We start from the raw sequence: 64,885 nt of genomic DNA, 5'->3' as shown, positions 1-64,885 counted from the left end.
CTCCTAATACGCTAACCAACAGTCCACCTGATCTATCACCAGCACTGTTAACCTGAAACCCGTTTGAGCTTTCTAACTCTATTTGCCACAATGTTCTCTTTGCAAAGGCAAACTGTAGGCAGGTTGGTGATTCTACAGACAGTATATTGTTGACAGGGCCTGGGACTGATGGGGCGTGTGTGTGTGTGTGTATGTGTGTGTGTCTGGTGGTGGGGGTGGGGGAGTGACAGGCAGTGACGGTGGGTACACAGCGTAACCTTTAGAGTGTAGCCACAAGAGCATGACGGCCAGACTCCAAGGTAACAGAAAGAAAGACAGTGAGAGGTGTGTGGGGGTTGTTGGGAGGAGAAGGAGAAAGTCGACAGGTAGGGGAGATAGGAACTTCTATGTATTTGTGTCATCTGCTCCTCTGTCTGTTTGCTTTGCCCCGCTGAAAACCTGCTAACAGCAAAGCAAAAAGGACATATAAAGAAATAAAGTTTAAGGATTTGGAAAACGTGTTTATTTACTTTCTTTCCCTGAGTGAGATGAGAAGATCAATATCAATCTTTGCCCATATGTTAAGTCTATCTTAATACAATATTAAACTGCCATATGTACTGTTAGAGAGTTATCAGTCCTTCTAATCTTTCCTTCCCCCATATACTGGCCATGAGGTGATCTTTTCCTGAATCAATGTTAGAGACTGAGAGCAAAATCCAGACATACTTGATTTTGCCAATTCACACTGCTGTTACAATTATTACATTTATGCACTTCAATGATAACTTGATCCTGCTCTCTGCCAGTGTAGGTGAGGCAGATTACAATGACCCAACTCTGTCAATGCACATCCAACATGTACGTATGTTGTATGTTTCAGACAGATGAAATGCGAACCTGTTCCTGAGGAGTCTGGATTAGCCTCGTTTAGCACAACAACTGAATTAAACTACTCTGACTTTGTGCAATTTGAAATACAACACCAAACAAGATCTCTAAAGTTGTTTTATTTACATGGTCTCTCATATTATTTAATCCATAAATTGATCGAAATGTTACTGTAAAACAACAATTTGTGATTTTAGTAGGAGTTACATGTGTGGAGGAAATATTTGTTTGCCTGGTCATTTTCTGTCCTGGGAGCAGCAGGTCATGACTTGTCTGTTTCGGAACGGTTCATCTCTCTGTCTACAGTGGTTGGCTGGGACATGCAACTGTCTTGATACAGCTGGCTGTCTCCTATGGTAACAAAGGTCATGTTTAACTATTTAACAGTTTATCTAACTGCATCTCAAACTTTTACTTTTGATCTCTGCCAAGGCGTCAAACCTAACAAACTCACCAAGACAACAAGACTTGGAGATACAGTTGACAGTCAGTAGTCCTGTAGAGCTGTTAGTTTGCAAAAAAAAAAGTTATGGTAGGTTATAGAACCTAACTCTGTCTAAAGTACAGATGGTTGGAGAAGGTTTAGAGTTGTTAATAGGTATATTTGTGTAGCTTTGAGAGACTCAGGCTAGCTGTTTCCCCCTGAAAGGAGAAAGTGAGTGTGAGTGTTGAAGATCTGAGTGAAATTCTCTTATTCCACCATGACTTAATTACACAGAGAGACTCAGTCATTCTTATTTTCCGGCGGCACTAATGCTAATTAGTTTCTCTGTGCACATACAGACACATAGATACAAGCACACACTCTCTACATATTCAATGACATAGCACCTACTTACACTTTGCACACGCGCATGTGCACGCAGCAAAGACACGACTGAGTGTCTCACTGCAACATTTTTCTCATTAGGATCGCTGTCCTGTCGGTCGAGGCTTGGTGAATAATTTATAGATATTGGATAAGCAAGTTGACAGAAGATGTGTGCGTCCAGCTAAAGTCCCTGTTGTAAGTTTTTAAGCTTCCGCAAGTCACAAGGGTCTTTCTGCCAATACTGTCCGCCCGCTAAGATCTCCTGTTCAGTCAAACTGACAGGTCACACATACTCACATACTGTATGCACAAAGGTAGGCACTAACACACACACACACACACACACACACACACACACACACACACACACACACACACACACACACAAACAAACTCAAGCTCAGTCTCATTGTCATAAAGACAGCCATTCTGACTATGGTTCATGCTAACGTTATAATCACCACCAGTGTTTTAAACTGCATTTGTCTGTTCTTTCTATAACTCTTACATATCATTGTTAATAAATAATTATGTTTTATAATGTGACAATGCTTTAGTTAAGGTCTGGTTAAGTTTAGGCACAAAAACTTCCATTTTAGTTTTAAGGAAAGCTCTGGGTTTGATAAGGTTAGAGGAACATGTGGTGTGGGTTAGTGTTACTATTCCCTTGAAGTTAGACAACATTCGTCGTTATGGCAACAATAATAACCATGGGGTTAAGGTAAGGGGACAATCGTAGTTATGGTATTTAAAAAACTGTCCCGACTCATGATTGGAAATGAGATACTCGCAGTCAAATTGGTAACTCTTGGTCTGAAAAGTGAAGCCAAGTGAAACGCAGAAGTCACTTAAATCTGCATTGTTTCTAATGGCCAGCAGGAGGCGAGTCTACTGGTTGCAAAAAGAAGTCTGATTGTTTTGTCTATGAGAAAATAACCCTACTGCTCACTTGATTTATTACCTCAATGAACACTTTCCTAATGAGTTTAAGGTTTTAATACTTAGTTTCAAGTCTTCTTAAATACAGCATGATGTTCATTGGCATTAGCATTATCACAGTTAACCATAGACTGTTAATGCACAGTGCAAACCAGTGCTAATCAAGCTAGTAAGTCCCACTTGGGTCACCTCCACATGCTGGCATCAAAGTGTGGTCCCTTCTGGCTTTAAAAATTAAAGATAGCGTCAGTCAAATTCAAGATGGCAACAATCAAATTGCTAAACTCGAGGTTTCAAAATGACAGTCCACAAGCCAATGGGTGACGTCACGGTGACAACGCCCATATTTTTTACAGTCTGCTTGTGGATGGGAATAGAAATCAGACAACAACCTCCTCTGGTAGAGTGCACTGGTTATATATGGTTATACTGTTGGCCTATACACCCTTCGAATTGCACCACTGCTCTGGATCATATCACCATGACTGCTAGACAACAGCTGTCACTCAAATGTAATTAATACATGTTGTTTTGGGAAACTAAAGTTACAACCCATTTTGTAGGTTTTTTGGGAATAAGACCCCGCATGTCAAAGCAGCTGTAATATATATTTTTATAATAACAATGGAATAAAAAACCTACAGACAATTATCAACTGACTCTGCGGCTTCTGCCAGAGTTTTATAGCGTTTTTAGCTCATTGTTTCTGTTTTCCAGCCTGTGACTGCTGTACTGCTTTTGTTCACTCTCATAACATTGTTTTCAGCTGCAGCAGACAGGTAATGGTAAAAGAGTGTAACTGTATAGGCCCTGCCCAACAAAAGAAGAAAGCAACTAGCTGGTGAACATAGTAAGATCGATATATCACCCAGTCAGCAAAGTAAATCAGGGCTAGGCTAGGCCATAAAAAGAGCTAAAAGGAGAGTGAATATTGGACTGACATTAATTGTATCAGTTGGCCAGATATTTGACTCTAAATGACTGCGATTTAATGCCAATGAGGCTCCATCTGTTGGATGTGGATGTGTTAATAGACATCAGTTTTTAGTTTGACTTTAATGACCTTAAATGTGGTAATATGTCAGTGTTGTGTTCATGGCTTGTTTCTGCTACCCCCAAGTGGCCAAAAAGGTCAATTAAGTTATTTTGTTATGCTTCTTTTGTGAGTTTTGGCTCATATTGTGAGTTTTTTCAGGTGAATTTTGAATAATTAAATGTTTATGTACAAAAACCACCTGCTATGTAATATTCTGTATGGGCATGCTATTCCATTCAAAAATGTATGAATTTCCTGTCAGATCTGCCCACATGCTGTCATGCATACACAAATTAGCACATTACACATGCTCGGACAAATTAAGTGCATGTTCAAACACACTGAGTATGCTTGCACATATAGTTCAGATTCAAATGCAGCTACAATACTACACACACACACACACACACACACACACACACACACACACACACACACACACACACACACAGACACACACACACACACACACACACACATACACACAGCTTGGACCTAGGCCTGTGACTATGACAAGCCCTGCTGTCTGCCTCGGTCCTCTCCGAGGCTTTTGGAGAGGATGGGGAAGAATGCTAAGAAACCGGGGGAAGCCAAGCATACAGTTCCACTGTGGGGGTGGAGGGAGATGGAGGCGTGAAGTAAGGGAGGGGTGGGGAGTGGTGGATGCTGCTCACCACACCACACAACTCTCTTTCTCTCTTTCCCTTCCTCTCACATCCTCTCAGTCTGCAGAGACCCCAAGCAGTCAGCCAAGCAGTGGAGCATCCCTTCTGTCTATTTTACCTATTTCTGTTGTTTCTGCTGCTATCATTTTCTCATCCCTCTTTCACATTTCTTTCCATTTTCTCTTTTTTAAAATCTATCTTATTCTGTGATTAATTGATCTGTTTTGAGTCTGTTTTTGTTAAGGGTGGTGTAGATATATGGAGAGGGAAAGCAAGGCAAATGTTAGGAGGCGGGAGTGGAGCTTATGTTTTTTTATAGTCTAAGGAATGGAGGTGTACTAGGGCATAGAGGGGGGACAAAGTGGGTTTAACTGGCTCATAGAGATGGTCCTTATAAGAACAAGTGGTGGAGGATGGGAAGGAGATAGAAACTATAATATGTGTGTGTATTGGAAGACTTTTATTCAAGGTCATTATAGGTAGGTATTGGTAGTTATAGTATTAATATCATTACCAGACTAACTTACAAAATTGTAAAGATAGATAGAGTGATCCTATAGAGAGAGCGGCTCTAGTGTGTGTATGTGGATTTGTTTCCTGTTAAACTTCTCCACAGCAGGTGTCAGCTGAAGATGGAGGCTCAGAGGTGGGGAAGAAGGCAATTACTGTTGTGGAGTGTTTTTGTTTTGTTTGTGGAAGCAGCATTGTGTGGCCCACTGCTAATGAGCCCCGGCAAGCTCGTTAATAATGAATTGGGGAAAAGGTGACACAAGGACAATGTGTGTGTGTGTGTGTGTGTGTGTGTGTGTGTGTGTGTGTGTGTGTGTGTGTGTGTGTGTGTGTGTGTGTGTGTGTGTGTGTGTGTGTGTGTGTGTGTGTGTGTGTGTGTGTGTGTTTGTGTGTGTGTGCATGTGTGTGTATGTTTGTGTGTTTGGTAGGGATGGTTGGTGGGGTCATCTCACCAGAGAGTGTTGACATTCTCTCTGATTGGCCCCCAGGCTGAATATGGTATCACAGCACTGTTTGATATTGATCTGGCCACACATCCACATTTTTCTCAGTATCTCCTTTTTTTCCCAGACTCGACCTTGTGAGCTTTTTTTATGTGTGTCCATTTCAACCGTGCTGTGATTTAGCTTTTTATTGACTTGGTTTTCAAAAATCGACTTTGTGTTACAAATATTCTTCAACATTTAACCATTTCTGTGGAAGTTCTGGAAGTTCGGTTGTGTTTATTAGGAAAGTATTTTAAAAACGTGCTTTTTATCAGTTATCATGGTGGAAGTCTTACCTTGCAAAGCAGCTGGAAGATCATGAGAACCCATCATGTCACGCTTCAAGTTATGTGCCTGTGTCCAAACCACCAGTGATTCGAAACAATCAGTGTCCTATGAGGATTCTCACGTGATCTGAGATCTCACTAATCCAGCTGCCGGATGTTGATTGACAGAAGGTTCATCCAATCATCTGCCATGGATTTTTTTGAAAGTACCTGCCCTTTTTCCAAAGAAGGACGACTTCTCAGATGGTTCTGTGTAACAAACCATTTGGCGCATCAGGTTATCTACTACTTTCTTAGACTTGTTTTAACAGACTTGTTAAAATTGTAAACCTGAAATAGGTAAATATAATCTTTTTCTGTCTGTAACTGACCTCTAATTGTGCCTTTTTTTAGTGTTGTTCATCAGCTCTGGGCTGCAGTGATGATCAAAGAGATTTGTCCAGGATCTCATATGAGAGTGATAACAACACTCATTGTTACAAATTTACCTATGCTGTGTTGACTGTAACAGTCACCTTTGCCTGTGGGTGGCTTGGTGTGTGTGTGTGTGTGTGTGTGTGTGTGTGTGTGTGTGTGTGTGTGTGTGTGTGTGTGTGTGTGTGTGTGTGTGTGTGTGTGTGTGTGTGTGTGTGTGTGTGTGAGTGTGTTTGTGTGTGTGTCTGTGTGTCTGTGTGTCTGTGTGTCTGTGTGTTTTGGCTTGGTCTGTGTTGTGAGAGAGAGAATTATTACTCCCCTCACTTTGATGTCCAAATGAAGCCCCTCAGATTCCTCCAGACTAACACCTCCCTGAGGAGCAAGGATCAGACAGTCTGCAAGAGGAATGAATCTGTGTGTGTGTGTGTGTGTGTGTGTGTGTGTGTGTGTGTGTGTGTGTGTGTGTGTGTGTGTGTGTGTGTGTGCGTGTGTGTGTGTGTGTGGGAGAGAGGAGAGAGAGAAACCAGCAGCCGTGGTAGAAGGTTTAGGTATAAGCATGGACCAAAGGACCAAACACCACTGACAGCTCAGCTTCCTGTCCTCCATTACATTTTCTTTCCTCTCTTTGCTCCTCTTTGTCGCTCTCCATCTTCATTGTGAATACAGCCTGATCTTTCCATTCTTCCTTTTAGTCTTCCAGGATACCGTATGACTCTTAATAGCCTCTGTCAACACCAGCAGTCTTTTCTTTGACGGTCTGTCTGCTTTTTTCCCCCCCTCACCGTTAAAAGGTGAATACTTTCAGCATCTTGCTTTTGTCTATGTTGCTGTCTGTTTTTGACACTTTCTCCCGGATGCTTCATAAACCCTTTCTCCTCTCTGTCTCTCATCCTCTCACCTCCGCAGAGATGGTCACCAAAACATACAGTCTTATTTAAAAAAGCACACTTGTATGCCTCCCTCCAGCCATTTAGCTTTTTTTTCCCCTCTCATGTCTCCTTTCATTTCTCTCCTTTTCTTTCACTCGTTTGTATCCAGCCGGCAAGAGCAGGGACGTGAGGTGCATTCTCCCCCTAACTTATTACTTAATTTATTTGTCGGTTTCTTTCATACACTTTTCTATTTCCATCTGCATCAGACTGATGGACGGACAGAATTTTAGAGACATTTCAGTCTGTTTCAGAATTTTCTTATGCTGAAGAAAGTCGAGTGCATATATCATCTGTCTAAACTCATGTGTCTCTTCATAGAAGCTCACAGTTGCAACTGTCTGCTGTTACTGAGTCAAGCGCGGTGGTCTCTTGTTGAACAACTTTACATGCAGTTGTCCCTGGGGGCTTTTTTTTTTCTCTCTTTCTCTCTCTCTCTCTCTCGCCTCTGACCAGCCTGTCTCTCTGGGGTGGGGCAGAGGAGAGCCCAGTGGACCACGGCAGACTTTGTCTATTTTCTATCCCCCTCCCACCCTGCCCCTCTCTGACAACACAGGCGCCCCCCTGGTACCATGACTGACCCCCTCAGTCAGCTCTCATCAGCTGGATTAACAGCTGTCAATCAAGTGTCTGGGCTGTGGTGTGACAGGAGGAAGCATTGATAGACAGTCGCTGTGTTTGCGCAGGTGTTTATATATGTTTACACTCATCAACATGGTTACCTCGTACGCTCATCAGTCTTTAGTATCAGAAGTGTCCTGGCTAAAATTTCTCAATTGACCAAAAACAATAATAGTGGCTGAATACAGATTCATTATTTTTCATTACTTACACATGTATAAAAAGCAAAGTGATGTAAAAAACCCCAAAACTGCTTAACTGATAAATGTGTGTTTGATTAAGATCCTAATGACTGAGCAGTGATTAGAATCAGTCAGCTGAATACGTTCAGTTCAATTCATTTTAATACATACATTCTGTTTTGTGTTATCAATTATAAGTTAAACATTTCCAGATGTTTCAGTGTTTTGTAACAAGCTGTGAAAAAGCAGAGGAGCAAGGATTTCTCAGCTCGCCTTTCTTTGTTGTGTGGGGGCAGACACATTGTTTATCTGCATTATTATTCTCCATTGCCACCAAACCACTAATGACATAGTGTTCAGATCAAACCCCTCTATTTATGGCTGCCAGGTTCACATTCAACCCATATTCTACAACTATGTGGATGATCTAATGGCTGAACAGTTTGACCCTGAAGTGGGAGGAAAGAACACATCCGTATAACAGTATTTCCCTGCAAGAGCATCAAAGCTTGAAAAAATATTCAAAATGCAGTTTAGCTTCATGTTTAGGATTTAAAACTGGGTTCAACATGAAGACTACTGGTGTGAACAAAACCTTTTGCCTAACGAAAAATATAGTGGTGGAAGAAGTATTGAAATCTTTCATTTAAGTAGCCTATAAATACCACAAAGTAAAGATACTCTTGTACAAGTAAAAGTCCTGCATTCAAAATCTTACTGAAGCAAAAATACTATCTGTACTATAGCACTCATAATGAAAACTGACCCCTTTCAGTGTTAATTTATCATAAATGTATTGAATATTGAATATTGTAACAATTGAATATTATTACTGATTCATTAGCATTTCAATGTTTTCAAGGTGAAACAAATTTGAACAAATTTATATACTGTAGGATAGTTTATTCTACAACAAAACTGATCATGTGTTTTACACTTAAAATCATTAAAGGAATTAAAAGAAAAGTAACTAACATCAACAACTGAGGAATAAATGTAGTAAAAATTGAAATATTTCCCTCTCAATTGTAACACTGGAGGGTAAATGTTCTCAACATTGTGGTAGTACATTATAGTAGTTGAGTAAATTACATCCCATCACTGGTAAAATACCTTTTCATGCCCAAATTTCCCATGTAAAAAATTATTTTCATAGCAATGCCTTTGTCCATACACCACATAACAGATGATTATGATTTAATGTAGCAACAATGTTCAAATTAATTCAACCTTGTGTTAGAATAATCCAAGATGCAGTTTGTGTCACATGCATGACTGCATTTCTTTAACCCTCAAGCCATTGTTGTCACCATCAAACCTGTACCTGTGGGGCTGCTGTAGAGGTTAAAGGAGCAAACCTGTAATGGAAAAGGTCCTGGATCACCTGCGAAAATAAGGATGGAAGGCACACCTGAACCAGAATACTAAAACTAGCTGCTGGAGCTGCTGAATGACCAGCAGCAGCAGAAACTGTCATTATACTGGGAACCGCTCAGGTACTTAACATTCAGTGAATTAATGAACCTGTGTTGAAATATCATGTGTTGCTGTATTTCCTCAAAACAAAGCATAAAACATTTCCTCATGGTTATATGTAATTAAAATATAATTATCTGAAGGCAATACAATTAGGACTGTGATTTATTTGACTGCAAATTAACATATCAGTAAGCCTTATAGGAAATGTCTCATTAATTAGTCATCCCTTAATTGGCCCTGAATGCCATTAGCGCGCAGTGTGTGTTAACCATGTGTTCATTAATAACATTACAGTGCGACCCATATCTGCATGGGCAAGCTAAGATTAGTTTAGCTGTTGTTGCCACTAAAGCTGTTGCATGGCACTGTTTGTGTAAGTGTTAAGTGTGTCTGAGAATGATATGACACCCATGCCCATGCTGATGCACAAGCTGGTTCTGCTTTGATCAATGGCGCCTGGCATTGGGAGGGGGGCGGCCTGAGGTGAGGTGGGGGGTGAGGGGGGTGTCTGAACCTCCCACTAGTGCTGATGAAGACGAATGAGCTAACAAGACATGACGGAATTGCTTTTGCAAAGGGAGGGGGTTCCTGAACGCTGTATCGTGATGTTGTGTTGAGGGCGGCTAAAGGGGCAGGTTGATTTATAGTTCCAGCAGCAGATAGCCACAGTTTTACCACCCATCTCTACTCCCTTCTTATTCACCAGGACCCCTCGGTCTTTAATTACAGCCCCCAGCCTCCTCTTTTCTCTCATCCATGTCCTTATTAGAAGAGTCGTACCACACATCATACATCCATGCTGCTGGCAGAGGACAATAGTATATATCAGACAGAGCCTGGGGAGGGGGCTCCCAAAATGTCACGGCCATGTTGATTTTGCATTCCATTACCACCTTATGGTCAGGAAAACAGGGAAGAAATACAGAAATGGGAGAGAGTAATGAAGCTACGGGGGTGAAGGTCAAAGGAAGGAGTGGGGAAAAAAAGAAAACAGGGAATGGATGAAATCGAGGGGAGGAGGAAAATGGACCGATTAAGATATGTACATAATGGGAAAGAGGGATGGGGGATGACAAATTGAGAAATAGAGCAATCCTTAGGGAGAGGAGGAGGGGGAAAGACATGTTAAATGGTGTGGGAGGCCTGAGAGTAAGGTGGAGACCGCTGATGATCCAACCTGATGAATTCATAAAAGGCCTTTGGAAGAAAGGAAAAATCAAGAAAATGAATTGATAAAAAATGGGAAAGTTTGAGCATTAACTGAGAGAAAAAGCAGGCCCAGCAGTTTACCAATCAGCCAATTACCAAATTATTGTTACAGATTAGTTTGTTGGTTCTAAAATGAATATGAATAATCTAAGTACACAAGACTCTGCTGCACCAATAACTGGACAAATAGCTGTGCAGGTCTACATTAGTGATTCTCTGCAGAGAAAAAGGCAAGAGAGGGGGAAGAGGTAGGTGAGGGAGACTGGCTCACCCCACACAATTTATCACTGCATTGCCATTCGCTCTCTGAAATATCAGCCTATTAAAACATTCATTGAGCTGATTAAACTGCAATAAAATCTAACAAAATTTGCACTGACACTTTCAGTGCATGATTAATTAGGCCAAGACTTTGCATGTGCTCCTCCAAACCCCGGATAAACACAGGGATGGGAAAGATCAGTTGCTGCTGCCACCTGTTGGCTGACTTTAGTCAAGGAGAGCAAGAAAGTACACAATCCAAACTGAAATCAAGCAAAATACTGACAATAAAATGGCTCTCTTTATCCTTGATTACTTTTTACTTACTACTTACTTTGAGTTTACTGTAATCTCAGATGAACAACACAAGGTCAGGGCAGATTTGTTTTCACTCAATTTTTGAGATCCTCTGTTTGATATGTTTATGATGATGAAAAAGAAAACCAGGAAAGTTAGGTAACAAATCTGAATGACATCAAGTAGAAGAGCAACCATCAATCACGTTTGTTATCAATTAATATGACAATTATTTGCTATATTAATTCACTGATCATTAGGTCTCTAAAAGTCTGAACATAGTGAGAAATGCCAATCACAGTTTTCTAAAGCCCAAGCTGACATATTCAAAGTATAATCAGTGTGCTATCATAGGAGACTAAGACATCGAGGAAATATTCATATTTGAGAAGGGTTTTTGGCTTAGAAATGATTTAATTTACTTTAAATGAATTAACTGCTTATCAAAATAATGGCTGATTGATTTTCTGTCGATCGACTAATCTGCTCTAACCAAAAGATTTAAGACTGAATTTGGAAACCACTTCAGTATGAGCATTCCGTCTTACTTCTTGTTGGAGTGACGTCATACTCAGTCTCATAATCTGTTGTTATACCTTAAAACTTAGTTTGGGTTTTAAGGTATAACGCAGCAACACCTGGCGAGCAAATTATTGATAACAGCTGCAACAGATCGCCCCACAGGTTGCAAGAGCAACCTGTGGGGCGATCAAGACGAGATGGTGTCAGAAACAAAGTAAGTAAAGAAAAGAATAAAATAATTAGTAGCATCATAAAAAAGGTTTTGTGATCTGATGTGACATGTACCCCCATAGGAACCAATTAGCAATCAATAAGAACTGATATGATTATTTAACAATTCCATTATCGTTCACTCAGTGTGCTCTAATCGCTTACTATATATTTCAGATAAGATAATTGGAGATGTTGGAGGTCGGATTGAACCATATCCAGTCCACATTTCACTGCATTAGCTGAGGTGGAAGTGTTTTGTGTTGAACTGGTGTCATATTGATCCATGTGGTTTATTACAGGCTGTGTGAGTGTTAACACTGTCCGGGAAGACAGGAGGGGGGATTACCTGGAAATGGTCCTATTGATCGGGGGTTTGCCCCAGGAGAGGGCTGCACGTTGCTCAAACCACTGGAGGCATACAATATTGAAGAGATGCTGCACAAAGAGCCAGTACACAAACATCATCAGAGATGTGTGTTTATGACAAGCTGCCTTTTGTCCACAGTGACATATCTGCACCAGAGGTAATTTCACTGGAGGGAATGTGTGTGTGGTGTGTAAGGAGGGGAGTATCGTGGAGTCATGACCTTCACAGACCTTGACAGATGACATAAGCTGAAGACTCACATTAATAGAAAAACATTTAATCTAAAGCCTATTTAATTAGCATGATGCATATGCTTGTTTGTGTTAGTGTGTGGGGAGGGGAGGGGGTCTGCCATAGACATGGGGATACAAGCTGTGTCCCCAATTGAGAAAAAGCTGATTCTGGGGTCTTTGGTTAAGGTTAGGGTTAGGTTAGGAAATGAATGTAAGTCTATGTAATGTCCCCTTACCTTTGTTTTTAGGCTGCAGCAGGCAGCTGTTTCCAGTGAAAAAGCTCTAATTATCCACTATACACTTCCTGCTCAGCAACAAACAGTAGAGCGACAAAGTTAGCAACTACCTGGTGAACACAGTGGAACATTTAGCTCTAAAAGAGAGCTAGAGATTTCCCTCAAGAGTTGATGGAAACCATGAAAGGGGCTAAAACTGGAGAGTATATTGGACTTACATTCCAGATACACAGTTGTCACCTGGTTGACAAGTTCTCCATATCAACTTAAAAGGTGATAATGTCATTGTTGTGTTCACAGCTTTTTTCTGCTGCCCCCAAGTGGCCAAAAAAAACCAGTTGTTCACGTTTAGGGTCACGGGCAAGGGCAGCCATTATGTCAGTGAATGTCCAGACAAGTGTGTGAGTGCATACGTGCATCTTTGTGTGTAAAGTGTCACATTGTCAGGCTGCCTGTCTGCAGGCATGCTGCCAGTGTCACAGCAGCATTGCTGCATAGCTACTGTCTGCTGAGGGGCTGCAATGTCAGTGACCCCATTTGAACTCTCTCCACAGTTATTCCTTCCTATAGCGTACCTGGAGACATACAGTAATATATTGTAATATGAATTGATTAAGCATTGCTTTGTTTAGTCAAGGTTACATGACCTTTGCTTTCTCCATAAAGTCCTGTGAGACATCTCTGTAATAAAGAGCAACATGGACTAATTAACTTCAACAGAAAGTTATAAGTCTTTACAGAATATCTGCAGTATAATTATATTTATATCTACAGGGGATGGATAAAATAAAAGCAGCACTTAAGTGCAAAACAATCTAATATAACTTTCACAAATACAAATATTATATGTTCAAGAACAGAGATGTTGATTCATCTGTATGGGGGTCCGTAATTTGTAATGTGGCAGTATTATTATTATTGATGCTTAAGATGCTTTAGCGATGGAGGTCATTTCCCCACAATGAAATAGTGATATCAAAGCTATTAATACAGATCAGATTCAGAATGGTTTCTTCAGGAGGAGAAGCAGTGTGGGGATGTGGTACCTCTCCGTCACACTGCTGTTGGTCTGTCTGCTGCTCTGGCTCAGAAAAAAAGGTCAAGGTATGCATATTGTGTGAATATTTGTGTGTGTGTGTGTGTGTGTATGTGTGTGTGTGTGTGTGTGTGCGCGCGCGCGCGCAAGAGTGAGACAGAGAGATTGGTGAATGCCTGGTGAACATGAATGCCTGGTGAACATGTTGCTTTTGAAAACTTTTCGCATGTAATATTTTGTAAACCGTCACACATATTTACCAGTTAAAAAATACGCAATAAATACACAAGTGTGACAAGTTTTGACAGTTCAGTTATCTAGATGACGGTGCAGTTTCACAGTAATGGCGGTACACAAGGGGAGGGGTTGTTATGTGTTTTATAGATAGCAGCTCCGTCTCTTCATTCAGACATCCTGAATCTATTTAAAGACGAGCTGCCGACAACAGACTGACTTCACAACCACACTGTTGTTAGACTGATTCTTTCATTTTCATTTTAAATATATATTGTTTCCATGATAATTCAGATGTTAAGTTATTCTACAGTACAATATTGATATTGAGCATCAGATACTTCATAGTTTAAAGGCCTTTGATAGTTCTAAGCTAATATGCAATGATGTTGTTGTTTAATTTACCATTATTATACCGTACAACACAGCAAAATACCATTATGTGATACAATTAAATCAGCTTCACTGGCAGTGCTTGAACAAACAGTTTAAACCCTTCAGACACACATACACACTTGTAGGTGTTGCACTGTGCTGTATCTGCATGATTACCTTGTCATAATTCCAGATATGAATAGCGGACTTACAAGATATAATGTGTCAGCTAGTGGAAGATGTGTCAATTAAAAAGAGAAAGTAACCGACAGCGGTGTCATCTGGGGCTTTGGGGGTTGAACTTCCTCCACACAGAAATTACTTATGCTGAGAAACTACAAACAAGTACAAATTGTTGTGTAAATTATAGGCTTTGTGAGTGGGAGCCATCAATTTATAAAATACCCAGAGGTCCTGTTGGTGTGCAACCAATTTCATATACTTGCAATCTGTATTGAACTACACATATCTAACTTGCTAATTTCAGAGGGGACAACTCTTTGAAGCATTTTATCTGCTCTTTCCCCAGCTCATAGCAAACGATAAGATAAGGCCAGTGGGAGTGAACTAAACTGCCATGTATAGATAGAGGATGTCGCAAATGTTTTCAATAACAAAGTGGAAATACTGAGGAATAATGCTTGAGCAGTTTGTCTCTGGTAGAGAGGGACAATCATGTGAGTAACATACTGGCTTGTTCCTAGGGGTCAATCAGCTGCATAGTAAAGTCATATACAAGGTGCAGATGAGGCTGAATCTTTTGGTTAATGTAGTATGGTTCTCCCTCCTCAGGTGATGATAACTTCTCCACATCAGAGTGTGAAAGCAAAACGTCCTCGAGCTCGGATCAAGGAAGGCATGCTGGTAAGCTTGAGTGAAATTAAAGGTCTATCAATATCAGTTTGAATAAGTAGACTAAGTAGTCTCCTATGGGACAGTCGTAAATGAAAGCCTAAACTTCACTCTCAGATATTGCTCACCAATTATGTATTTAATAACAGTGCCAAGCCCCCATCCCCCCTTTTATTTGCTGCTGTGCAGAACTGATTTGCTGTCGCTGTGATGGCAGGTGGATCAGATAGCTGCAATATTGAATCACATCAGTGGCATTTTTTAAAACAATCATAAAAATAAATGTAAGTTAATATTAAAAGATAAACTAATCAAATTGATCTACATTAAGCACAAACAGACAACATCAAATTGATTGCATATTCCTCCCCTTGACCACTACACATCTGAAACATCAAGTCATGAGTTGTTTTATATAAGCTAAATGGAGACATGGGCAATGTTTTAAATCGGTATGCTGACTGAATCCAAGTCCCACCAAACATAAACATGCAGCATGCACACTACATACAAGTCCAATAGCTAACAGCTTGTTAATAACATTTCTGGCAAAAACTACATCATAACAACAAAGAAACATTTCAAACTAATGTAATTATGTAATTAAAAAGTAACAATTTGAGAAACAACATTTTTTCCCAGGAGTAGGTTGGCTTAAAAAGAAAAATATCAATGTCCTGGAGGCGTTGTAATCAGACTTCAATCTAGCCAGAAGTTGCTGATACAGTTGATAATTTAGTGCATAGTCAACAGTTCATCTTCAATATCACTTTGACATTGAAGAGTGTATTTTTCTGATGATTAGTGTGGAAACACATGATGACTTCCACTGTGATTTAATGTGTTAAAAGGTAAAATTTGAAAAATATAAGGGGGTGAGGCAGGTTGAATACCTTTATAGGCATGTGTGCATGTATCTAAATGTGTTTGCACACCCACGTGTGCCTTGACGTCTGCCAGGAGGGTAGTTAAGCTGTGCACTTGCAACTGCTGTCACTTTCCATAAGAGGCAGGCTGTGTTCGAGGCTCCTCGTGCCCCACACAGTACAGGCAGTAGGGCTTTTGACACTTAAGGCCTCTTTCTGTCAGCCAGATTCAGCTCCAGGACCATGGCACACCATGCTACAGTCGATCCCACTAAGATGGGAGTGGGTCGGGCAATCGCCGTGCTGACCTCTGGAGGAGATGCCCAGGGTAAGTGGAGGGTTTTCAGGGTGTTATGTGAGTGTGCCAAGGCAGGGCATGTCTGCAATTTGTTTCCTTCAGCAGGTGGTTGAGAGGACCTGGTGTGTTGGAAGTCATCATATTCAACAACAGAGTATTACAAATAAGAAAGTATTTGAGATGGGTAATGAGTCAGTAATCAAATTATCTAGGGGCCAAAATTTGATTGCTTTGGAATGGCCATTGATTGTCACTGATAACTAACCTGCATAAACCAATATACTGTATATCATTGGATATATCTTCAGTCTCTAACCTTATAAACAGCATAAATGACTGTCTAGCCACTTCTTTACTGCCACATTCAACCATGTTTGCAGCTGCTTTATAACAAATTTGACTTCTTATAATATTTTTATACCTGATCATTACACTTCATCCAGCACTGCTAGGACCACAGAGGGAGGCAGGTTCTCTGCCTGACCTTTAACTTGAGGGATATCTCCCCTGTGACCTTTGGGAAGTGTGTCATTGACCCCTCACAACCCTGTTGTCTGAAAATGTGAGACAGCAAGTTATCCGTCTGTCTGTCTTCCTGCTTCTAAGCAAACTTTACAAGACCTTAAGATGTGTCTGTTGAGCTCTCAAACGTCTTCTTTTCACGTTCATTCCTTATTAAAACCTTACCTTTCTAGATATCTTTATTTCCTTTAGTCCAAGTTTCTTCTTTTTCTCCTCCCTCCTTTTGCTCTTAACACTGTATGTGTTAGGGGGGCTAATTTTAGAGGCATGACCTTTCTGTCATGTGTTTGTAAAGCGGTGAGGTAGAGTGTTTGGCCATCCTGCTCTTCCTCTCTCTCCTTTTCTCCTTTAAACTGTAAGTGGAGAGGTTCTTGGCACCCTCAAAGTTAATCTATCCACATCTTATGCAACGCCCTGGGTGGTGAAAGTATGCAGCTGTCTTCCCTGCAATACAAACTCACCAGTACAATTTTTTCACAATTTTACTATTTACCTTGACAATAAAACTACAGTAAAATGAAAGGGGAGAATAGTGTTGTTTTATCCCCTATCCTAACCCTAAGATTGTGTTGTTGTTGCACCCATCGGGTTTTCAGCAGCTGCAGAACCAGGTTAAAACAAAAGGTAAAGACTAAAAAAGAAAATGCTAGTCTTATTTATTGTATGAGTAATGCAACATCAGTGTCATTTAAAAGCTCATATAACTTCATAAATTCATTCATAAATGCAGACTGTTCTTTTAAAAAATGTTCATTAGAAATAATAAGTAATCTTGCAAAAATGCTAAAATGAACAATAGTAAGTTGTTTTGGGAAGGGGGGGGGGGGGTGTTTAACCACCATTTTCACATGAATGTATTCAGTCACTCTTTCCACTTGTGAGCGATTCCCATAAAAAGATAATATTAAAAGGACTAATGCACACAAACACACACTGTGTCTACAGGTATGAATGCAGCTGTGAGGGCCACAGTTCGAGTAGGACTTTACACTGGAGCCAAGGTGTTTTTTGTCCATGAGGTAATTACAATTTCTATTATCAAATGAATCATTTAATCACAAACTCAAAATGAATACAAAAAATTGTGAAAAACATCCACTGTCCCAGACAACATCTTCAAATTAGTTAGTTTGACAAATATACAAAATAAACAAGTAAAAGCAACAAATCCTCGCCACAAAGAAGCTGGAACCAGCCAATGATTGGTATTTTTGCTTGAGAAATGACTTAAGCAATTATTAAATTACAACATTTGCTTTAGATAGTTTCTGCACTCTCACATTGCCACACACCTTATAAATAACCAGTTATAACCAGTTATAACTAGTTGTTGGGCGGAAATAGCAGCATGTCCCAGACTAAAAATATGCATGTGTCGTTTAATGTCAGGCTTTTTCCCATCAATGACTCCTTTTCAAGGAGGTGATATTGTGCCGTGTGTCTGTTTTTTGACAGGGTTACCAGGGTCTGGTGGATGGAGGAGACAATATTCGCCCTGCTACTTGGGAAAGTGTGTCAATGATGCTGCAGCTGGTGAGAACAAGCATAAGGATGTAGAAGCATATTTAGCTACACGCTTATTATCTCCACCCTGTTTTTAACTTGTGATCAGCAGGTCACAGTCTAACCTTTTTGTGAGTGGGATGGAGGATCTGTGTAACTCTAGCAACCCTTTAGCCTCTGCAGGGCACTACTGTAGGTCAGATGGTCATTTAAATGCCAAGGTTCATTAAATAGCAAGACTTAATGGCAAGGCAAAGCAAGGCAGCTTTATTTATAGAGCAGAAATTCAATGTGTTTTACATTTAAAAAGAGACATAAAAACCTCACGCATATGCAATGCAGTGGTATAACAGTAAAAATCATAATAATAATAATAAAGGAAAAACATATATTTGACATACAAACTGCATGCATAAGACATTTAGTTACAAGTGAACTCAATGTGCTTTACAATAAAATGCGCGCGCACACACACACACACACACACACACACACACACACACACACACACACACACACACACACACACACACACACACACACACACACACACACACACACATCAGACCTATTTTGTGGAATGTAAAGACTTACCCTAATCTTAACCATCACCGCTACTTCCCTAACCCTAACCTTAACCACTGACACAAAAATCTGTTTTTTTCCTGAGAAAACAGGAAGGTTTTGAGCTTTAAATGTAGATAAATTACATGGGCATTAATGGGCCTTAGACATGAGCGCTTCGGTTTCTGATAATCCTACCCGTTCTCCTGATCTGCTGCCTTGTGAGTCTTGTTTGGTACTGAAACCCTTCCTTCCTTGCTTGACATCAGGGTGGAACTGTGATTGGTAGTGCCCGTTGTCAGGACTTCCGTACCAAGGAGGGGCGCACCAAGGCTGCCTGTAACCTGGTCAAGCTGGGCATCACCAACCTCTGTGTTATTGGAGGTGATGGCAGTCTGACAGGTGCCAATCAGTTCCGTACAGAGTGGAGTGAGCTGCTGGGAGACTTGGTCAAAGCTGGTGAGAGTCCTTATCCACTAAAATCAGTGTTTCTGTTGAAGCATATTGGAAAATGTATCTGAGAGTGAAGTGCTTTTAATCTGTGCTCAGGTAAAATCACTGCAAATGAGGCCAAGAATTCCTCTCACCTCAATATCGTTGGCATGGTGGGCTCCATCGACAATGACTTCTGTGGTACTGACATGACCATCGGCACAGACTCTGCTCTACATCGTATCATCGAGATCGTGGACGCCATTACTACCACAGCACAGAGGTATACTGTAAATACAGGCATTTACACATTTATTTGATGGAGAGAACTGCTGTTTCAACATTCGTGATTTAAAATGTGTCCTTCTTCAGTCATCAGAGGACCTTCATCCTGGAGGTAATGGGCAGGCACTGTGGGTGAGTACAGCATGGGTTGGGGATTATAAATGTGTGTTTGTCTATATTCAATCACAGTACACAAATTTCTAATAAACCGTATACTGTATATTATAATGTGATGCAGTTTGATAAAATATTATAAACAACATCAAAACACTTCTGTTTCTCTGTAACTTCAACTCCATTCTTAATAACCGTTGTCTGTGCTCCTGTGCTTGTTTACTGTCAGTCTTCTATTTTATTCATTACCCCCAATCCATCCTTGTCATTTTGTTTAAATTATACTACTCAACTATGAAACTGGTGCATGTCAATATTTAAACTAAAGTCACATTTTAAGAAATGAGACACACAAGCTTGACATACTTACTTTTAAATTATAATTCAGTGCCAATGTTTCAGAGGCTGTTTCAGCTTATGATCCTTCACCTACAGCTACCTGGCTATGGTGACAGCTCTGGCCTGTGGTGCTGACTGGGTGTTTATCCCCGAGATGCCCCCAGAGGAAGGATGGGAGGAACATCTGTGCAGAAGACTTTCAGACGTAAATGTCTTGTCATGCACTTTAATTTGGCATCATTTTACTTTAAAAGACTGACAGCTTTTCTGTCTCCCTCTCAGCAAAGAGATCGTGGCTCCCGTCTGAACATTCTCATTGTTGCAGAGGGAGCAATTGACCGCCATGGTAAACCTATCACCTGTGAAGATGTCAAATCGGTCAGTTATAGCAGTGCTGTAACAAATGAGCACATTAGAGAGGCTTTGGTCTTATTAGACTGCTCATAAACTCATAATGTCTCTGTCCAGCTGGTAACAAAGAAACTAGGCGTTGACACCCGCACCACCATCCTGGGCCATGTGCAGAGAGGTGGAACCCCCTCAGCCTTTGACAGAATCCTGGTAATTGCTCAGTGGCTCCATCCATAAACTTTTCAGATATTCATAAATTAATCTTATCTTCTTGTCTGAGTTCATGTTTCTCATTTCCCTTATTTAGGCAAGCAGGATGGGTGTGGAAGCTGTGATGGCTCTGTTAGAGGCCACACCAGACACTCCTGCATGTGTGGTCAGCTTGTCTGGAAACATGGCTGTCAGGCTGCCTCTAATGGAGTGTGTGCAAGTGGTGAGTCTGTCTGTTCCATAAAGCAAATATTAATACAACACACAAGTTGTGCAGTGTAAAAATATATCATGACAGCAACTGTGAGAGATCTGTGGAGCTCTTCCCTTAAATTAAAGCACCATTATTCATAATATGCTGATTCAAGTTTTCTCAGTTTCCTCTTTGTCCTCTCACCTTCCTTCATATCAGACAAAAGACGTCACCATAGCCATGGAGGAAAGGAGGTTTGACGACGCAGTGAAGCTCAGGGGAAAGTGAGGCATGCACCTTTGTGTTAAACATTTCAAAATCTCAGCTGTTGTGTTGAGTTTGAAATGTCTGTACATTTCTGCTCACTTTTGACAACAGGAGCTTTGAGAACAACTGGAACACCTATAAAATGCTGGCTCACGTGCAGCCCCCAGACACAAAGGTCAGGAACTACTGCATATTTGTACTGTCATAAAGCTGTCTCTCAGTTAATACGTAAGGTTGAAAATACATTTATTCTGACATATGTCAAATTTTCCCCTGCCAGAGTAATATCAACATTGCTATTTTGAATGTGGGTGCTCCATGCGCTGGAATGAACGCTGCAGTTCGTTCAGCTGTCAGGATTGGTCTCCTCCAGGGCCACCAGATGCTGGCTGTGCACGACGGCTTTGATGGTTTGGCTCAGGGAAAGGTAAATTGTAGATTTACACAAATTTAAAAAGTAAGAAAGCTTTAACTTTCATTATAGTTTTACAACATTAATCCATAGTTCACACATGGCACTGCTATTAAATGGATTGTCTCTTTCCTAGAGAAGCGAACCTTTTCACTTTCCTTTAGGCGATCCTCATTGTCTGCCCCTTGTTGTATTTCATTTTTCCTGCACGTTAACCCTTATAAATATTTTGAAAAAGCATGGAGTATCATATCACTGCTATGTGGACGACACACAGTTGCACCTCCCTTTGAGACTATACATTTCTTAAAACTTAATGGAAATAAAACGGAAATTTTAATCTCCAGATGTTATGAAAATGTAGCTTCTAACCTATGACCACCTTCCAAATATATGAAACCTCATGCTAAGAATCTTGGCATTGTATTTGACCCTGATATTAAATTTGATAAATAAATGCTGTCATGAACAAAATCACCCTTTTACCATTTAAGGGTTTTAAGCAAGGTCACGTTTTCTTTTAGGGATTTTGAGACAATAATCCATGCTTTTATTTCGTTCTCACCTAGATCATTGCAACTATATTCTGGAGTCAGTCAGACTACAGTTTCATATCTTCAACTAGTGCAAAATGCAGCTGCAAGTTTGCTAACCAAATCCAAAAAATCAAGCCACATTACTTACATTTTACCATCATTGTACTGGTTACGTGTAAATATTTGAGTGAACTAGATTTTACTTTTCTTTTTTAGTTTTTTAAGTGTTGAACAGGCTAGCTACAGCGTTTCTTAGTGATCTTTTACATCCCCACTGTCCTCCTAGAACACTGAGCTCATCTAATAAGTTGTTGCTTTCCATCCGAGATAATCATTTGAGACATAAAAGTGACTGTGCTTTTTCTGTGGCCAGACCAAAGTTTTGGAACACCTTTCCTCATCATGTTCAATCAGCCCTCACCATCATATAAATCTAGACTTATAATCCACTTGTTTTCTCTGGCTGTCAATGGGTCTTAGACATGCCAAATATGCCAATGTGTGTTTAATAAACTGACATAACTTGACTTGACACATATGGAAAAGCATGTAAGAACACACAACCTTTCCCTGCACAGATTGAGCCAATTGGTTGGTCTGGAGTGGCAGGATGGACTGGAAAGGGGGGCTCCAATCTGGGTACAAAGAGGTGAGACATTTGGGACTCTGTTGATTGGTACAGTAACGACATGTTTCAGTGTTTTTAAGTGTGCATTGACCAAAGTGAACATTGAGCAGGTATAATTTACCATGGTTTTTTCCTTTTATGTAGATCCCTGCCATCAAAGACAATGGAGGATATCAGTCTGAGCATTGCTAAATTCAACATTCATGCTATTGTCATTATCGGAGGCTTTGAGGTAAGCAGCAGTATAGAGACTCTGATCATGTTGCTGGTGTACCTGTCCATTACACGGCTCTCATACTAAAGCCATACATGTAAGTGAAAGTCACTTGTTGCCTTTTTACTAATTCCTTCCTTCCTGTTTTCACCAGGCATACGAAGGGGGTCTGGAGATGGTGCAAGCCAGAGAGAAGTACGAGGAGCTTTGTATTCCCCTTGTTGTTATTCCTGCTACTGTTTCCAACAATGTTCCTGGATCTGACTTCAGTATTGGGGCTGACACTGCTCTTAACACCATAACCATGGTAAAATTCTCACAGAACACAAAAACCAGACAATCTAACATTGTACAAATGAAGTCCTAGTTACTATAATGTCCCTTTCTTTTTCTCTTTGTCCCTTTCAGACATGCGATAGGATCAAGCAATCTGCTGCTGGCACCAAACGAAGAGTGTTCATTATTGAGACTGCGGGAGGATATTGCGGCTACCTGGCAACCATGGCCGGCATGGCTTCTGGAGCTGATGCTGCTTACGTCTTTGAGGATCCTTTCAGCATTCATGACCTTGAGGTCTGAGTTTATGAATTTACAAACAAGTGGAAGCGAAGTGATGACATACATCAGTGACAGATGGATGTTTCTGAACTTGATGTTTATTTGTTTGTAGATGAATGTGATGCATCTGGTGGAGAAGATGAAAACCACAGTGAAGAGAGGTCTCATTCTGAGGTTAGTGGGAATTTTCATTATTCCTTTTCCGAACAGAATCATCATTGCACTATTTGCCAGAGGTTCAGAGGTCTTCTTTTTTTCAGAAATGAGAACTCCAATGCCAACTATACAACAGATTTTATCTTTAACCTGTACTCCGAGGAGGGCAAGGGTGTGTTTGACTGCAGGAAGAATGTACTTGGACATATGCAGCAGGTATTCAGATTGTCTATTTATTTTGCACAGATTCAATATTTTCCACCCCTGTTTCGATTCCATAAATAAAATGAAACCAATTCTTCGATTAGGGTGGAACGCCAAGCCCCTTCGACAGGAATTTTGGCACCAAGATGGGGGTCAAGTCTGTCCTATGGTTGACTGACAAGCTGAAGGAGTGTTATAGACATGGTGAGGACAAAGGGCAAAATGATGTATAGAATTATAGCCTGATCATTTTCTGTGCTCTCCGTGCTAATATATGTTGTATCTTTAACCTCAAACCTCCAGGTCGCATCTTTGCCAATTCTCCAGATTCAGCCTGTGTGCTGGGCATGAAGAAAAGAAGTTTGGTCTTCCAGCCTCTGGAAGATCTTAAAGAACAGACTGACTTTGAGTAAGACTTCCTATCCTTCCAGTTTATTTTCTTGTCTCGTATTCTCTTCTGTCACTCTTCTGTCTTCTGTCACCATACACTGTTTTGTGTTTACTCAAAACTTAAAGATTCAAACAGAGTATTTTTTACACATGAAATTTAATGTAAATTCTGATATGTACCTATTAACTCTGAAGTTTAATGTCCCCTGCTTTCCTGCTTATTTGTGGTCAGAAATTCTTTAATGCAGCTTTAATCAAAATATTTTTACATGAATGACATTTGACTACCTGAGCTTTGAGAATTTAGTTCTTGCTGTTTTCATTTCCCTTCATGAGCTAACACATATTTTCTTCTTCAGTCATCGTATTCCAAAGGTACAGTGGTGGCTGAAGGTGAGGCCCATCCTCAAAATCCTGGCCAAGTATGAAATCCACTTGGACACCACTGAAAAGGCTGCAATGGAACATGTCATCAAGAAGAGAGGCTTGGTTCATCAGTAACTTCTGTGTGTGGTTATTTTTGGCATCAGGATGTGACATGACCTGTCTTTCTTCTTTTCAGAGCACTTTGTAACCTCTGTCTCTAACAAGTACAATATAAATAAAGATAAAACCTAAAAGTCTCACAATAAACCTTGAAAAACCTTCTTTTCCCATTGCATTTATTTGCACCACACCATTTGCACTCCTGCCCTACTTTCTGTCCATCTATATTCATGTAAGATGACCTAATTTAAGTGAATACTCACTCATAGTATGTCTCCATGTAATATAGATCATTGCATCAGAACTGCTTTGCTAAGAAAACTGCTTGATCCCAAATTTTCATCCTTCCAGGATTTGGTGGCAGAAATCTTTGCAAAGTTGCAGGCTTATTCAACGTTGATCATGGAGCATGACCAAGACTTTTTCAAACTATCTGTGGTACTTTGAAATTTGTCTATGGTTTTTAATTGGTGAAGGGTGAGACTCAACTAAAATACCACTCACAAAGGCCTAATGTTTAAGAATACAATTATATGAACTACTCAAAGAAAAAAGTTCTATTTCTTTACTATATTATAAACAATAATCATTGAAGGCGTTTTCTGCTGTTGATCAAGTGTGGACCTGTGCCCTCTAGTGGATCTGTTCCCACCAAACTGTTTATTAATTTCTCCACTCACAAACTTAAGAAAACATGTTTACAAGCCCATGACAGTTTTGGAAATACATAATTTTACTTTCTGGATATTTTCATGATTTATTGTTTTACAACTGAGAATCAAAGTAGATGCCCTTAGGCTTTTTTAAAACCAGCCAGCAGAAAGTCAATTTATTTTAAATTAAAGGGAAAACAAATCTTTACAAACTGATCTACAAAAAAAAAGAGAGAAAACTTCTTTGCACAACTGTTGAAGCTCTGCAAACTGTGACTGAAAAGCAATTTTCAAATCCTGACACAATTTTTTAGATTGAGGTCTTCATGAGTCTATTGCCTTCACAAAGTGTTGTCTTTGTATTGTAATAAGTGCCTGTTCTGGACTTATCAATTCTTGCCCCTGACAAATACCCTCCTATTAAAATAAAAACAACTAATACTAATAATGAAATGAATTAAGAACTGAACTAAAATTAAAACATTGTAATCAATTTAACTCAACTGAAATGGGCCAACTCAGTCTGGCTTTGTTAAAGGCCCCTTGCAAGTATTGCTACCACAACTACTTCTATTACTATAAATAAAATTATATTGCACAAGCAATTTCCAGTGCATCTGGGGGTTTGGTCCATCTCTAAAAATACCTACACATCCCCATCCACAGTATCATCAGCTGCTAAGAATAAATGTTTTTCTTTTTCTTTCATAATCAGAACCAGGTTAATTGCAAAGTAGATTTGCTCATATAAGGACATTGCTTTGGTGTTGTGTCAAAAATATACAAAACATTAAATAATTCTAAATAATATAAAAAGACAGATGGACATTTACAATAAAAATATGTAAAATATATTCCAAGGATGAATATCTTCTACATGTTTAACTTTTAAATAGAAAAACTATTAAATTAAATGTACAAAATATAATCATATAATATATAATAATAAAATAATATAATATAATTGTGTATAGCTATGAAAAAAATGAAAACGAAAATGAAATCTCAGAATGGTATTCATTTAAGGATATGACCATGATTATACGGTTACACTTTTGCTGGTTTGACAAGAGGCTTAAACATGATTATAAAAAACTACAATACCCATATATCCTCCTATTTCCGGGGATACGGCGGATGTACTTTCTGATTGGTCAGCAAACACCTTTCAAAAACAGTGCGCGGCGTTGCTGTTTTCATGATTGTCGGGAAATTGAATTTCATAGAAGTTTAGCAGCAGCCGTACATCGGCCGTATTGTATGATTATGTATAGCAAATCTGCCATTTATCTGCTTTAAATAAAAGTGTTGCCACAAACTGCTTGAAGTAAGTTACCGTTAACTCTCTTGGTTAAATTAGCGAACGTTAACGTTGAAGCGTCATGTTGTGGTTAACGTCGCTAAGTTAAGCTAACATGGTTACATTACTTACTCTTGACTTAGGTGTTTTTGTTGTTGTTTTTTACAGCTGTCGACATGAAGTTATTGAAAGTGGAGGAGTACATCAAGCGGACAGCCTCTGTAAAAGAGACGGAGCTTTTACTTCATGAACTAGAGGTTAGCATAATTATATAACGTCGTGTTCCTACCTCTGACTTTTGAGCAACAGCTGGCTGATCCAAGATTAACCGACTTCAACGGAGCACAGCTCTGTTTGCTGTATTTAATAAGCCATGTTTTGTATATAAAACACATCATAGTCAACATAGATTAATTTGTTTATTTTGCAGAGCTATGTGAAGAGTCAGCCTGGGCTTCAGGGTCGTACACTGTGTGACAGGATCATCAGAGCCTGTAACCATCATCTTGGAGTTGGATCCCCTGACTTTGACCATATAAGTCAGTTGGTAAAGCTGGTGGAGCTTTCCATTCATGGCTATGACATTTCTGCACCATGTGTTGCCCAGAGCAGTCCACTGTACATGGAAAAGATAATTTTCCATATTGTCAAGAAGCTGAGCTCTCTGGAAGCTCACAATCTATGCAGCCATGTAGCTGGAGTACTTTATAGCAGGCTTACCCCAGCACAACAGGTATGAATTACTTTTTCCCTTTTTTTTTTTTTTTTAACAGGAATTCATATAAATAAATGTATTGAACAGTATATCCAACCTAAACTCTGCATGATTGCTTCTTTAGAGTCTGCATTAACACTTTTGCATGGTCCTTTAGGCTGAGGACTACTATGTTCTTGTGCGGAGCTGCTTCTCAGTCCTCTGGAATGGACTCTCTGCTGCCAAAGACAGGAAGATTCTGAATCCTCGGGACAAACTTCACTGCCAGATTCAAGCTCTGAGTTTCCTCCTGCTGTTAGAAACAGAAAGCGCAACTCCCTCCTTCTCCAAAGCCCCCATATACACAGAGGATGCCATTGCTGAATTTCGGAGGAGCTGTGAAGCTCTTACAAAGGAGGATGCTTCCTTTATTTTTCAGGAAATACACACACTTTTCTACAGATGTTGGATGGGCGGTCAAGGCTGTGAGGGGGACAAGTCCAAGCAGCCTAGTAAAACATCAGGTTTACACACGCTTTCTGAAATGGTGCTCATTATAGTTAAGGTGCTTTGTAAGTCCAGCCATTTCGATCTGGCCTCCACCTTTCTGAATGAAATTGAGAATAAGGTTAGGGACTGTGCTGATTCTCAGTGCACAGCTCTGGTCCTTGGGAAATGGGCAGTAAAAATTCATTCTACAATGAAATCTGGAGAGGAGAGTGGCCAGGCTTTGACAGAGTGTGCCAGGGCCTTGAGGTCTCTCTCAGCTGACCCAGGGGACAGAGAAGCTCATGCAGTTATGGAAGGGTGCGGACTGGTAGTGTGGGCTGTCGAAAGTGGCCATAGCAAGGCACTGAGCGGACCTGTGCTCTTGGCCTGGTTTTCTTTTCTTGAGGAGCACCAAGAACGGATTTTAAAGGTCCTGAAGAAGGTTAGTGTAGTCACTCACTTCTTATCTGTGTGTGTATATATATGTGTGTACTACAAAAAGAGAGCAAGGAAATCTCAGTCTATTAAATCCATCAACAACTTACTTTTTGTTCTGTTTCCAGCCATTTGACTGTTATTTGGACTGTTGGTTGACTAAGACAAGCAATTTGAATACATCACTTCAGGTTGAAGTAATAAAAAATGCAGCCAGACAATCGATTCATCTAGAAAATAATCCACAAAATAATTCATATTAAAAATATTGATGGAGATATAGGGAAATCGTTGCTTATAGTTGGATTTTTTTCAACGGCTATCATAAGGAAATTTAGAGTATAAAATGACATGTGGTTTGCTTTATTTACAGAATTCAACATGCCAAGCTGAGGGCAGCAGACTGCAACAGGCCCTTGGCTTCAGTATTTACCAAGGCTTTGTATTTGCTTATGAGAGTATGCTCGCATCACAGGTGAGGGTACTTGTGTGAAATCCATAGATAATGATGATAGTAAAACAGAAAACAAGATGGATGTGATTCTGCTACCACTGCTTTTATATTAAGAGTTTAGTTCTGATTGTGATTTGTCGTCTGTAGCTGGAGAACAATGACACGTTGGACAGAGTGCTGTTGTACTGCCAATCCACAGCTGGACAGATGATGACCGAACTGCGCAAGCTGTCTAGTGATAGCCTCCTCATCAAAGCAGGTGATTACATTCTAGTTTCAATAGTGCTCTAATTGTTCATTTTGTTTGTCAGGAGACTTTCCTTAAATTATGAGAAACATGTCATTAGTATATTATTGTAACATTTTTTGATCATCTTGTGCCTTGTAGTGATTGCCGTCAGCAACTTAGTATGTGGATTGTACAACCGGCGCCTCTATGATCAGGCCTTCACACTTGTTGAGATCCTCTGCAAGGATCTATGCAAGAATTGTCCTGTCTCGTTGTCGGTTGACAGGGTAAGCTCTTTAATCATGCATCACATATTTGTTTTTATAAATGCCCAGCATTTATCATACATAAGAGCCTGCTAGTTTTACTTTCATTTTATTTTAAAAGATTAAGACGGGACCAAACCTAAATTATTTGTCCGTTTGATCATGACTGTTTGTAATTCATAATGTTTATATTATCATTCTCTAGTTGAACCGGCCGTTCATGCTCGCTGTGCAGACGTCTCGGAGGGCTGGACAGCTGGAGCGAGCACTGGACTGGGTGATCTTGTGGCTGAAGGCTCTGGGGGACAAAATCACATTACAAATGGCTGAACCGATCTCTTTGTGGGTGAAGACAAAGATGGACGCATCACGTAACTCTGAAGAGGACATCCGACTCAGGTACAGACAAGTCCTTATCAAAAAGTCCTTAATCACTGAAGACGTGTCCAAGTAGCACCAGTAGGTGTATTCTAGAACTATGAAATATACATGAAACAGAAACTGATGACTGATGTTATTTTGTCCTGTCACAGGACATTACGTGATGGTTTTGGTCCTGATGTCCCTGATGAAGGAGTAATGCTTTGCATTTTGGATGAAGAACTGCGTGCCTATAAGGACGTGGCAGGGGACACAGCCCAGGAGCGTTACAACACTCTTTGTGATCTTTTAAGCATCTGTCATGAAGAAAGCTCCCACACCCACCTGCGTGCTATCTACCTCTGTGAAATGGCTCAAGTCGTGTGCTTCCAGGATTTCAGTGAACATACTGACTGGTGAGAGCTTTACAAGTAATCCAATGGACAATGATTTTTGGTTTTTGACACAAATACTTTTGAAGATATGATTTCTAAATCTAAATCCAACAACTCTTTAAAAAAAACTTCAAAAATGAGGAGCGTGTGCACCAGCTGTCCAATGAACAATTTTATAGATTTGAAAAGTGCTCAGATCATTCAAGTATTCATTCAGAGTAATTCTGTTTAATTCACTGGAATGTAAATACAGATTCAGAGGTGTGTCTCTCATAACGCATAGGGAAACCTAAGAGCATTCTCATCAAGCAAAGTGTGTAGTATGGTAGTCTACTACATAGTCTTAGTGGAAAAGTCTTAGTGGAAAAAGGTAATGCCTGTTTTGATTGGCACCCCAGCAAACTTTTGGGTGTGAACAGATTTTGTATTAGACACAGTAATCAAGAAAGTTATGGGCAGGAATTCCTGACCGCTTTGGGATTTCTAAGGTTAACTAGTATTGGAGAAATTGGAGCCACTGGGCTTTTTCAATTGACAAAAAAACTTTCCATTCTTCTCTGATGGACGAGGTGTGTGTATGTGTGTATATATATATATGACCTCAAGCTTACCTTTGGCATTTTGGAAAGTCTGGAGTCCTGCTGAGCCATCAAGGACAGCAGCCTGTTGTCTCTGTGTTCATTATGTTTCTCTGTAACCACACAGCACAGCAGTTGATTTTACTCATGAAGCTTTACGGCTTCTGGAAGAAGAACCAGAGACTCAAGAAAATGCAGACCGACTGAAGGATGACAAAGCCCACGCTTTACTCTGGCTCTATGTCTGTACTCTGGAGAACAATCTTCACGAGGTGAGCACCATTGGATATGAAGTATTTTTTTTTTGGCACATTGTATGTTAATCAATGTGTCAGTGTCATTTTCTCTCAATTAAAAGGGTGAGACTGAAATTAGTAACAATATGACATATTTACGGTCTTTTACATAGAACTACTGTAAGAATTGATCGACCGTATATTTGGTAATGAACTGTTTGTTGGAATGAAGTCTCAGTTTAATAGTCTGACCAAATGTGTTATGAATAAATTATGTTTGTGTGTTTTTCGTCAGGCCATTGAGAGGGACAAAAAACTGCGAGAAGAGCGTGAGCAAACACGTTGTGTGGAAAATCCCATTGGGACCAACGATTTTGATTATGAAGATAAGCAGAAGACTCAGGACAACATACTGGTTTATGAAGGCCTACATTTCAGCCTGGCTGCAGAGAACAGTAGGAACCCATTTTTTATTAATTGATTATCATCCTGTGTGCTCCTTTATCATGTGATGGATATGAATTTCTACTGTAACTATCTGTGTATCTAAAACAGGTTTCTTATCATTTGCTGTCTTTGTGTGATATTAATGCATATTTTTTTTCCTTAAAGAGTTGTGCAAACCTTTGGAAAGAGCGCTGGGTGAGTGGTCTGCTCTCCTGCAGAGTCAAGTCAAGCCCTCTGTGAGGAACCCCAAACAGACCTGTAGCTCTATTGTTGTGACTGCAGCTCTCTTCAGACTCATGGGAAAGGTAAGAATAAAAATGTCAAAATCATTGTGGGGGGTGTAGAGGCAGAAGTAGAGTTCATGATTAGAAATACAGTTCATATTATTAAAATGTGTTAAAAAGATGCATAATTCAATAATATACAAGTATACAGGATTTAATGATTAATAATTTCATTTATAAGTTTACATAGTGGTTAAAAATGTTAAAAGCATATTGGTATTCATGTTTTTATGTGGTTCGGTATATGTTGGTAAAAGGTATACTTCCCCTTTAAGAACGCACGGTGTGTGAGTTTTTCCTGTTGATCTGAGAGCAGGCAGTCAGAGCTTGATAACTGGAGAAGCAAACGGTTTTCTTACCTGCCTTTTAGTAATTAGTTGCTACAAGTGTGTTAGCCAGCCACTTTGTTTTGTAATCCTGTGGAATAAACCTGGAAGATTTTTTATATTTTTTCTTCACAACAAAAAACATTTCCAGAGTGGATTTTGTTGACCTGCACAGCTGGGCTAGCTACAGACACTGCCTGTGGAAAGCAACTTCTTGCTAGCAATAGACTGTTGAGTAAGCCACTGCAAGATATCAAGCTAACATTATTTAAACCTCTACATTAGTAAGAAAACCTGCTTGACATTGGACAAGAAGCCTTTGGAGAGGTTTGTGGATTGATTGATTCAAGATTCAACGAGGGACCTGAAAGAATATTCTCCATCATCCTACCGAGGCTGCAAGTGACTTGTGAGTAGTTAGCTAATGTGCTAGCTAGCATTGGATCTCAATGAGCCTCGTCTTTGCTGTTTTGTGACTGTTGGTTAGCAAATTGAACCTGTATAATTACTGGAAGTACCAACTGCAAAGCAATCATGGCGGGGACAGGAACAGAAGAAACGGTAGGACTAACTGAGGAAAAAGAAAAGAGAGTTGTTAAACCAACACTTAAAGGATTGGAACATAATCTGCAAATGAAAATATCCTTAAGAAGAGCCATACTGGGCCAACTTAATGATAAAAAGAACGAACTGTATGCTTTGATGGATGATGATATGAATGCGGAAAACATTGGAAAAGAACCGTTGGCTGAATATGTAGAACTGATAAAGGAATTCAGTGAAATAAATGAGCAGGTTAAAGACCTATTTTGCCAGACAGGATATAAAGAGAATATGAACACAGATCAAAGGGATTGGTTTGAGCCAAGAAACAGTGAGCACACAGACTTTGCACGAGAAGTGAATTCATGGACACGGGCGGCTAAGATACGCCAAGAAGAAGCTAAAAAGTTTAGTGATGAGATAAAACCAGAAGATAGCGTGTCAGTCACATCCAAGAAATCTAAAAAATCAAAATCCGTCAGTGCTGTGTCAGCAACATCGTCAGCTCGTTCTGAACGCTTAAAGGTGGAGTTAGGAAAAGCCGCTCTGTTAGCCAAGTCAGCTACATTGAAGAAGAGACAGGCTTTAGAAAAACACGAACTACAGCTCAAGGCTGAAAAAGAAGACTTAGAGCTACAAGCCGGGCTCGCTGCAGCTGATGCTCAACTGGCCGTGTTAAAAAAGTACGAAGGCTCAGAAGTGTCTGGCAGATCTGGCAAAGGAAGTCGGATGGATGTTCTTACGTCTACTCCAGTGAAGTACGATGTCAACTACAGTAAAAGTGGTAACAGTGGCGGTCAGCATAGCCACACAACAAGAAGAGATGCAGGCGACCATGTCATACAAGCTCCTGTATACTCAGTGGACAATTCTGTGAATACAGATAACCTGGTTATTGTCATGCAACGCCAAAACGACATCACCGAAAGCCTAATAAGGCAACAGAAGCTCTCTACATTGCCACCACAGAACATCCCTGTTTTCAAAGGAGATCCAATAGAATATCGTCTCTTCATGAGAGCTTTTGAACACAGCGTAGAGAGTAAGACTGAAAATAGCAAAGATCGTCTTTACTATTTAGAACAACACACTATTGGACCGCCTAATGACTTAGTGCGCAGTTGCTTTCATATGGACCCAGAACAGGGCTATCCTGAAGCCAAGAGACTTCTGAAAGAACGATTTGGGGATAAATACAAGATATCCATGGCCTACCTGGACAAGGCTTTAAACTGGCCTATCATAAAAACAGAAGACAGCAGGGCACTCGAATCATACGCTCTCTTTCTCACAAGCTGCAGTAATGCAATGGCAGACCTTGAGTACTTAGATGAGATGGAAAATGCTGCTAATATGCGTACAATCATTGCAAAGCTCCCCTACAGACTGAGAGAGAGATTCAGGAGTGTCGCCATAGACATTCAGAAAAGGCAAGATCGACGGACAAAGTTTAAAGATGTAGTAACGTTCATCACCATGCAAGCAGAAATGGCATCACACCCTGTGTTTGGCGAAATCCCAGGACAAACAAGACGCCAGACAGACAGTAAGACTGAAAAGACAGGTGGAAAGAAAAACTACACTACACTGGCCACTGAAGTAAAAGCACAGAAAGCTGAGAAAGGTGTTTGGGACGGAAACAAGAAAACTCAGGAGAAAGGAACAAATGTGGATAAAGCCTTTAATAAACCTTGTATCTTTTGTCAGGGAGACCATACCATGGAACAATGCAGAAAACTTCAAAAAATGTTGCACAAGGAAAAGTTGGAGTTCCTCAAGGGCAAAGGACTTTGCTTCAGTTGTCTTATGGCAGGACACATGAGTAAGGCCTGTGAAGAAAAGAAGAGCTGTCAGATATGTTCAGCAACACACCCTACACTCTTACACATAAAACAGAAACCCAAAGACTCACCAAAGGAAGAGGCTTCGAAGGAGGAGCCTAAGGACGAGTCTACGAGGGTGGTCAGTGGATTTGTGGATGCAGGGGACACAAGCTCCCAGACTGGGGCCGGGGGTACCGATAGCATCCTCGCCATCGTTCCTGTGAGAGTAAAGGCAAAGAGAGGAAACAAGGTGCTGACTTGTTATGCATTCCTGGATCCAGGAAGTAACGCTTCCTTCTGCACTAACAAGCTGGCGAATGACCTTCATCTGCAAGGAAAAAATGTGAACATCCTACTCACCACAATGGGAGAACAAAAGGCAGTCTCCTGCAAAGCTGTACCAGACCTAGAAGTGAGCAGCCTAGAAGGCGATGACTTCATCGGGCTCACAGAAGTTTTTGCACAAAAGGATATCCCCGTGAGTAAAGAGAACATTCCTACTCAAGAAGACGTGGATAAGTGGCCACATCTGCAAGGTGTACGAATCCCTTCCATCAATGCAGATGTCGGTCTTCTGATTGGAACTGATGTGGCGAAAGCCCTTGAACCAGAGGAAGTAATCCGCAGCATCAAAGATGGGCCGTATGCAGTACGTACAGCCTTGGGATGGACCGTAAACGGACCGCTGCGTGAGAACATTGGAAGTCGGACAAAACATGGATGCCCACAGATTAAGATAAATCGCATCTCAGTGGCTCGACTGGAAGAATTATGGGCTCAGCAATTCAAGTGTGATTTTCCGGAGAACTCTCAATTAGAGCATTTGGAAATGTCCAAGGAAGACCAGCTTTTCATGGATCGAGTCTCGGAATCAGCCAAGCTGGTCAACGGCCACTACTCAATTGGTTTGCCGTTGAAGAACAAAGATGTGAAAATGCCCAATAATAGAGCACTGGCAGAGCAACGAGCGCTCAACATGAAGAAGAAGCTTCAGAGAAACCAGACATTCAAAGAAGACTACGTCAGCTTCATGAAAAAGGTGATCGACAAGGGCTACGCTGTAAAAGTACCAATTGAAGACTTAAACCGGAGCGATGGAAAGGTGTGGTTTATCCCGCATCACGGTGTTTACCACCCTAAAAAGCGGAAAATACGAGTGGTATTCGACTGTGGAGCCTCTTACCAAGGAACCACACTCAACGAACAACTACTGCAAGGGCCTGACATGACAAGCAGTCTCATCGGCGTCTTAACAAGGTTCCGTCAAGAGCCAGTTGCAATAATGGCGGATGTGGAATCAATGTTCCATCAAGTTAAAGTGCCACCAGAACACGCTGACCTTCCCAGGTTCCTGTGGTGGCCGGACGGCGACGTCTCACAAGAGCTGCAAGAATACAGGATGGAAGTTCACTTGTTTGGCGCCACCTCCTCACCAAGCTGCGCGAGTTACGCTTTGAGAAGGTGTGCTGAAGATAACAAGAGCAGTTTTGATGCAGCAGTAGTGGATACAGTTTTATGTAACTTCTATGTCGACGACTGTTTGAGATCAGTTGCATCCAAACAAGAAGCAGTCAAGCTATACCAAGACCTGAAGGCCATCTGTCTAACAGGAGGATTCAGACTAACGAAATGGATGACCAACAACCGGGATGTGTTGGCAAGTATTCCACAAGAGGACCGGGCAACAGAAGTCAAAAACCTCGACTTTGACCAGGAATCACTCGCCATCGAGAGGGCTTTTGGGGTCCAGTGGTGTATCCGCTCGGATCAGTTTAAGTTCCACGTGAACATCCAGCAGAGGCCTCTCACCCGACGGGGAATCTTGTCAATGATGAGTTCAGTCTACGACCCACTGGGGATGTTGTCTCCCGTCATACTGCCTGCCAAAAACATCCTGCAGGAACTGTGCAGACTGAGAACAGGATGGGACGACGCTGTGCCAGACCATCTTGCACAACAATGGTCAAGGTGGATGGAAGAGCTTCAGCAGCTCACCAACGTTGGAGTGGACCGGTGCTTCAAGCCACCTGAGTTTGGAGAAACAGTGGAGGCTCGACTACATCACTTCAGTGACGCGAGCGAAACAGGCTACGGTACTGTGACTTACCTGGTTCAGAAGAACAGCAGCAACAAGATACACTGCTCATTTGTCTTGGGAAAGGCAAGAGTTACCCCTCTTAAACCCACGACTATTCCGCGGCTGGAGCTGACGGCGGCTGCCTTAGCTGTGAAGGTGGACACCACGCTAAAGAAAGAACTGCAGCTTCCGCTGTCAGATTCCAAGTTCTGGACAGACAGCACCGCCGTACTTAAGTACATAGCAAACGAGAACATGAGATTTAAGACATTTGTGGCAAACAGGGTCGCTACAATCTTACAAGCATCAAGAGTGGAGCAATGGAGCTACATCAACACACGGTTGAATCCAGCTGATTACGCTTCCAGGGGACAAAGGGTGAGTGTCTTCGTGCAGAACGAGGTATGGATCTCAGGGCCTGCCTTCCTCAGCAAGCCAGAAAGAGAATGGCCAGACAAGCGTGTTCAGTTAGAGGAGCTCACAGTGGCAGATCCTGAGGTCAAGAAAAGCATACTCGTTAATGCTACGACAGTAGAAGAAAGCACTGATGTAATGCAACAACTAACAGAATACTTCTCTTCCTGGATACGGCTAAAGAAGGCGGTGGCGTGGCTCATTCGAGTCAAAGGAACCCTGGAAAACCTGTCAAAGAAGAGAAAAGAAACTAATGAACTATACAAGGACCAAGAACAAGTAAACAAAGAAATGACAAGATACAAGAGGAGTCTCAAACAGACTTACCTGACTGTGGATGATCTGCGACAAGCTGAGCTGGATATCATCCTCCATTGTCAGCAAAGGAAGTTCCAAGAGGAAATATCTGCTCTTCAGAGAAAAGAGCCCGTCAAGAAAAATAGTCGAATCTGCAGACTGAATCCGCAACTTCAGGAGGGAATCCTTCGTGTTGGAGGGAGGCTCAGTCGAGCATTCATGCCGGCCGAAGCCAAGCACCCGATGCTCCTGCCTAAAGACCATCGTGTGGCTGATCTGATTCTCCAGGATGCACATGAGCGACTGGGACACAGCGGACGCAATCGTGTCTTGTCTCATGTACGTCAACGATACTGGATTATTGACGCCCCCTCATCAATCAGGAAAATGCTGTCTCGCTGTACTACCTGTCGAAGACAACACGGTGCATCAGGCACACAAATGATGGCGGACTTACCAAGAAACAGAGTGGTACCGGACGAACCACCTTTTACCAGAAGTGGAGTTGATCTGTTTGGACCATTCAATGTAAAACGAGGAAGATCATATGTAAAAAGGTACGGGGTTATATTTACCTGTCTCGCAAGTCGTGCGGTCCACATCGAAATGGCAACGTCACTGGAAACAGACTCCTTTATTCATGCTCTGCGTCGCTTCATCGCAAGGAGGGGTCAAGTGAAGGAAATGCGATCCGATAATGGGACTAATTTCGTCGGAGCCGACCGCGAGCTCAGAAAGGCTATAAAGGAGTGGAATACTTCACAAATTGAGAACAGCTTGCTCCAGCGTGACATCAAATGGATATTCAATCCTCCATCCGGATCACACCACGGAGGGGTGTGGGAGAGAATCATCCGCTCCATCAGAAAGATCATGGTTGCTACGCTGAGAGAACAAAGCTTGGATGAAGAAGGTCTTCAAACGCTCTTCTGCGAATGTGAGGCCATTCTGAACAGTAGGCCTATTACCACGCCTTCAAATGATATGAACGATCTGGAAGCTCTCACCCCACAGCACTTGCTGCTGCTGAAGACTCAACCAAACTTACCACCGGGACTCTTCCAGACAGATGACAATTATGCGCGCAGAAAATGGAGGCAAGTCCAGTATATGAGTGATCTCTTCTGGAAGCGCTGGACCAGAGAGTACCTCCCTCTACTCCAGAAAAGACAGAAATGGAACCACCCATCACGGAACTTCATCCCAGGAGATGTAGTCTTGATCGTCGATGAATCAGCGCCTAGGGGATCCTGGCTGATGGGAAGGATCGTCAAGACTATGGAGGATGAGCATGGAATGGTCCGCAAGGTTCGAGTCAAGACAAAGACTAATGAGCTTGAGAGGCCAATAACAAAGCTCTGCTTACTTCAAGAAGCAGCATGAGAAGGACTGTTACTTACCTGATTGAAAGTGTTATTTGCTTTGTGTTACTGGGAAGAAAGACTTTCTTCATATAAGTTGTAATTGTTTCTGCCCTAGAAAGCAATTAGGGGCCGGGTATGTAGAGGCAGAAGTAGAGTTCATGATTAGAAATACAGTTCATATTATTAAAATGTGTTAAAAAGATGCATAATTCAATAATATACAAGTATACAGGATTTAATGATTAATAATTTCATTTATAAGTTTACATAGTGGTTAAAAATGTTAAAAGCATATTGGTATTCATGTTTTTATGTGGTTCGGTATATGTTGGTAAAAGGTATACTTCCCCTTTAAGAACGCACGGTGTGTGAGTTTTTCCTGTTGATCTGAGAGCAGGCAGTCAGAGCTTGATAACTGGAGAAGCAAACGGTTTTCTTACCTGCCTTTTAGTAATTAGTTGCTACAAGTGTGTTAGCCAGCCACTTTGTTTTGTAATCCTGTGGAATAAACCTGGAAGATTTTTTATATTTTTTCTTCACAACAAAAAACATTTCCAGAGTGGATTTTGTTGACCTGCACAGCTGGGCTAGCTACAGACACTGCCTGTGGAAAGCAACTTCTTGCTAGCAATAGACTGTTGAGTAAGCCACTGCAAGATATCAAGCTAACATTATTTAAACCTCTACAGGGGGGTTATTTTTGTTTTTACTTTCTCACTTCATCTCCAAATAGATTTCAATCTTGTACCAAATAAGTAATCACCTTATATTATTCATGAAGCATTATAGACATTTTTAAAGAGAATTTTAAATGTGAATTGACTAGTCGAGTTCCCTGTTTTTTAACGAAAGGAGGGTACAACAATACACACGCAAATCAAAAAATTGAATAAATAATCTTAAATGTTGTATCATTTAAGATTATTGTAAATGTTGTATTAAATGTGTATCCTGAGGTCAGGTTGTTAGAACTTGTGTTCAGATCATTGGGTATATCTGTGTGCTTACCAAATCTCATATTTCTTTTATAGCCTCTCAAAGCTTTGGAAGCTTACAAACTTGCTATTGGACTTTCACGTCAACTTGCTGACAACCAAGGATGTGCCAACTCCCTCTGTCAATCCGCCAGCCTCCTCCTGGATTTAGGCACCCCTGATATGGCTTTGGTAAAGCAATTCTGTAATGATTATACTCTGCAAATACACTCTGTCACTTCATATGAAAAAAGTGATTTGTCCATATTTATTTTGCGAGAAATAATTTCCTAATACAAGTAACGGATCATGTTTTTAGGCCCAGCTAGAACAAGCAGAGAAAATTCTAGCCTCAGATACGACTGCTGAGGGACCTTCTTCTCTTTCCATGCTGGCCATTTTGTTGAAAGCTCAGTACTGCTACAGCACAGGACAGGTAGGCAACATGTGTACCAGCAGTATTTCTCATATTAAAAGTTTTTTCCTTTTTTTGCCAGTATAGGTGATTTTTATCACATTGTCTCCCCACTGTTCGGTCATATTACAGGTGGATCGTGGTGTGCCATATCTGTGCAAGGTGCTTAAAGAGGTGAATGAGCAGAGACAGTCAAAGAGCTGGTACCTGCTGCGTGCTCGGGCACTTCAGACATGCAGCTCCTATCTGAGTTTGGACACAGATGAAATGCCACAGGCCAAGCGGGGCTGCATCACACAGCATGGTTAGCTGAAGCGCTCGCTACTCTTCATATAATTACATTTTGTTTTGGTTCAGCTTCAGATTATAACTGTTAGTTATGACTGAGTAATGGCCTATGTTTGTGTTTTAGGTATAAATAGCCCAGACACTGCTCTGTATGAAAGCCTGAAACTTCTCTGCAGCCTGCTGGTCACTTTAGTGGGGAAAGGACTATATGGGACTAATGGCAGCAGTTCAGACGTGCGCTTCATTGACCAAGGTACATTTTTCTCACATGGACTAACAATGTGTAGAAAAGCTAATAATACTTGATTGATATTTGTTGTAGTGCTGTCTGCCATGTTGATTTTTTCTCCCTTGGCCTATGAGCAGGAGATAACCTTGTGCTGAAGTGGCAGCTGCTCTCAGAGCTGTTAAACTGCTCTATGAAGATGGTGACTGTGAGGAGCACCTGTGGGGCCATCAATGACGCCAGGCTCCAATGCCTAGAAGCCCTTAAACTGGCCATCAAGCTGCAGGCACTCAGCCAGTATGTACATGTACTACACATGGTGGAGGGTTAAAGGTTTACAGTGAAGCATAGTCAAAATTATTTTTATTTTAATAATCATGATTAATTACTTCTCCAGTGATATTATCTCGGTTTGCTGACCATTCTTGAATATTTATTTTTCTGTAGTTTACCATGCTAAACCCTCCTAATTTTATTAAAGTTGTTGTATTTTTTATTTTAATTTGATTTAATCTTAGATGTTTTGTAGCCTGTCAGTGAAGTTAATTTTTTATGGCTGTATTTTGGTGGTGTTTGTGAATTGTTACTTTATTAACATATATCTGTATTATAAAGTCTGAGCTAATATGGCCACATTACAAACTCCTGTTAACATCATAATGGAATTGAATCTTTCTTTTTTGTTTTAGTTGTGCTGAGCTGCTGGTGATGAAAGCTGAGTTGGAACTGATGCAGGGGGAGAAAGAGGAAGGTGGATTTGATTTAGACAAAGTCAGGAACCTGCTTGAACTCTGCACAGGTTAGTTAAATAAAGAACAGCGGAATTAAACTAGACTTAATTTATATCTCACACCCCCGAGTTGAAATGTTATTATTTATAGACTTTCCAGTGTCACTTTTCCTGAGCTACATAATTGACTTCTTTGTTGTTGTTTTCATCAGATTTTTCTGATCAGAAGCAAAAGGCAGAGGTGAAAATCAAACCAAGGAAAGGTCGGCCAGCACAAAAATCTCAGTCTCCCTTACCTACTTGGAAGGATGACTTTAAGGATATCCTGAGCACAAGGTGGATTTCCAAAGAACCTGTAGTGAGGGATCTAGACAGCTCCCCGCCTCTCAAAGTCCAGCCTCGCCGCTGGCTTTCCTCCCTGGTGCATGAACCTAGCTGCCTGTGCCCTTGCTGCTCTGAGCCCTGTCTCGGTCGTGTTACAGCACGATGGGCAGCTACACAGGCTGATCTGGTTCTCCAGCTGGATCCCGCTGAAGCCAAAGTTAGTTTGAAACTTCACTTGGCAACATTAGACCGCTGTAAGAGCATCACTGCCAAACTTGGGGAAAAATTGGCTAAACTCTTCCCTCATTGTGACCCTGCTAAAGGCTCCACTAAACCCTCCCTGATGCAGGACGTAGTGGGCAGTGTGTACCTTCGCATGGCCCTTTCTGGGTTGGAGCCCAGGCTTAACAAGGTCTGTGCTATATGGAAAGTACTTGAAGCTGGCTTAGCATTCGTTGATTCCATGCCATCTCCTGCACTAAGACCTGTGAGAGCAGGTCTAATGGCAACCAAAGCCATAGTGTCTTTGATTACCCTGGCTGCCAAAAAGAACTGCAGCCCAGAGGAGCTTTTCTCAAATGCTTGGACTTGGAATGCACCAAAAGAAGATAAAGAGCTGAAATCAGAACAAAAAACGGTGCCTCCCACATCCTCGCTGAAGAAGCCCAAAAACCTGCTTATTCCTGACAAAACAAAAGACACAAAGAAGATCAAAGTTGTCAAGCCAAAGAGCCAAGTTACAAGCTCCTCAACCAAAGGAAAGGGTCTGGTTCCAATGACACCAGTAATGGTGAAGTCCAAGCACTCTGCAAAGGAGCTGGGTTCTTTTGACTTCAACACAGTGGTACCAACTTTGGCCTGTACTCCTGTTCAAAAGGTGAAAGCCCCTGCTTCGGTGCAGAAGGCATTTAGGACTGCCCCTAAGCTACAGTTTCATGTGTATGAAGAGTCGTCGCCAGTTCAAGACAAAGCCCAGCCTGTGCCTGCTGCCCCCAGGCGCACAAAGAAATCCCGTTTTAAGGTGGGCAACTATTCTGTGTAAAGGTTTTAATGTTACATGAAATAAAGCTTTCTTGTGTTAAAAATATCTTGCTTTATATATTTTAATACAGGTGGAGTTTAGCGATGAGAGTGACTCAGAAGCCAATACCCAGGCGGACCACAAAACGGATGTCACCAAAAAGCGGACAACTACGAGAAGAGGTGCTCAAAAGGGTAAAACGGACCCAGATCCACCTGCTGACAAGGCCCCACCCAAGAGGCAGACTAGGAAGAATAGCACTGCACTACCTCGATTAATCTCCTCTGAGGATGATGAAACTGTGGCCTGTCAGCCTGCCTCAGCAAGAAGAGGAAGAACCAGGAGGGAGCTGGCCAGATCAGAGAAGGAGTCTGTGGAGGAGCCAGACAAAATGAGGACCATTGAGGAGGAAGCTAACGGTGTTCTGGACTTAAGCATTGAGGAACTTAGGACATCAGACACTGAGACAGACAACAATCCTGCTTCAAGTCAAGATATGGGTACATAACTTAACTTCACACTTTCTGACATTAGCACAAAATTAAAAGGGCTTTAAATAAACTTAGAAATGATTTAATACCGGTGTTAGGTCATAGTTAAGTTTTGGAACATGAACAAGAGTATCAGATGTGCACATTGATTGGACCTGGAAAGGTAAATAATGGCAATCATACTAGAACTTTGGTCTTTCTTCACTCTCTTCAGAAATAGATTTTGAGGTGTTGCGGAGAGATATTTGTTGTGATTTGGAAAGAGGCGACTTGTCTGAGCTGAGGAGCAGAGGTCAATCGAGAGGCCCACAAACCCACCTTCCTCATCCAGACACTAGGCCAGGTGAGTCTTTACAACTGCCGTTACTTTACATAGATACTGTATGTGTATGGTATAATGTGTCCAATAATATGGGAACCAAAACAGACCAGAACATGTTTGTAGAGTAAAGATAACAGTATCAAGATATGTACAGTAAATCACCATATTCAGTTTCTTCTGTAATTTCATTTATTTCAGACAATCTTTCTTTGGAGGGTGTTCAGTCTTTGCTCCGCTCAGCCTGGTTGGCCCTTCAGCACTTCCCCCCTCCCAACATCTACCCGACCCTCTGTGCTCTACTGGCCTTAGCCACAGGACAGCAGGACCCCACAACTACAGCAATGCTGCATTCCCAGTCTTTGGGCATCTCAAGTCGTCATCGCACCATCAGGCATTTAGCCAGTTGTCTCAAGTAAGTATATTGGATATAGTGTCAAGTCATAATGTTTGATGATTAGATGTCTTAAAAGCTAAAGTTGAAATCTGATAGTTCCAGCACCTCATTTTGGGTACCTACAATTCTCCCATATGCTTTTTAAAGATTGTTGAGCATTCCTATATCTTTGGTGTGGTATTTTACCAGAAAGCTGAAAAAGACGTCCAATCAGTTAGCAGACAAGATGGATGCCCTGAACCTCGATGAACTCAGTCCGACCTCTAATGAACAGAGGTTGTCTCAGTTGGAAAACATCTTTTCCTTTCCAACTGCTGACTCTTCAGCCTTTCCCCAGAACCACTGCCAGGAGTTTATCCAACAAATTCAGAACCTTCCTCAAGGTAGAATATCAACTTTGTTACATTGTCGTGTTTTGTCTTGATTAGTTTGAGATGTGGTTTGCACAGGTGAGTACATTATGGGAGTTAAAAGTGATAAAGAGAAGTTCTAGAAATGGAACTTACTGGATTTTGTTCACAGAATAGGTTTGATTGGCAGATTTGAGATTTTCAGTTATCATTTATTAAACTTAAAGACTGCATCTGCTTACTGTACTTACGGTCCACATTTGTGAATGTGCACATTTTCCTTCTTGTCTATAATATGGAGATTTAAATGAGAATCTTTTGATGCTCTCAGGGAAGAGCCAAAGCAGAGTGTGATCTACATTATGCTTGTGTAATATATAATTTCTCTCTGTATATCTATCTTTTCTGCTACAGGTGTGACTGTGTGTGTGATCTCAGTGCTTGGAGTAAAACCTCTGGAGATGGGTGACGGCATCTTGCTGTCGCGTCTTGAAAAGGGATCTTCCCCTGTCACTGTTCATATCCCCACCTCCAAACAGCAGGTGAGGACAATAAACTATACAATTGCAAGATGGATATATTGTAGCTTTAGTGGAAATGTATTCAAGTAAAAAAGGCATCTGAATTACAGGATCGTCATAATCAGATCTATTCCAAAAGGTCAGTCCACTACTTTAGTCCGGACTAAAATAACTCAACGACTATTAAGTGGATTGCTATAACATTGTTAAGACTTCGAGGTTCCCCAGAGGGAAAATCCTACTGGCTGTGGTTATTCCTTGACTTTTCCTGTAGCACCACCATGAGGTTGAAATTGGTGCTTTTAAGTGAAATGTCAACAAATATTTCACGGATTACTGTCATTTGGTACACAAATTCATGCTCCCCACAGGATGAACTTTAATAACTTTGGTTATCCCTTAACTTTTTATTCAACATCATCATCAAGTCAACATTTTAATTTGTCAAGTTTGGTTCATGACCAAATACTTGCAAAATAAATGACATTTGTTCATTGCTAATTGGCACAATGTTGGCACACTAATATTCTAAACCTGATGTGACCATTGTAAACATTATACCTGCAGTCAGTATGTTGGTGTTATCATTGTGAGCTTGTTGGCATGCTGAAGTTTGCTTTAGGCATAGCTGTGCGTCACAGAATCTCTCATTCCTTAAACAGTGACAAGAGCAACATTAGAATAGTAAGTAAATATATTGTAATACTGTATCATGTGGAAGAAAATGACACAGTCCTTCCCTGTCCTAATTAAGTTGAAAAGACATTTCTTACTTGTTAGAACTTTACATAACATATGGTTGACTTTAAGTAACCTTTGAATTTATCATCATCCCAGGTGATTACCTTGACTTTCTCTTGTCTCTGTGTTGTTCAGCACCCTATTAGTTGGCTGGTCCAGGAGATGGATAATATTCAGGTGGAACAGAAGGTTGTGAGCTGCGTGTCTGAGAAAGCCAAGTGGTGGGAGGGCCGCAGAGCACTGGACTCTCGAGTTGAGGTAAGTAGTGAGGAACAAGGGCAATACTGGGTAGTCTAAGAGAGCTGCAGTATAAAATTGTTCACTTCTATTTAGACAACTTGTATATACATTTCCAGGCATACGACATTGAGTAATACTTTTGATTTAAATGCCCTCTCATGCTTCTTTCAGCACCTGTTGAAAGAGATGGAGGGATTGTTGGGATGTTGGAGGAGCTTTCTTCTACCCCTTTCATCAGATCCTAAGCTCTCCAGTCAGGCACAGTGCCTTTGCAAGGCCTTGTCTGCCAGAGGAGTGACAGCCAGTGAGGAGATGCTGAAGGTGGGTGTTGTTGTTTTTTTGTCATATCTGTTCTCACTAGAGCCCAACCAACATATGATCACAGATATATTGGTCTCGGCATATGTTTTCTGATATTCACTTTTTTTAAGCAGGTAGCATTTTATATTTCATCCTTTTTCGTAATTCAAGTTTAATACATAAATATATGGGGTTTTTTTGTTCTGTTTTTTTTTAAATAGTTATTTATAATTGTTAAATGTTACAGTTTCAGTGCAGTCATTTCATACAATAAAGTTTATTGTTAAACTGTAGAATATAACGCCTCTATTACATAATTTTATAACAAGTGTTTAATTTGAGGGATCATTGCAAAAAAATGTGTGTTTGTTTATATTCTGTGTGTGTGTATATAAGATTATTGGTCGATATATCTATCAGAATTTTTTTACTTCCTAATATCAACATTGGCCCCAAAAATCCAGTATTAGTCAGGCCTTAATTCTCACCTTTTGTCTCAAAAGCAGTTCAAAAGGGAACAGCAAAGAAACAACCACTAACACTTCTGACTTGTGTTCCAGGTGCTCCTGTCTGCATCTCCTGTGCTCTCCCAAGAAAACCTTAAAAGATTTGCTCTGGGAGTTTCTCCACAGTGGGATCTGGAGTGTGACCAGCTTCTTCATTCAGCTGTTTCCCAGGTCACAGACAGAGAGGAGCCCCACGGTCATGTGGTCCTCATTCTTGACAAGGTGCACCTCAATGTGTCCATCACAAACTGAATTCTCCTGTAGTTTGATTTTTACAGTGAAAGGCTCTTTGAGAGTCACAAAGAGCTGCATAGCACTGTTACAATATGTTCTATGTGAGGTTGGTTAATTTTTGATGCTAAGGTGTAGAAGTATCAGCTTCTGTCTTGTTTCCTGTGTAGTACCTTCAAAAGCTGCCGTGGGAGAGTATCTCCGTCTTAAGGTCTCGCTCTGTGAGCAGGATGCCGTCTCTGCACTCACTAATTGGACTGAGTATTCAGAAAGAGGTATAATAAAACCCCATAGCAGTTCCAATATTTCCTGCTGTGTAGATGTTCACTTACTTTCTGTTCAGTTCACTTGTGACTGTCGGTATGAATCTCCCCTTTAGACTGAACCTCAGTCCATCCTGAAGCATGGTGTGGATATAAAGAAGGTGTTTTATGTGCTGGACCCTAATGCCAATTTAGAAAACTCGCAGGACCGATTCAAGGAAATGTTTAACAGGTGAGACCAATACTCATAAAAGTTAAAAGAGAAGTATTTAATTTATCTGTATGTTTTTCTGTCTCTCGTCTGTTTCCTTGTCATTTATTATATAACTCATTCTCCTTTTTAAAGTAAACTGGATTGGGAGGGTGTATGTGGAGTTGCTCCTGACTCGGGTCAACTGGAAGAAGCTGTTGCAACCAAGGATCTATACATGTGAGTTTGCAAAAGAAACAAGCAGAGGAAACAGTGGTTGCATTCTACTACATACAACTTTTTTTGGGCAAAAGCTTTCTGAAAATACTGCATGTTGTACATCAAACATACACAGACTGAGAAATGGCTTTGTTAAAATAAGAAATCCATCATGCTGGCATATAAATATTATTATAGGACTATAGGATGTAAGCAATACTAAGTTGAAAATGTGGTGCTTTGTGTTTTTTTGAGTGCGTGTATTTTTCTTTTTTTTTTCTCAGTTGTGTTTTTGAGACATTTTGTTCTATACAAAGTTCTAAATAACCTGTTTTCTTTATCTCTTCTCTGCCCATGCACCTCTTGTCCTGGTATATTTTAGTTATGTGGGTCATGGTGCTGGCGCACGGTTCCTAGACAGCCAGGCGGTCCTGAAGCGGCAGATGAGAGCAGCCTCACTGCTCTTTGGCTGCAGCAGTGCTGGTCTGGCAGTGCGTGGGGATCAGGAAGGACAAGGCATCATCCTCAGTTACCTTATAGCAGGCTGGTGAGATATCGATTTACCATTCAAACACTTGCAATTGAATGAGGATTAGTTAATACATGATTTTTTTTTTTTTTTTTTTTAAATAAGAAAATTAGGTTAGAGAGGTTTTTATAGTTCAATGTTGTAAGTTGACATAGCTGTCAAATCAGCAACATAATAATTTGTGTGTTAATGGATTATTATATTTTTCATTCCATAGCCCCTTTGTTTTGGGAAACCTGTGGGATGTGACAGATCGGGATATTGATCGCTTCACCAAAGCCTTGCTAGAATCCTGGTTATCCGCTGGGTCTGGAGCTCCCCTCCTGGATTATATGGGCCCTTCGCGTCAGGCCACATTCCTGAAACACCTCATCGGAGCTGCACCTGTGGTCTATGGCTTACCAATCCACCTGCAGTAGTTAAGACTGATGATGAGAGATGAAAAAATCCTGTGTAGTCTCCAAATTTTATCGTTTCAGCACAGAAGCTGGAGGACATGAAACGTCAAGTTTTTTTCCCCGCCAAAATTTTGGTGATTTTAAAGTACAGCGTTTTCCTTATTTAAAAAAGTGTTTAAATGTTTAAACCAATGTTACTATGGTTTGAATGTGTTTTAAATATCTTGCTAATTTTTACTGAGTGATGAACTCTTTGATGAACTTTTAATGAATGAACAGATTTGTAATAAAGGTGTTATCACTTATGATCATCGTATCCATTGTAGAAATTATTTTGCAATGTTCGTATTGGGTTGGGGCCCCAAAGCCAGAATTTTTTGTATTTACAGTTTTATCTTGTGGGTCGAGACTACAAGGTCATTTACTGGGTAGAATTTGATTAAAGAAGTTCAGTATCTTATTAGTAGATGTGATTGTTGATCTTGTAATATGGCACATCTTTTCCCTGTCACATTGTTATCATAAGATAAAAATTGGCTTCACACATTTTTAAAGATGTATTGACAATAAGAGCAAATGGCTGAAGATGTAATGGTCCAGAATCATTTGATTGACTGCTCATTCTGCAGTGGTTTCATTTTATTTTGGATGTAAATTGTATGTGGAGATAAAAATACAGACTGTCAGCTCTAATGACTGGTGTTTTTAGCCAAACTGGATGAGCAGGTCAAAAATAAGGTACCATAGAACTAACACTGGAAGATGAGGGCTACAAAGATTAACATCAGATAACTTATTCACAAAGTTTCATTTGGATGTAGAGCTGCAACAATTAGTCAGTTGATCAATTGACAGAAAATTAACCAGATACTATTTTGATCATCAATAATCTTTTTAAAGCAATTTTAACTCAAATTCACTGATTCCAGCTTCCCATATGTGACTAATTTCTAAAAAAAGTTGTTTTTTTTTTTTTTTAAACCGTGATATTCTTATCCTAACTCTCACCAATCACATTCCTCGAGCCTTAAACCCAGCTAGAGTGCCTTTCTAAACCCAACCAACGAAGGCAACGAGGACTAGCCAATCAGAGGCGGAGGAGGGCGGGTCATGACTTCGCAGTCCCAGTAAAGCAAATTCGGCCTTCAGCCGCGCGGCGCTGTTTCAGACTGATGAGCATCCATCCCCATCACCCGGAAATACAACCACAAACGGCCTCTTTCACATCACGCTCCCAACATGGCAGTGAATCTCGCAGACCTCTCCCTGCCTCAGCTAGAGGGACTGAAAACCCAACTCGATCAGGTAAATATAAGCAGTTCAGTACGTTTCCGCGGTGCATTTATTCTTATAAATTGATTGTATGAGACCGATGGGACTCTGTGTAGCTAAGTTAGCTGTTTAACATCCACCCTCACGGGTGGTGTGTTAACATTAGCTAAATAGTGTTGAACGGTCTCGTTATTTTACACTTTTCTGCCTGTTGATGTGGCTACATTTGCCAGTAAAAATATGATCTGGAAGGGATTTGCTCGCTTGGTAATTAATCGACTACTAATGTTTATGTTTTTCAGGAGATTGAGTTCTTGACATCTTCAATAGGTCAACTCAAAGTGGTCCAGACCAAATATGTGGAAGCTAAAGATAGTTTGAATGTCCTGAACAAAAACAATAAAGGTGAGTTTCATGACTTCACGCCCCACCAAACCTTTACTACACTGAATTGAATGACAGATGATATAATAACGTAACTTATTAGTAGCTCTGATCAATGTACTCATATACCATGGTGTGAATACAACAAATAAGATATATACAGTTAAGTCACAGCAATGTGATTATAACAGGGCTGCAATTAACTATTACTTTTATTATTGAGTACTCAATATCTTTTTTTAAATTAATTGCTGGTGCTAAAAATGATTGAACATTTTTTCCCCAGAGTGCAAGATGCAAGCAAAAATGTCTTATGTTCATGACCCAAAGATACTCAGTTTAAACTCATAGAAGACAGAAGAAACCGGGTAACATTATTTTCTAAAACAAAAAAGAGGAAGAAAACTATCTCTAAACTAACTCACAGAGCCCACTGTAAATCAGAAGCTGTCATAGAGATTTGTGCTGCTAAAATATGCATAATGTCTTTATATTGTTTTCAGTTTGATTAAAATTAGTAATTAACTCCCACCACCCTCTCTCTCTCTCTCTCTCATACAGGAAAAGAATTACTTGTGCCTCTTACAAGCTCTGTATCCTTCTGTCAGCTCATATTTCAGCTTGTATTGTTATGTTTGAAAACCTATGCTTAAAACGAAGTTGTGTTTCTGTGTGAGATGTGTACTGTATTGCTTGCCCTTGACGTTGCTGTTTCTCAGATGTATGTCCCTGGAACATTAAATGATGTGGAGCATGTTTTAGTGGATGTGGGGACAGGATACTATGTTGAAAAGGTAAATATATTAACATTTAAAAGCTCAGAAATACTTCAGTCATGTACAAAGTCATTTATTTCAATTTGTTTAAATAATATAGACTAGATAGGATTTTATTTAATACTCTTGTATTTGTCTTTTTGGTAGAACGTCGAGGACTCAAAGGGATTCTTCAAACGCAAAATAGACTTTCTCACAAAGCAGATAGAGAAAATTCAGCCAGCCCTTCAGGAAAAACATGCCATGAAACAAGGTGAGCCCACCAACACACAGCCGTCCTCACTGTTTCACCAAATATTTTATGTCAATACAAAGGCATTGATCTCTTGATTTTTACTAATACAGTAGATATGACAAGACCAGCCCAAAATATATTAAACATTTTTTAAATGGCATAAATGGTTGCATTACAGTGCAGTATGCATACATTTGAACAGGGGCACAATTGTTTTGGCTCTGCACTCTTGTACACTGGATTTTGAATTAAGCAATACAATTAAAGTGCCATGTTTGACTTACTTACACATCTATATCTGTGAAATGAGTAGACCATTGTAGCCCTTTCTATACATAGTCTCCTCTGGACAGTTTGTTAAAATACATTTGCTTTTAAATATGCATGTTCAAAACATGCTGAAAGAGATCTGTATTTCCACATAATGTGTCAGACCTTTGTTTGATATGGTCCAGTTCTGTGCTGAATACTGCAGGTCAATGTCAAAACCAGACAACCAGTTTTTTCAAAGATATTCCACAATAACCTCACCTTACTCTTCAGTTAACGACACACCTATTTACTTTGTACACTATGTTCTGTCTTGCAGCTGTGATTGAAGTAATGAACGTGAAGATCCAGCAACTACAACAGAGCCAGCAGTCATCAGTTGGGACCACTAAGGCTTAAAGTGAACACCTGTTTGAACTCTTCAGTATTGCAGGAAGGGGGTGGGGGGTTGAAGTTATGGGCACAAAAGAAAAAAATGCTTCTGTTTCTGTTTGAAGTAAGTGCACAAGTCTTATCACAAGGAAATTATAAGTAGGTTCTTGTCATGGTAAAGAAATGATGTGTACATGATCGATTTTAGATTAATTTAAATTGGTGTCCCAGGTTTGTCAAATTAAAGAGGTCATTGTGCATTCAACGAAAATTAAAGTTTTTTTTCACTTATGTGTTCCACTCCCAAGACCTTGTTTATCATGTATCAGACTTTTGAACATTTTCACAAATGAGTTAATAGAATTGCTTCAAGGCCACTATTAAGGCCCTGCGCACCAACATGGATGTTTACTCACATTCTGATTAAACAGACCTCTGCTTAAGTTGCCTGGCTCCATAAAGTCGGCATGTGTCCACAGTTTTGAGGTCTTATCAGCCACAGATGAATCCACCTGTGTGGGTGGACCATGTCTGTACAAGGCAGGGCCTTTAAACAAGGGGGCAGGTACAACTCTACAATTCAGTATCGGAATGATTGACTGTGAATGAAAGTGCAGTAGAAATTAATTCATTATTATTATTATTGTTAAAGGTTTAGAGCACACTAGTATAACTTGTAACACAATGGTTTCCTGGTATAAATCCCAAATGCGTAAGGCTGACACATCTTTATATGAGACTTCATTATTTTCTTTTAAAGTTAATTTTTTTTACACTTTTTGTCATTAAAATGGGTTGATAGATGGATTTGATTAACTGTACTTTACTATTTGTACTTTTGCAGCCTTTAATTGATCTGTTTATGCTATTTTGATACTTTTAATCAATCTTTGTTTTTATAATTAATTTAAATATTCACATTATCCTTGCTTGGTATTATAATCTAACAAATTGACACACTGATGGTATGGGATATTTAATTTCACATAAGCAGCACTCAAATTGTAATTCGTATCAGATGAGAGAATTTCCAACCACACTGTGGAAAGTAATAAGATAAAAGTAATAGTTACTGGTAGTCGATTATATCACAGATTTAGATTTTTACCTCAGGATGAAACCTCATATGACATCCAGACTTGGCATGGGGTCGTGTCCTATCCACTCGCCTTGGAGGTTAATTAACGGTGTGGAGTCATACTAACTGTCTGCAATTTCAGGTATAGATATATCACCAATCTGCTACAGAATATGAATTAGCTTTGTGTGTTACATGGTTACTAGAAGTAACAGCTCTCATAAGAGCATCAACCCCACCGTGGAGTCACCTCACAGAGGTCACAGGCAGTCGTTGCTACGCTGCGTGGTTAGCGTTGCTGTTGCCGGGGAGGTAGTTAGCTGTGGAGGCGGGGTGCAGCCTGTTGGGACGGGCGGACAGGAGGACGCAGCTGTCACATGCTGGATGAGCGGTGCCGAGAAGCTGAGGAATTGAGCGGAGGAGTATATTTCATAAAATGGGAAACGTTTTTTACTAAACAGCGAAACATCCGTTACAGTAGATAAAAGTTGTTACCGTGTCAAGTTGTGCTCCACGCGGACGCAACGTTTGGACTGGAGCACGTTCGGGCTGTGACCGGGGAGACGACAGTTAAGTGAAGAAAGCGACGACGGGCTGTAAAGAAGTGCGGCGTGGTATTTTAAGAGCTGCCTTCGTTGGAGAAGAAAACCACCAGGGGCAATTTAATCTCCCGTGAGTCGAAGAGGATATCATAAGGCGAATATCAAAGCAGCATGGTGAGTTTGGGGCCTGGAAGTGGCCACGCTAGCTAACATGCGACAACCTGTTTGCGTCGTTCTTCCCCCTTCACGCACGGCTTCAAACCCGCTTTAACCCACTCTGTTAACTTTAACACCCATTTGTTTGTTAGTAGGCGTTCACGCTTCTCACTTGTCCGACTTTATTTACACGAGTGGTTCATTATGTCATTGTTAACCCTTCAAACCAATTAGCCAAGGATAGCGGTGTTAAAGTAAGGCCGGGTGTATCTGGGCTGCTAGTAAACATAAGCTAGTTAGCTAAAGTCAGGTATTTAAGGGGTCGCTAGTTAACATATGGCAGACGGTGAGTCAAGCTAGCCTGCAAACACGTGTCTTAAGAGCATGATGAAATGGAGGGGGAAATCGAGACATCTTGTTCGATATCAACTTACATTAATCATATCATTTAATTACCCTGCTCTCACTGTGCAGCCACCACCACACGTGATTGGTGTTAAATGTTAGCCGTTACACAACTGAAGCTGAAGGGCTATCAAAGAGTTGGTGATAAAGGTCATGGCAGCGAGCCGCGGAGACGCCAGCGTTAAATAACTTCGATAAATCAAGGGGGATGATTTTTGAGATTTGATCAGAAACTCTCATACCAGCTGTGTTTCTTCAGACGTACATTAAACGAAGGCCTTTAATAATCGCGCGATAGAAGTTGCATGTGCACGTCGCCGCCATGTGCTCTTTTTTTCCTGACCCTCAAAATAATGTATCTTAACTCGAGGCTGCTGAACTATCATCAAATTGTGGAGAGCAGATATGATCATGTGAATGGTTGTGAGACTTCGATCCAAACATTGGTTTAGCTTCAATTACTGAGGTAATTTCGATGTTTTTTTTTTGTTTTTTTTTACAATGGATGACAGGTCAAAATGCCTCGTCGGAGTCACGCTGGAGCTCAGAGGCGGACCCGCGCCTTGTATGGGTACATGTTGGTGAGGCGGGGTTAGGAGTGATGAGGGAACCAATGACAGTGAGACTCATAGTGTGTGTGTGTGTGTGTGTGTGTGTGTGTGTGTGTGTGTGTGTGTGTGTGTGTGTGTGTGTGTGTGTGTGTGTGTGTGTGTGTGTGTGTGTGTGTGTGTGTGTACGGACTCAAGAGGCCTAGCAAAGACGGAAAACTGGATTAGAAGACCTCTAGTGATCTAGCGTCATTCATTGGATTGGCACAGATATATTTGGATATGGGAGTTAACTTAGCTCTGATAATGCTGTTTATTCTGAGGTGTGATGCTGAGGTGTAACAAGGCATGCATGAATGTCTTGCGAAATCTGCTTTCATAACATTTATATTTGTTTGAATAACTTCATAGATCTTTTCTAGACTTAACATCTGGATTTTTTGTTGTCGTTTTTAAAACATATATTACATTGGGGAAAAATACTCTATAAATTAATAATCATCAGCAATAGACAGATAGATGGTATTTTATTAAAACCAGATTAGAATTTTTGAGTGTCTGATGCTTATTAAATGATCTTGTTTGAAGGCTGGACAACATTACTTTCAGTGATAGAAAACATGCGGCCTAGACTTGTCTATTTGATGATTGGGAACTTGATGTTCTGCTATTTTAGCTTCTTATACTATTTTTACTCTTACTACAAAACTGTTTCAGTATTTAATGTGTTTCAAATGTTTTAATTGCAAAACTTCAGCAGCATCACATGTTCTTGAAAATGTTGCATGATACATTTGTCCTGTGTAGATTGTCTGTAATTGGACATGATAATTGTAGCCTTTGGCAGCCAAAAACTTTGACTTAACATATCCCATCATGCAAAGTTGGTAATACAAACACTGCACCGATGTGTTTTCTGTAACATACCCCAAGTTATTTTCTATAACTCAACATATTGTCCTAATCATGCAGGTTACCACAAAGGGAGCAGGTCTGAACCCTAATGCCAAAGTGTGGCAAGAGATCCCTGCCCACCAGAACAACATCCCGGAGGGGACAGACAACTCATCTTGGCTGCAGACCTACCCTCCTTCTGCTGAGATGACTGAAGGTACGAGCTTCTTCACTTCTGTGGGCCAGAATGTTTCTAACTCTTAAAAATCTAGGTTATAGATCATAGGAGGTTAATTATCTCCATCTACTGTTCATGTAAACGTTTCATTAATCAAAACTCTCCTGCACTAAAGCTGAGGAAAATTGAAGTATGTATCTGTCTGTGTGACACGTATAGGCTTGTGTAGTATTTACTGAATATTACAGAGATCGTAACTCGTCCGCAGGGTTATGCAATAAATACAAAGCATGAGAAAGCTTGTTAAGAGAATTACATGTCGTTGTCTAAACGTGACAGGTATTTCACAACCATTATGTTCCTGCTTGCCTCCCGTCTTATGTTACTCAAATGTTTCATCTTCAGGGGGTAAAGAGTGCGACACGGCATATCCTGACACCACTGCTGACTATGCCTACGCACCTACAGAGGGCGTCGTGAATGGCATGGACCAAACTGATGCAGGGTTTTTAGTGTTTGACTCCCAGTGCGAGTCACCCATTGATGGTGATGCTCCAAAGGAACAACCGATGTCTGAGGAGAGCCTGAGAGAGTCTTTGAAGAAACAGCTCGAGTTCTGCTTTTCTAGGTGAGTAGTGTGACCGTGTGGGTGTTTCTCAGTGTAGTGCATCATGAAGTGGGCTTATTTAGGCTCATTAATTACTAACTGGAAATAGTTTCCTGTTAGTAATTAATGAGCCTAAACTATTTGATTCAGTTTTATGTATTCAAGCTAACCATTTGACTGACTTTTGTTTATTAAAAATAGTTTATTAAAATAAACACTTACCTGATGGCTTTTACTCTGCTGCTACTGCTAAAGCTGTAAACATCGTCGTAATCCCGCGCAATCACTGAAATCCTGTGTGGTCTCGCGAGATCCCCGCACAGCACATCTAGAGATCTGTGTGGGGATCTCATGCAACCACACAGAATTTCGACGATACTTACAAACTTTTCAATGCATCGATTATGAGTAAAGACCCTATTTGTACTACTGTAGAAGTTTGGTAACAACCCAGGCATTATTAGTGGAGTAATTTACGAGATACACTGGTGGGTCCGTTAGCGGCTGTACTAAGCCATTCGGTTGATGGCTCTAACTCCACCAGTTTGCGACAAAATGGGGGGGAAAAGCGGAGCGGGTGGTTACATAGACCGCATGGTGCATATGACGCTAGGTCGAAATTACGCCGAACCATCGCTTTAAATTGGCACAATTTCTAATTGATGCACCAAACAAACGAATGTAAAGGTCTGAAGTAAATCCTTTATTATGAATGGGGGGATGTTGAGATATGGAAGTCTTCAAAAGTTTAATGTTTTGGTAAATGTACATAAAGATTTTGTATGATGTTTACACATTGTTTTTTGGCATTTCCAGAGAAAACTTATCGAAGGACCTGTACTTGATATCCCAGATGGATAGTGATCAGTTTGTTCCCATCTGGACCATTGCTTGCATGGAGGACATCAAAGCCCTCACTACTGACATGGATCTCATTCTGGATGTACTGCAAGGTACCAGTGCTATTGTTTAATTTTTGAACTTGAATATTATTTTAACACGTATATTCAATGGAGCTTTTTGTTCTTGTTGAGAGCAATCATGTTTTTTAGTGATTGGTGACCACCTTCACTTACATTATTACAAATAAAATACTGAATGATTATTTCAAACTTTAAAGCCATACACATAATATATAAGGCAATTGTCTAGAGCGCCACCAAGTTAATTGCTCACACACAGCACATCACATCGTTCACATCACAGCTAACAAATAAAAGCATGCCAATAAAACACTCACATTTCGATTGTGTCTTTATTACAGCTTCTCCCATGGTGCAAGTTGACGAAACGGGTGAGAAAGTTCGGCCAAATCACAGTCGTTGCATCATTATTCTTAGAGAGGTCCCAGAGACGACACCAGTTGAGGTAAATACAACCCCACGCTGCAAATTTAACACAGTCTTCCACAACATTCACCTGTCTCACTGCACAGTCAATCCTCCAAACCAGGAGTAATTTATAGATGGTTTTACTTTGCATTAATTTGTTGTGGTGAGTATGTGAGTCATAGATTGCTTATTATCACAGAACCTACAATGTGTACTAATGGAAGATATGTATGTGTTCAGTGTGTAATATGTGTCCTGCATCTCTTCACAGGAAGTGGAGGCTCTTTTTAACAGTGAAAACTGTCCAAAAGTGTTAAGTGCTGAATTTGCCCACAACAGCAGCTGGTACATAACATTTCAGTCAGATATGGATGCACTACAGGTATGTATCTTCATTGAAACTGTGTGGCTTAGTATAAATAATTGTTCTGGGAATTACTTATTTGTTTTATGACATTTGTAGTGTATAATGAGACAAGATCACAGTGCAGTACAGTTTTGGTTTAAATTCTTGTTTTCAACCAGTTACTCATTGGGTGTGGCTGTAATATTCACTGCTCCAATTTGGTTTTCTCTAAAGCCAAAGGTGACTTTCATGACCGTGGTGTGGGTGATGTAACTTTGATCAGGATTACTGTGGTCTATTCTCTTTTAAATGTATTATTGAGGGAGCAGTTGCCATGAAGAAATTCTGCAACTTATTACAGCAATTTCTTCCTCTTACGTGTAACTCATGAGCTTATAGTTGTTAAGCACTGATCATTAAACTTGTGCTCTAGGAGTGAGAGGGGATACAGCATTTACTTTTTTAATGAAAAGGAAATCTCACAGATTTTAAGTTGTGTTAATATTTGTTTCTTGTCTTTTCTGCCTTCAGGCTTACAAATATCTAAGAGAAGAAGTGAAAACATTCCAGGGAAAACCAATTATGGTGAGTTCAGTCACTGAAATGCATAAACAGTGATTGACTTAAAGGTAGGGTTGGTAATGTTGGAAAGCTAGCAAGAGAGCTAGCAAGATTTGAAAATAGCAGCTCCTCCTGCCTCTAATGGCGCTTTTCCACTACACAGTTTTAGCACGACTCGCCTCGCCTCGATTCGGCATGGTTCCTTTTCCATTACAAAAAAGTACCTACTCAACGTGGGCGGGGTCGTCATAGCACGGCTCCGCGAAACTGCCGTGACTTCGTTTTATACGCGACACAAAACACATACACAATGGAGGACATTGAGGCCGTGGTGTACTTGCTGCTGTATGGGGCTTTCTGTCACACACAAAGCAAGAAAATTGAGCCGTATGGATGTAACTATGGTTGTAACGATGCTGCCGGTATTTAAAAATGCCGGGTTTGATTCTTGTGTGGGACGGCTCATGACGCTTCCAGCGACAACTACCAATCAGCGGCCAGCAGTGTGTCGACGTCACATTTTAGTACCGGCTTGGCTCGCTTGGAACCTCACCAGAGCAGGTACTAAAAAAGGACCAGGTACCAGGTACTTTCCCTAGTGGAAACGCAAAAAGAACCGAGGCGAGTCGAGGCGAGTCGTGCTGGAACGGTGTAGTGGAAAAGCGCCATAAGTTCCACCCCGCTGCTCCCCCTCCCGTCAGTGAGTCCGTCCAAGCCACACCCCCACAAACTGCCAACAGCGACAGGTGAAGACACAAAGTAGGCAGGGAGAGAGGGGGCGGATGCAGAACTAGACATGAAGGCACCTGATTGGTTTTTGCTTTTCGGTGCGAAGAGCATGGAATGGTCAGAGTTTTATCAGTCCTGTGGCTTCCTTTTTCTAAAGACAATGTATTGATACCTCTGATAATAGAAGGACCATTTCACCCAGTATAACAAAAAGTGCTTCTGAACAGGATTACCAACCCTACCTTTAAGGGAGAATGCTACAAAGTCTTTTATTCTTGTATTGGATCATTGATCATGAGACACTTACATGAGTCTCAGTAAGCCTTGTGTTACACAAGACTAGTTGTGCTGTCAGCTGTCACGTCACCACTCTCTAGGCTAGGATTGTTTGTCTAAGCCATAGCCTCGGAGTGACCTTGGGATTCTTGTGTACCAAGACTCGATAAGCAAGGAGGAAATCCAGTGGTCTCTGCTCCTGTGTTTGCAGATACAGGTCTGCAACATTTACCTCTACGTTTCAGCTGGACTTTGATTTGACCTTGTGTGCCCTGTGTTTGTACTTGATGTATTAATGGTCCTGTCTGAACCCCGGTGATGATCAGTATCGCGCTTGGAAGGACCCATATGCACTGTTGCTGGCTGGGAGGAACTTTTTTAAATCTGTAGCTCTTTTCACAAATCTACTTTATCTCTTCTGCTTCTCCTCTTTACCTATACTCTCTCCCTTATCTTCCTTCACCTCCCCCACTCCTATCCCCCCCCCCCCCCCCCCCCCCCACCTACTAGTCAGGACAGTGTTTTATGGCCTAATGACCGTGAGATTATGAGATCTGAGGGGACCAAGGGACAATAGACAGAGCTGCAAAGTTACCCATCACAAGTACAGCAGAGGCTTCATGTCTTCACTAAGACAAGAACAAATGTATGACTCTCCTGTCCTTTATTTTCCCTCCAGGCCCGCATTAAGGCCATTAACACATTCTTTGGTAAGAACGGCTTCCGCAGTGTTGACTTGAGTGCATACAATCGGCACAACCAGCCACAGGCCCCATACGGCTCCCACGTCTACATGCAGCAGGTGTACAGTCCACAGCAGCAGTACCCTGTGTACCCAGTGGTGTCTCCCTCCTGGAGCCCTTCAATCATGCCTTACTTTGAAACACCTCTGGTGAGAACATGTTTGAGTCTCAATGTGTATTACAAAAGTTATTAAGTTCTCTTTTTATTTATTTATTTATTTCTGGATCAGTTTTGTCTAAATGGATTTCCTTTCTGCCATTGTGGTATTCAGGCACCTTTCCCAAACAGTGGATTCATGAACGGTTACAACAATCCTACCAACTACAAAGCAAACTCAAACTCCATCAATACCCATCGACCAAGAAGCCGGTAAGTGGAAGTCACGCATGGCAACACTACACCTTTTACATTAATAACAGGAGATATATTGGTGTATAATTGCACATCATAAACAATATAAAACTGTACATGTCTCCATCAATTCCTACATTAATAAATACAAACCAGACATACAGTGTACTAAAAAACAGACATTGACGTTCTCAAATCTGAGCTTTACTTCAGAGATAAGAAGCCATTTTGATGTTGAAATTAATATGTTAGGAAGAAATTGTGTAATTTTACATTTTAAAAAACAAAGCTTTTTTTCTTAGGAAAACTGGCCTGTGCCAGTCATCTACATTTTTATAGAGGCATAAAAACAATGCTTCAGTGCTCCCAATTCTGTTCAATTGTGATACTTTTGCTTTTGTCTCATCATAAACTTGTCATACTTACACAGCTGCAAAATATCAACTTTTTTATGATGGAGCAGACTTTAAGTAGTTTCTGAAATGTGTGTCCTTTGTGTGTTACAGAAACCATGGAAAAGGTCATCCAAGGTCTGTTGATACGCCTCTCTCTTCTTCACTGGCTCCAGGGACCCTGACGGATGGCTTGTCAGGGCCCTTGAGTCCACAGCCCCTCAAGACATCAGGGACCCTGACTGGCTCCACTTCAGAGCCAGTCAGTCTGCTGTCATTCAACTTTAAAGACATTTCTCCACAGACCATTGTACACGGTGGAGATCTGAACATGGCTGGACGGGCCAGGTGGGTGAATTTCATGCTGCTTATTTACATTACTGGGGTAAAGATTTCAAACCCTAATGTAACAGGCGGATACATATTGATGGTTAAATTATTTGTTAAAGCCCTGTTGCCTAGACTTAACATGGTTAGTTGAAACAATTAAGGAATAAAACTCATTTGTTTTTGGCGTTTGGCCACTTCCAGGGAAATGCACTGCATTCTTTGTGGATTTTCCTTTTTCACAAGTAAATGTACATTTTTACATGCAAGATTTTTTTTTTTATGTAAATGATCCATCTTTATTCCAGGAGAGGTAGCCACAGAGGCATGAGGAGAAAAAGAGAAGATGAACATAACACGGTCAGCATATATATATTTTTTTTTTTTTCTCAATATATACGTGTGATTTTCCACCAAGATTTGGTTTTTTTGACACAGTATCTTCTTATCAGATCAAAAACTTTTCCCAGTGTACTTCTCTTTTTGTCAAGGTAGTGTGCAGGAAACTTTAATCTAAACTTGACCTTTACTGACATGAAAATTACAGAGGCCTGTCCCTGTGATGGAGGTCAAGGTACCACCTCCACCAAAGTTTGACCTGGCTGCTTCCAATTTTCCTCCATTGCCGGGGTGTGTGGTCAGTGTTCGAGGAGAAACTACACCAGAGATGCGCCTTTCTGATGTTGTACGTGGCCTGAAGGTGACCACTAAGGTAAACAATGTCTTCTTCTCTCTGATAACACAAGTCCTGTCTGCTCTGAAAAAACAGCAAACAACTTCTAAGTTACAGTTCTATTAATGCATTTTTAAACCTTTTTTCTTTTGGTTTAGTCTGCGAGCCATGAGGTTAACGAGAAACGCACAAGTGTTTCAGAAGATCCAGTGAGCGTGCCTGATCCGGTGACCCCGGAAGTGAAACCTAGTCCTGTGACATCACAAACATTGGAACAACCAGTCACAAGGTAGAGTTTAGTTCAAGCTAAGGATATGTCTGCGAATAACAAAGGCATTTACAGGGAAAATGACGCATCTTTTCCTCTTTCTATTCAGTGATTTGCCTCCAGTAAAGGAAGAGGAGAAGGCTGAACCTCCTGTAGCAAAGGAAGAAATCTCCTCTCCGGTGGAGGATGTCTCTCCAGCAGCTGCAGACGATGCTCCCCCAACCTGCAGCCGGCCTGTATCTACAGAAGCACCTCCCTCATCTCCCAACTCAGAACAGGTAAGACTTACCTGGACCACCACATTACCTCACAGCAACAAGTCAGAAATACATCTGTGATTACAACAATTTGCTGTACTATACAAGACACAAAGTACTAATACAAAACTTTCAAATTCAAAGATTCCATAAATTATATCTCTCAGCAAGTATCAGTTATGCATAATAGGTCCATTGATCCAAGATACCAGTATGTTAATGGAGTATTTGTCACAAAAGGCACAATCTTTTCTGTTTATTATTCATGTGCTGAGATGGTTTTTGTTACTTGATCATTAATTGTACATTTTAAATTCCCATTTTTCTCTAACCAGGGGCAACGAAAGCTCAGCTATGCAGAAGTGTGCCAGCGGATGGCTAAGGAGCCACCACCAGCACAGGTACCCTCTCCCTCCCCTCCTGCCTCTTTAGCCAGCCAACCCCTGCAAGAGCTCAAAGTCAACAGGGTCGAGGAGCCTCGGCCAAACTCGAGGCGCACTACAGAAAAACCGGAGAAGCCTGGAGACAGCCGCCCTCCTCGCCAACCATTGCGCTCGTTCCGTGGGCCGAATGGCTCAGCCAGAGCTGGAGGCGCAGGGCAGAAAATTCGGGAGCATCAGAGGGGCCTGAATACTGGCAAACAGTTTTCCCCTCAGCGGGGAGCCCGGCGGAGCGGCAAAGAACAGAACATTCCTCCAAGGTCACCAAAATAATTCAAGAAGGAACCCTTAAAACATGAACTAAGACAGAAATAAAATTAAATATATATGTAAATATATATAATATATGTGTATATAGACAGATGAATTTATTTCATTTGACAGACTGTCAAATAACGTCTTTACCTTGACGTGGAAAATATTGGAAAGTTGGAAAGACTGCAAATAGAAATCCAAACTAAGAAAAAGTCAATAGGCACACTTAACATTGTTCTGAGAGGTCATTCTTTTTTCTTTTTCATCATATTGTTATGCATTGGATTTTTTTTTTTTTTTTTTTTTTTTTTTTGTAATGAAATGGAAGACAGTGACTCAGTAGCGGATTTTACTACAGAATTAGTGTTGATGAGTAAAATTATAGGTTTGAAGATATTTTTATGACAAGGGAATCTCACTGTAATACTATGAATACTAGTATAACATAGTATAGAATACTATGTTATGGATTGAGAATATCGCATCATATAATCATTGACTGTTTTTGGCAGTAGGTGTCTGCGTGTTGCAGATATCAGATTTATATTGTTAACAACAAATACCCCAGTAGTATTAATGGAGTAGTTCTGTTAGTCTGTTTTAATCCTGTGCAGATCAGTGTCCCCTTGTGGTTGTAGCAGAGCAAGCATCCTCATGAAAAAGTTTTTGGTCAAGTCACTCAATGTTATTGAGAGTTACAGGATGTAAACCATGTTCTTTTAGAAGTCCATTTACACGTCTTGCAAATCAGACCTTTCATCTTTTGGTCTCATCAAACAGGCCTAGTTTTGAACTGATATTGATCACCATGGTAACTTCTGGTGTAAAACTTTGTCCTGCTCCAGAATAGAAATATTTATTTCTTGATCAAAGTAGCTGTTTAATGGTTTATGCCATGGCAACTGTCTCCACTTAATTTGGTGATTGATTGCATGCACTATATGTTTTGATTGGATACCCGAGGCTTCAGATGAATGTATTCCTTCTGTTGCAAAACCACTTTGGAGCTTGGCTTTGTAAATGTCTCTATGTGGTAGCTCTGTTTTGAAATGATTTTGGTCTGGGATGTTAGTGTATTTGTTCTATTGCTGTAATAGCGGTCTTTAAGTTGTATTTTCTAAATTTCATTAAGTGATTTCATGTGTAATATTTGTAAATAGGTTTGACAGACTGATCTGAGACGTCACTAACAAGTATCTTTTTAGATCTACCTATATTCGGCGAGTTGGATTGCTGAGCCACTGATGGCTTAGCAATGTGCAGCACATGTAGTAGTGCAAACTGAAACTAACTATCCTTTTGATCTCAAGGCGTTTTAGTCACAATGGAGTTTTGAAAATGGAAAGCTGTTTAACATAACTTATTTGTGCTTAAATGTTTCATTTTTGTGTTTTCATTTCATCTAAATAGTTAGTGGTGTTGCAAAACAAAGATACAGATTTTCAGGATTGGGTAGGTAAAACTTTTCGCCTTAGATCAGTGTTCTGAGTCATCTGCTTTTAGGGAATATACTTCAGTGTACAGTATCTTGTCTTGAAATCAGTAGTTCAGGTGTTTTTTGTGTATGTGTGTGGTTGTCTTAACAGTGTAAACTTGTGTGCAAGAATGACTGACATTTGCTTCTGCTTCAGACTTTGTGACTCTGTCATCACAAACCGAACTTCCAGTGCCTTATCAGTGTTTCATTCCGTTTAGAGTGTAGAAAGGTTTTCACACATCAATTTGTCACACTGAACAAGGCTGGTTTGTTGTAAAAATGTGATTATCAGTTTATCTGTATATTGTAAACTTCTCCATTTAGGTGCATCTGTGGGGCCGGCTGGAATGAAGCAAAATGTGTTTATGCATGCCTGTGCGTCATTTGTCATGTGTGTATGATACAGTTTATTTCATTGTCCTGTCAATGCAATTAGAGATCACCAGAATCCTGCTTATAATTGTAACAATCAAACATGGGATTGCAAATTTCCGCCAAGTACACACTGGTTTATCAAGTGAATATTTTATTACTGAGCCTGATGTATGAAAATAAAGATTTATTTTTAAACATCCTTGTCTTATGTTTATGTCTACGTTTACACATTTTTGTATCTGGGATTTCACATACAGTGTGTGTGAATACGTTTTCAGACATCTCAGAAGCTTGACCTATTCATTTTCTTAAAATTAAATCTGTCAGGTGAGTGGGACAGTGACGGATATGGGTGATGTAAAAGTCCTGCCATGCAACACTGAACAGGATTTTTAAATGACGTGCAGAATAATCCTTGGGCATTATATCATTTTTGTA

At 40.6% G+C, this 64,885-nt stretch overlaps 4 protein-coding genes across 5 annotated transcripts; all 4 read left to right on the top strand.

Moving 5' to 3' along the window:
- Positions 1-16,075: 16,075 nt before the first annotated feature.
- Positions 16,076-24,753, top strand: pfkmb (phosphofructokinase, muscle b). Its single transcript, XM_062415063.1, has 22 exons — positions 16,076-16,257; positions 17,695-17,768; positions 18,205-18,282; positions 19,086-19,275; positions 19,366-19,531; positions 19,621-19,665; positions 20,083-20,191; positions 20,269-20,364; positions 20,455-20,547; positions 20,645-20,770; positions 20,960-21,024; positions 21,119-21,182; positions 21,288-21,434; positions 22,534-22,604; positions 22,728-22,815; positions 22,952-23,104; positions 23,206-23,370; positions 23,468-23,529; positions 23,616-23,727; positions 23,820-23,919; positions 24,019-24,124; positions 24,465-24,753. The coding sequence occupies exons 1-22, from the start codon at positions 16,173-16,175 to the stop codon at positions 24,604-24,606; spliced, it is 2,337 nt and encodes a 778-aa protein (XP_062271047.1). The 5' UTR covers positions 16,076-16,172; the 3' UTR covers positions 24,607-24,753.
- A 1,967-nt stretch (positions 24,754-26,720) lies between these two features.
- On the top strand, positions 26,721-48,129 carry espl1 (extra spindle pole bodies like 1, separase). The gene is made up of 31 exons (XM_062443543.1): positions 26,721-26,801; positions 26,975-27,277; positions 27,417-28,169; positions 28,536-28,637; positions 28,764-28,875; positions 29,005-29,132; positions 29,317-29,510; positions 29,645-29,887; positions 30,572-30,716; positions 30,976-31,135; positions 31,293-31,432; positions 39,287-39,421; positions 39,549-39,665; positions 39,777-39,948; positions 40,057-40,185; positions 40,299-40,455; positions 40,848-40,957; positions 41,101-42,233; positions 42,325-42,733; positions 42,939-43,067; positions 43,245-43,458; positions 43,630-43,823; positions 44,205-44,332; positions 45,188-45,310; positions 45,464-45,613; positions 46,153-46,320; positions 46,500-46,604; positions 46,709-46,824; positions 46,939-47,022; positions 47,384-47,548; positions 47,748-48,129. The coding sequence occupies exons 1-31, from the start codon at positions 26,721-26,723 to the stop codon at positions 47,947-47,949; spliced, it is 6,501 nt and encodes a 2,166-aa protein (XP_062299527.1). The 3' UTR covers positions 47,950-48,129.
- Positions 48,130-49,111: 982 nt separating this feature from the next.
- On the top strand, positions 49,112-51,528 carry pfdn5 (prefoldin 5). The gene is made up of 6 exons (XM_062443531.1): positions 49,112-49,233; positions 49,503-49,605; positions 50,146-50,177; positions 50,304-50,378; positions 50,508-50,613; positions 51,185-51,528. Exons 1-6 carry the CDS (start codon positions 49,168-49,170, stop codon positions 51,262-51,264), a joined length of 462 nt encoding a protein of 153 aa, XP_062299515.1. The 5' UTR covers positions 49,112-49,167; the 3' UTR covers positions 51,265-51,528.
- A 1,139-nt stretch (positions 51,529-52,667) lies between these two features.
- Positions 52,668-64,642, top strand: larp4ab (La ribonucleoprotein 4Ab). 2 transcript variants are annotated; one of them, XM_062443511.1, is made up of 15 exons: positions 52,668-53,031; positions 54,939-55,077; positions 55,444-55,666; positions 56,462-56,598; positions 56,910-57,013; positions 57,248-57,358; positions 57,854-57,907; positions 59,568-59,780; positions 59,904-60,001; positions 60,490-60,723; positions 61,011-61,062; positions 61,250-61,414; positions 61,534-61,664; positions 61,753-61,921; positions 62,236-64,642. In XM_062443511.1, the coding sequence occupies exons 1-15, from the start codon at positions 53,029-53,031 to the stop codon at positions 62,611-62,613; spliced, it is 2,211 nt and encodes a 736-aa protein (XP_062299495.1). In that variant the 5' UTR covers positions 52,668-53,028; the 3' UTR covers positions 62,614-64,642. The 2 variants fall into 2 exon arrangements, with proteins under 2 accessions (XP_062299495.1, XP_062299504.1); XM_062443520.1 differs by lacking the exon at positions 52,668-53,031 and adding an exon at positions 53,636-53,884.
- Positions 64,643-64,885: the final 243 nt, after the last annotated feature.

The sequence above is a fragment of the Scomber scombrus genome, chromosome 3 (assembly GCF_963691925.1).
Source record: "Scomber scombrus chromosome 3, fScoSco1.1, whole genome shotgun sequence".
Lineage (NCBI taxonomy): Eukaryota > Metazoa > Chordata > Actinopteri > Scombriformes > Scombridae > Scomber > Scomber scombrus.
The sequence above is the reverse complement of the archived record's forward strand: the minus strand, read 5'-3'. Positions and strand labels throughout refer to the sequence as shown.

What these genes read in the sequence shown, in the direction of transcription:
- pfkmb (XM_062415063.1), top strand. Translation starts at nt 16,173, where the DNA reads ATGGCACACCATGCTACAGTCGATCCCACTAAGATGGGAGTGGGTCGG. An exon ending in CCTGTGAAGATGTCAAATCG is followed by an intron (nt 20,365 to 20,454) that starts GTCAGTTATAGC and finishes GTCTCTGTCCAG; the next exon opens with CTGGTAACAAAGAAACTAGG. An exon ending in TGCAGCCCCCAGACACAAAG is followed by an intron (nt 21,183 to 21,287) that starts GTCAGGAACTAC and finishes TTCCCCTGCCAG; the next exon opens with AGTAATATCAACATTGCTAT.
- espl1 (XM_062443543.1), top strand. Translation starts at nt 26,721, where the DNA reads ATGAAGTTATTGAAAGTGGAGGAGTACATCAAGCGGACAGCCTCTGTA. An exon ending in CGTGCGCTTCATTGACCAAG is followed by an intron (nt 40,186 to 40,298) that starts GTACATTTTTCT and finishes GCCTATGAGCAG; the next exon opens with GAGATAACCTTGTGCTGAAG. An exon ending in TCCCCACCTCCAAACAGCAG is followed by an intron (nt 44,333 to 45,187) that starts GTGAGGACAATA and finishes TGTGTTGTTCAG; the next exon opens with CACCCTATTAGTTGGCTGGT.
- pfdn5 (XM_062443531.1), top strand. Translation starts at nt 49,168, where the DNA reads ATGGCAGTGAATCTCGCAGACCTCTCCCTGCCTCAGCTAGAGGGACTG. An exon ending in TGAAAACCCAACTCGATCAG is followed by an intron (nt 49,234 to 49,502) that starts GTAAATATAAGC and finishes TATGTTTTTCAG; the next exon opens with GAGATTGAGTTCTTGACATC. An exon ending in TTGTGCCTCTTACAAGCTCT is followed by an intron (nt 50,178 to 50,303) that starts GTATCCTTCTGT and finishes GCTGTTTCTCAG; the next exon opens with ATGTATGTCCCTGGAACATT.
- larp4ab (XM_062443511.1), top strand. An exon ending in TCCAGGGAAAACCAATTATG is followed by an intron (nt 57,908 to 59,567) that starts GTGAGTTCAGTC and finishes TTTTCCCTCCAG; the next exon opens with GCCCGCATTAAGGCCATTAA. An exon ending in ACCCATCGACCAAGAAGCCG is followed by an intron (nt 60,002 to 60,489) that starts GTAAGTGGAAGT and finishes TGTGTGTTACAG; the next exon opens with AAACCATGGAAAAGGTCATC.